The sequence below is a fragment of the Podarcis gaigeae genome (genome assembly GCF_964106915.1).
Source record: "Podarcis gaigeae genome assembly, chromosome: 9".
Lineage (NCBI taxonomy): Eukaryota > Metazoa > Chordata > Lepidosauria > Squamata > Lacertidae > Podarcis > Podarcis gaigeae.
Genome location: NC_139685.1, coordinates 40,831,448 through 40,903,536, shown reverse-complemented (window position 1 = coordinate 40,903,536; position 72,089 = coordinate 40,831,448). Strand labels below are relative to the sequence as shown.

At 41.4% G+C, this 72,089-nt stretch overlaps 1 long non-coding RNA gene across 1 annotated transcript; it reads right to left on the bottom strand.

Moving 5' to 3' along the window:
• Positions 1–35,979: 35,979 nt before the first annotated feature.
• On the bottom strand, positions 35,980–43,693 carry LOC310852606. Its single transcript, XR_014568313.1, has 3 exons — positions 43,604–43,693; positions 40,642–40,800; positions 35,980–36,908 (listed from the first exon to the last, which is right to left on the bottom strand). It is a non-coding gene; the product is annotated as an uncharacterized lncRNA (long non-coding RNA).
• Positions 43,694–72,089: the final 28,396 nt, after the last annotated feature.

Genomic DNA, 72,089 nt, shown 5'->3' with positions numbered 1-72,089 from the left:
CATTAATTTCCAACATGATTGTGTTTTATGCAGCCAGCCTCCTTAGTCACAAAAACTTCTCATGTAACATCTCATTTTACAATCACGGTCTTTCTGGGTAAGAATCAACACATTATTTGGGCAATGAATACAGTGAGAAAGCTTGCGCTGTGTGAATATATGTCAGTGCATTAGATTAACAGAGGAGCTAGATCTTCAGGATTGGCAAAATGGAGACGTATATCACATCCGTCTTCTTGCTTGTCAAGTCTATCTTTTCAAAGCACTCATCTCAATCATCCACAGCCATATTAGTAAAATTATCATTAAAGAAAAGCTTCTTTCTTTGCTGAATTCTCTTTTATAGAGATGTGCTTTGAATGGGCTAATCTACTAGGGCTGGGTGGATCTGTCAGTTCTGATTTCTCTCTTTTCCCCAATCTTAAATAAATCACATTTCCTCAACACTTTACGATTTTGTTTTTCAAAAGGCTGTATTGAAATTTGTCATCATTTTTCTACACACTGAAATTGGGATGCCTGTGTACTGCTAAAAGGTTCAACATTGGAAAGTTCCACTGCAGTATGCTAATCATGGACTCTGAGCTTTAACTGAGTTGATAATTAACTGTTGAATGTTCTCTGCTCTTAAACTGAGTGTGTGTGTGTGCGCGCGCGCGTGTGTGTGCCCCTTTGACCATGTGACAAAAGGTATTTGGTTGCAAATCTCCATTTTAAAAGGGAGTTGTCTTTAGTCTATGTTCTCAGGCTTTGTGAGGGTAAGGATGCAAATGAAGCTTTTCAGGAAAACAGCTCCAGGTGAAATGGAAGCTATAAGGAGAGAGATTTTTTATTCTAGGTCTGTTTGGAATTATTTGCTGAGCCTGTGCTGGACATCACAATGTATTGTATAGCTATTTTGGGTGTATCTTTGATGTTTTAATTCTGTTTTGAAGAAGGTTCCACAAGCAAAGTTTTGAACAATCTAACGGGTCTGTACGATGCTTCATTCCTAAAGAAGTCAGCTTTTATGCATCCAGTCGATTCAAGCTGCGCAATATTAATATATGAAATAACCACTGTGTAAAGTTAAATCCATTTCATGTTTTAGATGCTCCAGTTCACCTGGGTCTGGAGCAGTTCCCCTCCAGGTTTTACATAAAGATCAGGCGTTCTACAGCAGTGGTTTCCCACCTGGAGCTAGGCGCCATGGAATTAGCCCAAGGGGTCTACAAATAAGAAGTTATGCCACTTTCCATAAGAAGTTATGCCACTTTCCATCACTGCCTGCTCTCTTAAAGGAGTAGCCTTTGCAGCTTTAAGACAGTCGTCCCACTTCTGTATTTGGCAAAACCACCTTTTGAGCAATGTGCACCTTTAAGACAGTCCCAGTGCTAGCTTTTGGAGCATGGGCACTGTCTTAAAGCTTTTGCAAAGAGTGTCTTTGGAAGCAGTCTCCCTGCCTCCTTTAATATTTAAAGAAGAAGAGATGCTGCTTCAAAGGGCACTTTTCGCCAAATGCTTTAAGACAGTCCACATGGGGAGCTGCAAATCAACATTTGAAGCAGCCTTCCCTCTCCTTTAAACTGAGTGGGCAGGCAACAGAGGTGGAAGACCCTTGCCACTCCCCACCTTCTGCCGCTGATGTTTACGGAAGAGGGGCTGGCTGCATCAAAGAATGCTTTGCAAAAGCAACTTTTGAAGCAGCTGTTTTCTTCTCAATAAACGTCAATGCTTAAAGGAGGAGATGTGAAGCTGTTTCAGACTGCTTTTGCAAAGGGCTAAAAGATAGGACTCCATGCTCCCAATTGTGCCTCCAGGGGCTGGGGGGGCTGTCTTAAAAGCCTTTCCGAGTCTTTGCATGTGGGGATCCGTGAATTTTGGGGGTGGAGTTTCCTCATAAAAGTGGGAACCAGTGCTCCGAAGACTAGGCCCTGGGGCAACTGGTGGGCTTTCCTCATGCCTAATGTGTATTTTCATTTGTCCTAAATGAAGTGGTTTGGTCATCATTCTTCATGTAAAAAGTACATCGTTCACACTGAAGTGAAATGTCACTTAGCAGCCTCAGTGATGAAGAGAGAATGTTATAAGATGGTTAAAAACCTAAGCGGGAACAGAAGTGATTTAATCATATAAGCACCTTATCAGGAGGGGTGTGATATGTGTATTTTCCTTCTGGAGAGGGTTGAATAATTACAGTGATTCCAGTCACTTCATAAAAAGCCAGGGTGGATTTGGTTTATTTTGATGAGGTTTATTGCAAGATTCCAGAAAATCAATTTTACTGTGAGCAATATTAAACCCAAAGGGATATAAACAGTGCATGTACTACACATAACTTTTTGTTATTACTCAGTGGATCACTGGGGAAATTATATGTTTACCATGAAGAAGGGTTATGGCTTACGCTCATTGTCTTGAGCAAATCCCAGCCTACCTATCACTGAGAAATAAAACAAAAAATGTGAAGGTTCTGAATCAACACTTAACTTGTCTTCAGGTGGCCTGAGGTATACAACTGCTCAGCAGCAACAGCAGCAGAAGCAGGAGCAGGTTGGTTTTCAAAAGGTCTTTAAATAGCTGCAGCACCGCACACGGCTTCTTCACATGCCTTTTTAAGCAAATGGCAAATGCAGACACTCCATATGCTATTGTTCATTGTCAAGGCAGAGGTAACATTCTTTCCCTCCAGCAATTTGACAGTCTTTAAAAAGTAGCCCACAAAGTGTTCTAGTTTACTCTGTCTGGGATTGCTGGTTGAGCCAACTCTAGTAAGTATTTATAGCTTTTCGTGTTAGAGTCATTTGGGTACCATTTACTCAGAGCTAGGCATTTCAAAACTGCAAGTGGGGGGACAGATAAGCTTATGAAGGTGATTAACTCTGGCGTTTCTGTTGTAACCTAGGAAGAATGATGGGCATACCACAAACATTCATAACTATTATCCTTTCTCCCCTCCACCCCCTCCCTGTCAGAGAGACAGAATGAAATTCAGAAGAAGAAAAAGGTACGGTCATACCCGTGTGATTGTTTTGAACTCTTAATAGAAGCTGCACTTGGCCACTGCACTTGCCACTGCACAAAGTTGCGAGGGGTGGTGCAAGCATCTCTTTACTTCTTGCCTATATGCTTCTGGATTGGACTAAGGGTCAGAATCCCAACCCCATCTCTCCTCAGTAGAGATGGTCATGTGACCTCATCCTCTGTTGGTGCTTCTTTCTTCCCTTCCCTTCAGTCCAGAGGTTCCAAGGCAGGTTACAACAATTTTAAAATTCTAATACTAAAATACTTTAAAACAGATTGCACTCCAGAGAATGGGCTTGTTTCTAATGTTTATTTTTGTAAGTCCACCTTCCTGAAAAAAAGAGACTAATAACAATAAAAACAATACTGCTCAGGCAACCAACTAGTCACCTTTTTTAACCAGACTTTTTGACTGGTTAGGCTTCTTCTTGAGGTACTTTAAAGTATGCTTTGCTCTTTGCTTTTTATTTTTGGCACAAAATGGGTGTTTACCCCTTTTTCTGGGTGGGCAGCTGTTGCGGAGTCTCGCTCGGTGTCAGGGAACTGACATCGGAGCCAGAAGTGGAGGCAGGGCTCCCAAATGATGCCGGAGAAGGGCCAAGCAGGGAGAGAGGGAACTCATCGGCTGGGGAAGGAAATCAGCGTAACACCAGGGATAAAGGGGGGAGGATGGGGGAATCGGAGAGGGGGCTCCAGGACTCTTTGCCGGAGACCAGCGGGGAGAGCACAGGTCCTCCGCTACCCACACCCACCCTGCGCAGAAGACTTCCGCACAGGGAAAGTAGGCGTAGACTTGGCGTCAAAGAACTTCTTTGCTGGAAGAAGTTCAAGAAACGCCCACTGACGGATTCTGCTAGCGACTGAACAGCCACAAAGTGAAGGACTGTCCAGCCAGGAAGGGTTTAACCAGGCTACCAGGAGTGGCTGCAACTTATGCACGAGCAACCCCATATAACCATTACACTCGGTCACCATCCCTGGGCAATTAGAATGGAATGCACATGACCAGGTGGCCATTGGGGAAATCCCATCTGACCACCTGGGTAGCTGACTCAATTTCCCACTAGATGTTGTATTTCAAATTGACCAATGAGTGGGCTCCTCTGGGGGCGTATGCGTCGCTGGCTGAAAGGACATTGGTTGCACGCCTGCCTGGGCAACCAGTGAGGCATAAAAGCCAGCAGCTCCTTCCTACCTCAGCACAGTTGCTGGAAGAGCAATATGATTAGACCTGGGGGACAGTTTATCTCCCTGTATAGATTCTTCTATATATAGATTATCTTCACCCAGTCTAGATTGCTCTGTGCACATGAACAATTGGGTCATTATCTGAAGAACTGTTGTGCACTGAGCACAAACTGGTGACTTTTGCACTCAGATAGTCATTCCACATTAGGAATGAGTATCTGCCCTGACTAAAGATTTATATTAATAAACTCCATGGGAATAAATGAGACTTTCCTTTCCTCATCCAACGGAGCATATCCAGTGCAACATATGAAACCTACTTTTTGCAAGCTTTTGTTGTTTAGTCGTTTAGTCGTGTCTGACTCTTCGTGACCCCATGGACCAGGGCACGCCAGGCACTCCTGTCTTCCACTGTCTCCCGCAGTTTGGTCAAACTCATGTTTGTAGCTTCGAGAACACTATCCAACCATCTCATCCTCTGTCGTCCCCTTCTCCTTGTGCCCTCAATCTTTCCCAGCATCAGGGTCTTTTCCAGGGAGTCTTCTCTTCTCATGAGGTGGCCAAAGTACTGGAGCCTCAGCTTCACAATCTGTCCTTCCAGTGAGCACTCAGGGCTGATTTCCTTCAGAATGGAGAGGTTTGATCTTCTTGCAGTCCATGGGACTCTCAAGAGTCTCCTCCAGCACCATAATTCAAAAGCATAAATTCTTCGGCGATCAGCCTTCTTTATGGTCCAGCTCTCACTTCCATACATCACTACTGGGGAAACCATAGCTTTAACTATACAGACCTTTGCAGGAGAAAGGACACTTTTATTTGGTAGGGGGAATTGGAGCCAGTAGCCTATTTCCACATGCAAAGTCCCCCTCACTAGATCAAGACAGCGTGTTTAGGATCAAAGGGCTTCGTTTTGAATTCTGTGTGATAGCTATGTGATAACAGCAGCACAACTATGAAGAAGTGACTTATGGCACTAGGAAAACTAAGTGCCACTTTTTAAAGAAAATCCATGCTGTTTACACTGTTATCTCAAACCATCAACATAATTCTCAAAGTCAGTGGTCTTTACCACACATGACAGATTTTTAATTGGCTGCTATTAAAACATACTCCATCCATTAATCCCTATTATTTTTGTCTGCAATCCTCCACATGATTGGCTTCAGCAGGATTTAAGCAGCCTGTGGGCAGGATTACAGATTTTGCACTTTGTGACTGAATCATTGTTCCACAATGTCATATGTAATGATATGTATGTGTTTCAGCTTCTCTCTTCTTTATACTCTATAATAATGTGTATATATAGTTTAATTAACCTTGGAGTTCTCATTCATGTAAAACTCCGCTGAAAATATACAACTTAGATAAGGATTGAAAGATGTGCTTGTACAAAACTATAAATTGTCACTTTGATTTAAAGCTGTTTGCAGAATGAACATTCTTTTAAAATAAATTGTTTGAATGTTGCTGAACAACCAGCATCCTCTGGTTTCAGAAGATCTAGTGGGGTTGTTTATAATTTCACATGCAATGGCTGCATCCAAGTGTGCTGCAGTCATGTGTAGTTATGCACTGACCTTACTATTCCCTCATGACTTCCACATTTCATTGCAGTGATGAAGTCACAGTGCAGTTAGGTAAGCCATGTTTGATGTTGGTGCAGCCACTGCAAAGTGAGATTATAGTCAACCAGCCCGTGGTACTCATTTGAATATCTGAGGCTGTGACACCATCTGATGATGGCAAGTAGCTCCATGACTGGTTGCTAAATAAGCAAATCACTTAGGCAAATCAAAGAGATTAGAACTGAATGAGCCAAGAGAAGTCATCAAGCTTGCATGTATGCATGCAAAATGCAAACGAAGAGGCTTTAACATATTGTTTTAAAGTTCATCTGGCCCAGAACATTCCAGACATAGGGACTCTGTCTTTCTACCACAGGTGTAGTCTTTGGATAGGCCCAAAGCCTATAAACAGGGCTGGTGCATCTTGTGTCGCCACTTGAGGCAAAACAGGAAATGCTGCCACACCACTTGCACTGCTGACTCCACTGACGCTGGAGAAGCAGTGGCAGCCTCAGTGCTAATTTCCAGCAAGATCTTGTAAGATTTTAGAGAGATTTCACCAGAAATCAGAGGCTGAGGTGGCAAGGTGGGTGAGGCACCCATGGGGAAACTGCCTCAGGGCCTTCTGCATCATGCATACTGCTGTCTATTACAAAAAAGCAGTCTATATGCTCTTTATTTGATCAGACCTAGCCCTCAGAATAGGAGAAAGTGGAAGAAAACAGGTTAGGGTTGCCCTATTTCAAAAAGTAAAAAGTGAAAATCTGGACACAAAATTGTTGAGCTTTCTTGGGGGGGGCGCAAATCTCTTTAATATTGGGAAATTAATTTGCACCCGGGTTTCCCCATATATTTTTCTACCCAGATGTAATTTCCGACAGACTATGTCCAGGAAATTCCAGACATATGGCAGACCAAAATCAGGTGGATTTAATTTGCAGGCACTTTGGAGTGGAGAACCAAAGAGGTTGGGGATATCAGATTTTACTTTTCTTTCTCATTGTAATACATCTCTCTCAGTGAGAGAGATATATTTTCATCTGTAAAGGTAAAGGGACTCCTGACCATTAGGTCCAGTCACGGACGACTCTGGGGTTGCAGCGCTCATCTTGCTTTATTGGCCAAGGAAGCCGGCGTACAGCTTCCAGGTCATGTGGCCAGCATGACTAAGCTGCTTCTAGCGAACCAGAGCAGCACACGGAAATGCGATTTACCTTCCTGCTGGAGCGGTACCTATTTATCTACTTGTACTTTTGTGCTTTCGAACTGCTAGGTTGGCAGGAGCAGGGTCCAAGCAACGTCGCGGGGATTCGAACCGCCGACCTTCTGATCAGCAAGTCCTAGGCTCTGTGGTTTAACCCACAGCGCCACCTGCGTCTAAGTATTTTCCTCTGTATCACTGGCCAATTATGTAACAACAAGAAATATTATTTTCCACAGAATATCAGCTCACTCACCAGTAATTGTTCAGTATCTTATATATGCATCACAGCCTACGTTGGCAGTTCAATCCAATTGGAGTTCAACACTTTTTTTTTGACAAAACTATGAGATTGCACCCTGCAGACAGGACAGGTTGGGTTGCTATAAAAGCAGAAACTTGGAAAGAAGTCATAAAGTAACTGAATGTGCATTAGAAAAATAAAATGCCAACAACAGAACAAAAGATGATAGGAACTGCATTTATTGGAGGAAAAATACAAACTATTTGGCACATCAACACTATATAAAAAATCAGAGACTAAAAGGAAATAATTAGATAGCTTAGAGGTAAATTCAAACATTAAAGTGCTGGTTTATATAAAGCAAAAGTATGTGCAAAATATCAAAATGAAACAATTTGGGCATCTGCCTTGAAAAATAGAAGAGTGAGGAATAATATTGCACTTAACTAACCAGGAAGGATGTTGATAAACTGAGCCTTTTCAGTCTACTATGCTGAGTTACATCGATCCATAACACCCAAGTGGGACAGAGCCTTGATGAGATTACAACTGAACCTTTAACAGAAGAACTTCACTAGTTCTTATATGCAAGGATAGCACTGGAAGGGATTAAGCAGGCAATTAAGAATGTAAAAGCACACAAATCCCCGTGCCCAGAGGGCTTCGTGAACAATTTCTGTAGGAGACTCCCAAGATTTATTGATTCCTTACTTGGCAGCTTTGCTTTACCAATATCTAAAGAGAAGAGGTTGTATTGGCCACCCGGTGTCTCTCATGGGTTACATTAATAACCAGGCAAGGGTTTAAGGGAGGTAGCCCTCTTTCATCCTATTTCATTATTAAATCAAGACACAAAAAAATTCATGTGATACTTGACTACTGCTCTGATACTTGACTATTTCACAGTACAAAGAAGATTCCTAACAGGAAAACAAATTTTTGATCCAGTCTAAAGCATCATCAATTTTGTATATGGTACTAAAATTCACACGCTTTTTGCGGAGGACGAGGGATGCTCACAAAGCCTTTGGTTGTCTTGAATGGTCTTTACTTTATGATAGTCACAAAAATATATATGAAATTCCTTCTTTCAGGCAGTACAGAAATTATATGGCTTTATGTTGGCTGCCATACATACAAGCAATTATGATTCTAATGAGCAAATTATCCAAAGCTTAAGTGGTGGGGCAGGTGGGGGGAAAGCCTGGGCTTAAAACTGTTTCAAAACCTAATTATATATGGTATGCAGACAGTTCTTTTATTTTGAAATGATGATTGAGGTTGATGGGGGAATATTCCATTTTATTTTTAATGGATAGAAATAGGTTTTCTTTCCCCATTTTGTTTGTAAAGTGGTGAATGAGGCACATGGTACTTTCTCAAAATTGCGGAGAAGCTTTTGAGTTCCCCATAACTTTTTTATCAGACTGGATTAAGAAAAGTTGGGGTAGTAAGGGGGAACACCCTCCCCCCAACACTGGTTTGCTGTCCTTGACTATTACACAATCTCAATATGTAGTGAAGAGGTGCATGTAGTCTTCTAAGAGCCATTTTTGAATATCTGTTATCTCTTCCTTCTCTGCACCCCATCTTAAGAGACTGAGACCAAATGCAAGTTCCAAGGCACTTTCAGCCAACCTTTTCCCCTTCCCTAACACCTATCATTGCTTTGTTTGATTTCTAACCCTATGAAGAGTTCTGGAGAAAGCTTCACACAATTTTGCAACATTTTGGTTGCCCTCATATGAATTTGGAATTAACCGGACTAGTTTTATTAGTTTTATGTGAGCTGCTTGTAGGGTTTCTGTTGATTAAGCAGAATATTGTTATTTAAAAATAGACAATGAATTTAAATCTCTGTGCAAGGTGTTATGCACGTTTTATTTTTTTATTTTTTTTTATAATAATTTTTATTAAGGTTTTCCAAATTAGAACAAATCAAAGCAAATTAAATCCAATCTATTGCCAATAACTAGGACTTCCCCTCCCTACCCCCTCTTGTGTTCCAAATCTTCCAAATAAGCAATTAAATTCAACAAATTCTTATCCCCAAATTACACTCTTCGTCAATAACCCAATTTATCCAAATTCTCGTCCCCTAAGATCGATCTATACCCTTCCACGGGTTTCCCCCTTTCGAACATAGTACAGATGAAAATAAGATAAATATAAATAATAATTTTACAACCTTTGGATTCCAATTTTCCCTCCCCTCTTTCCCCTTTGCGTTTCACCTATCCCTCCACTTCTAATATCTTCCTGGAGTTCCCACATTACACTATATCCCTCCGGTTCTTTGCCAGTCTTTAATTACGGATGTCCAATCGTAGAAGGAGTCTATCAAATAAGGGCCCATTTCTTCTATCCAGGTTTTTATATCCAGGAGTAAAAACTCCAATTTTGTATCCATAAGCTTGTCAAACCTGAATATCCCAAATGTTCCCACAGTTCTGTCCAGTTCTTGTTGTTTCCTTGTTCTTATCAATCATTCTCCTCCTTTTTATTTCTCTGTTCTCCCACAGAAATGTTCTTTTTCCAAAAGTTTCTAGTGTCTCTGCAGAGGTTTGTTATTCTTGAAGCAAAGCATTACATCATGTTCCTTTCATTTTCCAACAAATAGTTCCATTGTTTCCTGTAGTGTGTAGACCTCTGTAGACAAAATAGTGTTCCATTCCTGCAGTTTCCCAGGAGATTGAAAGTTCCATTCAACTGTTCACATTTCCTGTGAAAAACACATGCAATGTCCCTCGGCTCCTCTAGGTGGATTGCAGTAACAAAGTTCCCTTCCAGAATCACATCCACCAGACCAAGTAGCTTGTTGACCGATATTTAAAACAGTTTGTATTCAATTTGTAACAAATATAACCGGCAAAGTCCTCATAACAAAGTCTCTATTTTAATCTTCCTTTTTGACAGCTCTTTGACAGCTGTCAAAACCTCCATCACTTTTCTCCAGGCAGTTTCACGAATCGCTCCAGGGATTCCGGGGGGGTTGCTTTTTTTAAAACAATTCCACTTTTCTCCTCCAGCTCAATCTTATAATTTTCCCTCGCGAAGTTGCTGATTCGGCAAGATAAGGTTACACTCGATCTTAGTTGTCCAGTCCTTTGTTTTGGCTCTTCTACAATTTAGGGGTAGGCTGACTTCCTTTTTTCCACCTCCCCCGTTCGCTCCGAATTTTAAAAATTTATCCCCTTTTTTTTTAGTCCATATTCCAATTACTCACGGGTTCTTCTTTAGAGCCGAATTTTCAATAGAAGAAGTCAGCGCTCTCCGCCGGATGGCATGCGGCTGCGCTCGGCAGGGATAGCAGAGAACTCAAAGCACCACGCTTCTCCCCGGCACCCGATCCGTAGCCTTTAAAAAGGCTCCTTCACGAGTCGGGAGGGCGCTAACGGTGCCAGCCGAGTCTCCATGTCCACGGCCTCAATCTGGCCGTGGTTTTTAAGGGTCCCCGCATCGCCGGTGCGGTAGGACCCAGCCCCTGCCAAGCCGGCTCCCTCCGGAGCGCGGAGGGAGCCCGCCATTCGGCGATGGCGCCGACCCGGAAGTCCCGGTGTTATGCACGTTTTAGGTTACACCTAGGGTTTGAGACAAAGAAGCAAAGACTAATCTTCATTTCTGAAAATATAAGTGTGTCATCAGCAATATTAAGCCAACTGCAGAAGACTTTTCCACACTAGAGCTTACAGTGTGTTTGCAGCTGTTTCCATTTCCATTTAATTTATGTAGTCCACATGATGTTACCCTCAGACAACTCCATTCTCAATTATTTCCCCCTGTAAATTCAGGTTTACAAAGTACAGGGATAATTTATCAGAACTGGGGGAGATCAGGATCCAGCCTGCTCCACTCAGGTTTGCAAACCTCCTTGATGCTTTCCTTTCTTTTCCAGCTGTGCTTATAACCCTTTCCAACACACTCCTGCATGGAGCTAGCCATGTGTATCTATAGATATTTTGTCACAGTCCAGTTCACGGGCGATCGGCTGGGGTCGTCAGGACCGTGGGCAAGATGGCGGGGTAGGAGCAGGAACGGGAGTCCAGAAGCCAGGAAGCCAAGAGTCTGAGGGTCAGAGAGCCAGGAGTCAAGAAGCCAAGGGTCTGAGGATCAGGAAGCAAGGAATCACAAAGTCAGGGGTCCGAGGATCAAGACGCAAGGAGTCACAAAGTCAAACACAGCAAGGCAGGGAACGTGTTGCTGTGGCAAAGAGCCAAAGGGAAATGCTGACCTTATATCCCTTCCCAGCTCTTACCACCAGGTGCTGTGAGTTACCAATCGGCCTCACCTGTGAGGCTGCGCCTTGCCTTTTCAGAACAAATTTAGGAAGGCCCCAGTCCTGCAAAGTCCTACTGGTCACAGGGCCTGGCTCCTGCACGCACTCCTGACATATTTTGATTTCCCAAATTTGCTCAATGGTGGGGGGATACGACTAGATTCCACATTTCCAGAAGTGTTATGTAAGGATCATATGAAAAATGAAAATTAGCAGGTAAGGAGTTGTCAGAAAGATGGAATAAAGTGCCATCTGAATGTAGCCTTAGATTTTCCTTTTCTGTAAACCACCAGAGGTCAATGCAAGGGACTACAAGAGAGAGAAATTACAAGGTAGAAAGAGCCGTGAATGGGAGTGGGAGTTTTGCCAAAGTACGTATCCAACCAGCCCACAGTTTTTTGCTGTCCTTTAGTTTGTTTTCACTTAAATTTAGAGTCTAGCTAGATGTTTTCCCCCTTAAGTGTTTTCAGTAAGCTCTAGTGTATTTATGAAATCAGAACTTGAGGCTAAAGAGAATCCATTGGAGAATAGAAAGAATATGCCAGATTTTATGCAATAACTTCTCATAAGATCCTAATTAAGAATGAAGACAAAGTAATATTGTAACAGCATTGGATAATAGATGTCCATGAATTGTACATGCCTGTTCTCTTCTATACATACATGTAGCAGTCATAATATATGTCATCTGATGCATGAATTAGCTTTGGGGAGTGGAATTGTTGTTTTATTTCTGTAATGGATTCATGTACAAAATTACTAAATTATGCTTAGGTAGCTAAACAAATTATGCAAAATTATACACCATGAATATTTTATATTTCAGAACCCTAAAGCCTCTGGCATTTCAAAGTCTGCAACAACCTACGTCATACCCAGAAGAATTTGACAGCAGATAAGTTTCTTTTTATTTTGAAACTTTACTCCTGGCTGTTTTTCCCAAAGACTGCATTCCTCTATAATATTAATAAGAAAGTCTCTGGGGACTTTATGCAACCCAGAAAAAAAATGTTCCCATAGTTGGTATTCTTTCAAGTTCAGCAGAACGCTGAGAAGTTATTCCCTGTATAGTCTTTGAATTGATTTTGAAATTCTTATAATCGCATGAAGTTGAAACGATGTGTGCAAATGCAGGAATAAGTCAAAAATAGGTATCAATGCTCAAATGCCAATGATAAGCTCTAGTTTGAAGATGGTTCTTGTTTGTAGCTTGAAAAAGGTGCTTGTGAAGATAATATGCTCATGAGAGAGATGTTCTGCCACCACCCAATAACAATTATATTATTATGTATATTAAACAAACAAGAAAGAAAGAAAGAAAGAAAGGGCGATCAAGCTAGTGCAAAGTCAATAACTATTAATTATTTTTTATATTTTTTATTTATTATCATTTTATTAGCATAAAATTTCTACACTGCTTCATTGTTTTTTTAAAAAGTCATCTCGTATGAATTTCACTGAAGAGATTAGCATTTGGATTCTACAAAGGAAAAGGCTATCAATGGCTAAGCTCTACGTCCACAGTTTGAAGCACCAATGCTTTTGAATATCAGTTGCTGGAAACACCAATTTATGTTGTGCTCTTTTCCATCTGATGTTTTTCACTGAAACGCCCAAGTTTGAACCTGGGACCTTCTGCATGCAAAGTATTTCTGTACCACAAGGGATGTTCGCCTGGTGCCTTCATTATACACCTTTAGGCATCAGGCAAAAACGTTCCTTTTTAACCAGGCCTTTGGTTGACTTGATCAACATACCCTTTTAAAATGTGACTCTTTTTGGGGTGTGTGTGTGATATTATGGGGTTATTGCTTTTATTTTAATTTTATATACTGTAATCTTTTTATGTGAACCACCCTGTAACCTCCGGATATAGGGCGGTATAAAATTTCAATAAAGAAATAAAAATAAATAAATAAAATAAAATAAAAATAAATAATTAATATAATATAATATAATATAATATAATACAATATAATACAATATAATATAATATAATATAATACAATATAATATAATATTATACAATATAATATAATATAATATAATATAATATAATATAATATAATATAATATAATATAATATAATATAATATATCCCCTCTCTGGTTATAGTCCCAGCCAGAATTTGGTTCTCTGTTTAGCTACATGCTCCAATGCAGGCCATTACTTCCATTGTTGCAGTTTAATCTAATGTGTAGCTGTGAGGGCCCTGGTGCGTAATACTGTCATATTGTAAAGGTGAATAGCAGAATTAAATCTGCCCCCCCCCCCAAGTTTGTTGTTATGTGGAGCTGATCTCCTCCTAAGCTTCCTTTGCTTATCTTAACTGGCATAATGCTGTTTGGAAAATCTCAATTACTTTTATGATTCTTTGTGTCATTGTAATACCCTGGAACTGTGGATTATTGTCTCCTTTCTAAAAAAAAAAAGGGGGGGGAGAGTATTGATATTGCTCCATCTAAAGGGCCCTTAATCTGCCTGGAACTTCTGAATTCTGACATTAAACTTGACTGCTAGATGAATAATACATCACTGTGACTAAATGAAAATTTGTCTTCATTCTGGACTACAAAAGCAATCGAGAATCCTTCAAGACTAACAAATGTATTGTGTAGTGGGGGGAAGCATAGTCAACAAAACTTATATGGCTATAGTCAGGTGCAGAAAAGGTGGTACTACATAAGTGAATCCGCAAGGCCCAACAATCCAACAATTGTGTCTCCCTACAGTCCAGGAAAAGGGTTTAGAAAAAATACTCTCCCAAATTGTGATGCATTGGCAGTACATGCTGAATTGTGCATATGAGAGGTGGGGAACTTCAAGTCTTCAGGGCCATATATGGGTTCTTTATCTGGCCTCCAGAACTAGTAGTAGTAGTATACCCAAAAGGGTTCCCAGAGTGACTTACATACAACAAAAACAGGACAATTCGTATCTGCATGCTTACAGTCTAAAAAAATAAATAAATCCCCATGCCATGCCCTCTCTCCAAGATCTCATTAACCTTTAGGGCTGCTGACAGCAGGTACCAGGCCCTAAACCAGCAGGGCCCCAGACACTTAGCTTTCATTATAAAAAAGCAAGTCAATAGGATATTTCTGAAGAGAGTTAGAAAGCAAAACACAGAGGCAGCCCTGAGGCTTCAGCTCTCAGCAGGCGGCAGCATTGCTAAGGACTTAGTCACTGTTGCTAAGCAAGCAGAGGATGAAATGCTGATCGCTCCTACCTGGGAGTCAGGAAGAGGTCCTCCCAGAGCAGCAGAAAAAGCAGGAGAGGCTTGTTGCTGCAGGCCTGACACTGAGTGGAGGAGGATACTGAGGTTTGTTTATTTAAGCACTTTGCTCCCTGTCTACATTATTCCATTCACTCCCCAGGTATGCTGCCTTTACAGAATAATAAAAAAACAAAACCAGTTGGCTGGCTCCCCAAATAATAAGACTTCTTTTCTACTGGGGGGGGGGGGGAATGTGCTATTACAATCTTCCCCACCCAACCACTACTGGGATGCTTCTTATTTATTAAGCTACAGTAACCATAAACACAAATGTAAAATACAAAATGAATCGCCAAACACCTTACAGCTGCAGCAAGTTAGAATTCCTCTAACTTATTTTTAACAGAATGGGGTTTTTTTGTTTATCAAGGTTGGCAAAATGTTATGTGTATGGGTTTTGCTAAGAGTTGTGTGCATATTGGTTGTGTGTTGTTGTGTATTTATATCCTGACTCCGCTCCCCACCATGATCAAGGCTGCATAAGTTGCCTTCTCCTTTCCCCTTTTATTGCCATGACAACCCCGTGAGGTAGGCCAAGCTGAGAGTCAGTAGTTTAGACAGCAAAGTTTTGAAAAGGCACATAGTTGTGGTATTTTTTGTTTGTGGTTATTCATCAGCGTTTTGAAACTTTTTATTTTATTTTCATGTTGTTATTAATATCAAGACTATGAAATGTAGTTAAAGCAAGGAGCCTGCTTCTGAATATTATTTATTTGTATCATGCTTTGTATCACTCAGGAACTCAGGTTTGTGTACATTATCCTCCCTCACCTCACCCCTTTTATCTTTCTTACCCTATTATTGTAAACATAGTTTTGCAGTCCTTGGATTGAAACAGTTTTCACACTGCTGGTGTGAAAGAAAGTGGGCAATTAAGACTTGACTAATATAATGGCAAATTTAACAAACAGAAGCCAGTAGTCATGGAGCAGGAGGGATTGGATTTGAACCACAGTAGTGGGTGAGGGAGATGAGGCTAATATTTCCCCCCATACTGTTTACTCACTGAACACCCACCCACCCACACCACACCACACAAACACTCCTCTTTGTTCCAGTAGAGAAAACTTTCATGTTCACAGTAAATTGTGCATGTATGCTTTCCTGAAGAGCACAAAAAACTCAACATGGTGAGGGACTGGTTCATTCAACCCTCTCAGCACCACCATCTCATTAGGATCCACAGACCTGTCACAAAATTTAAAAACAAGAGATTCAACCATAGGCATCCACCATCTCATCTAGTCTGACACTTTCTTTCTTTAGTGAATTAGCCACTTCCAGATTTTTTTCAGCCCAACTCTGTTCAGCCACTAATAACGGCTAACTCACTACAGATAGTAATTGTCCCTCATTAGGTGTTAGGGACTGCAGCACCTTGCAGACAGAGATAACTCAGGATGACAGATTACTGAATTAATTTGAACTGTATCATTATTTTTTATTTTAGCACCATCAGCAAAACCTGGCACAAGGTGCATTGCTGGACTCTCTTACTGCTCACATTTTATGGCTGGTTTGAACTTTTTGGTAGGGTAGATCTCAAAATTCATTATTTTGCTTTCAGTCATAATGCATAATTGAGGTTGCAATCTTCTGAATGCACATGCATCACTAGAGTTTCTTGTAACATTATCTTAGTGGTATGGGAGCTGCTGCAACGCAACCGGTACCATTGGGGAAAGAACATAAACTTGAGGCTTCATGGATCCTTCCATCCCAGCATTGCACTAGCTCCCCCTAAAAGCTAAGGTAACATCAAAGAGTGGTGTCCTTTTATAGTTGTCATACAGGGCATTGAGAAATACATCCATCTGGAGGCACCACAGCAGATGAGCCATATAACATATATCACAACAAAGATTACAGCATCCATACTGTCATGAATAAATACCACAACTTTTGCCAGCCTTGCTGTCCAGTCATTGGAGCAGAAGGCTTGAAATTGAGCACTTGCTGCACACATGTAGACTCCTTATGTAACTTGGAATGTGTGGAGAACCTATGTGTTTATAGCAGGCTCCCTTACTCCAGACTTTTCTGAGTACTGTAATACATAGACGGTGGAAGGGAGAGTAAAGATGTGACAGAAGGGGCAGGATGAGCATGCAACAGCCCTCCTCTCAAGTGACTATATTCATATGATGAGAGAACAACTGAAGGGAGCTATAGCTTGCTTCAGAACTGTCCATTGGCTGTATTGTGACCAGTCTGATCAGGATGCTAGAAGAGACCTAGCAATAACTCAACTGCCCCCAGGTACATTTAACATAGCGAGACAAATTGTCCACTAACTAAAAACCTTTAGCAGGCACTCTGCTTTCCCCACAACACTGAATGAGAAAGAAGAACAATGCATGACAGATGTTATTCACATGGTTTAATGCACTGGTGGAAGGTGACTGGATAATACATTAATTAATGAGGGCCATAGAAGAAACTGCTTAGAACAGGATTCTCAAACTTGCAGAATATTATTGGGTAGGGCATTCGCAATAATTTACATGAAGAATCTTGTCAGGACATGAAGTACACATACCAAATGTATCATTATGTTTCTGGAAGAAAATGCAAAACAGCTTTTTTAAATAAATGCATTAGTTTTACCTTCATATCAACAGTATATTTGGGTGAGGCTTTTCTCTTTGGTGTATGCATTTGGGTAATACTTGCAATGAAATTTACATGTGCTTTATTTATTACTTTCATAACCCCAGAGGCAGCTGTAATGCTGGTACCAAATCCATAAAACATAAGATGCTTTTGTAAATTATTAATTATTATTACTATCAGTGTATTATGAGCCCAAGACCTGATAATGGAACTAAGGCTGTTTTCTGTGCTTTGCAAAACAGAAAAGGGGAAAAGAAACCTTTCAAAATTAGCAATGAGTCTAAACCCTAAAGCCTTTCATGGAATTTATTTGTGAACTGATTCAAAATGCAGGAAGGAATGGCCCCGGTTGAATATATCATATGGAATACTGTTGACAATGATTCAGGAAAATGGGGTACATATGGGTGGTATTCATTTAAGTTTTACTTAGAGCAGGCCCATTGCAGGTAATGAACATTACTAAGTTAGGCCCATTAATTTCAATAGGTCTACTCTGAGTAAAATTTAGTTGACTACAATGCTGTGTGTAGGGTTGGGGGACTAGAACTTGCACTCTTAAGTGAGCCACAACAGTATACAGTGGTACCTCGGGTTAAGAACTTAATTCATTCCGGAGGTCCGTTCTTAACCTGAAGCTGTTCTTAACCTGAAGCACCACTTTAGCTAATGGGGCCTCCTGCTGCTGGCGCACTGCCGGAGTACGATTTCTGTTCTCATCCTGAAGCCAAGTTCTTAACCTGAGGTACTATTTCTGGGTTAGAGGAGTCTGTAACCTGAAGCGTATGCAATCTGAAGCGTCTGTAACCCAAGGTACCACTGTACTGGAAAAGGAGTCACAGGCTTGTATCCAATGTAGCACTCAATAACTGTCCTGTCTGTGCAATAATTTTTCTTATCCTTCCCCCAAAACACACACACACAAACAAACACACTGCTCTCCTCAAATCTGCTCCAGAGGCTTGGATGGAATCCCAGAATGGATTGGTGGGATGCAGGCGGAAGAAAGGTGAGGAACTCCTGTTGTGCAAGCAGAAGTCCTTGCACTGACCGGATGGTTACTTAGCACTGCATTGGATGCAAGCCATGAGAAAACATTCATTGCATAACTTAGGATCCAGTGCATGCCCAGCAGAAAACTTGATTAGAAACCACAGCAAACCTAATGGAAGATGTCGCAACTTTCCCCAGAACCCCCCACAGTTCCAGAATGGTATGTCAGCTATGCATCCATAGCAGTCAGATACATACAGAGACAATCCATGCATAGGACACCTGTAAGGTTTCTGAGAAGTGAGATGTTAGCAGTCTGCTCTTCCCATATTCGTTTTTGAGACCTAGCTGCATGTGTCAGCTGCCCTTTCTCCATAGTTTCCATCATCCAATCTTCTCCATATGTGACTTCAGGCCTTTTCTTTTTTTTACTAGAACCCCATTTCTTTTGCCAGCTAGATCCTTGTGCAAAAGACATACATAGAATTAAATAATTCTGAACCAAGGCATTTGCTTTGGTTACCTCATGGTATATACTTAGTGTACATATGGCATCATCAAGTGGTGCTCTTTGCTGATCTTGACAATCATAATGGAACTCAGAAAAACAAAGCACTCTCTCTTGCCATAGTGGACCCAAGCTGTTATAGGCTTTTATATGTCAAAACCAGGCCCTTGGATTTAGCCAGAAGATAATAGGGAGCCACTACATAGGCTGGAGCACTGGTTTAATGTGTTCTCCAGGACACACCTTTGTCAGGTGGGGGGGCGCCACATTTTGCACCACCTGAAGCTTTTGAACAGTCACCAAGGGCAGCCCCATGCAGAGTTAAGTCTTCAAATATATACAGGGAATTAAGGATTAGTAAAGTATTCTCAATACAGCCTCTTTACACAGCAAGAGTTCTTCTGGAATAAAGTCCTGTTGCTAAGAAACTGTAATTACAAAATGTCAAGATGGAGAGTTTTTTAATAGGAAATGTTTATTGTTGAAGGTACTTACCGTTGAGATTTTTGCCAGAAGCAAGCTGTAGTTTGCGCTGCCCAGTTCTTTCATGTAGTTATAAACACTTCTCTGGAAGACCCAGAAATGTTCTTAGTACAATTTTAATAGAGAAACACTCATTTGTTCAACAATTCTGTAGCTCCAAAACTTTGAGGGTTTTTTTTTTTAAAAAAAACACAACAATATGGCCTCTATTTATAGAAATAAACAAAATGTTTTTCAAGCTAGCTAGAAACCACAAAATGGATCTCACATGTTGATGGAAGAAAAACATTCTTATCTGGGACTAACCTTATATACTGACTTCTAGCAACGCTCTGAACCCTGATTCATCTGTAAGGGCAGCAATTGTATTCTCTCAACTTATTCCAGATGGTGATGATTTGTACTTGCAGGGCAATAATTTCCAACCATACAATGGCATCACTTGCCACTTAACAAAGCAGCTTTTGAAATCCAAATAGTGTTTGCACTGTGTTTGTGTTGCATCATGGAGGAAGGTGGAGATTAGAAGCCCAACAACGCACATGAGAGTCCTGGTGTTCTCTAGATTAGTGATGAGGAACCTGTGGCCTTTCAGATGTTTGCTAGACTCCAACTTCCACCAGCCCCAGCCAGCATGGCCAATGATCAGGGATAATAGGACTTGTAGTCCAGCATTGTCTGGTGGGTGACCAGTTCCCCATACGTGCTCTAGGTCATGGCCTTGTGTTAGAGTGGGATCTTATGTGGTCCAGTAGTGTCAGTCCGGTGAACCGGGCTGAGCTGTTACACATTTGGTATCCTGGGTGAGATGTTAAAATGGGACACTCTAAAAGTCTCAATTGCAACCTCTCTTCATTTGGAAAGCAATTGCGCCTGCTTTAGCCACAAGCTTTTTCTGACTGCCTATATTGAAAGTGCTATATCTCAGTGCAGAGCACATGCTTTGCATTTAAAAAGTTCTCTGTTGAGCCCACAGCATCTACAGGTAGCATGGGGAAAGAAACTTGTCTAGAAACCTACAGAGTGGCTGCTAATCAGTGCCAACAAATACAGAGCCAGGTGGACAAATTGGCAAGATATAAGGCAGCTTCCTATGACCCTGTTTCCTAAATGAAAACAGTTGCTGCTATAGTTTCCCAACTTCCTTAAATGCCACAAAAGTAGTAAAAAGTATAACAATTAGTGTTTGATATGGGTTACAGCAAGGAGCATTGCTAGAAAGTGACCTGGGGTGCTTGAGGCCTGGATCTCTTGGCCATTTCTTTCTTTAAAATATTGAAAAGTTTTAAATTTGCTTATAGAGTGGCTGAGCACACTTGCAATGCACAGCACTGGTTAGGCTCTGCAAGCACTATCTTTTTCAGATGCATCTTTATGTATAAAGTAGCATGTGCAAATTTATGTCATGTGCCTGTACCCCGAGCCCTTAAGAACCAATGTTCCTGGTTACAACAGTGCTTGGAATAATTATTTTGCAAACCTTTAAAATATTATTCTGGTATCGGAAACAAAGACATACTGAGAAAGTCACTGTGTCTGAAAGAGAGAGAGAGAGAGAGAGAGAGATTATTTGTATTCACACTCAATTAGCATTAAGAAACATAACTTGCCTCCATCTGTGCTCTGTTTCACTGGATTCAGAAGGCAAATCATATGAACCTGTTCATCCTATGACAAACTGCAAGTTTGCAAGTATTCGGAAACCGGTAGGTTGCATAAAACTATAGTTCCTGGTTAGCATGTTCCTATTGTGTGGCCATTAAGGCAAGTTTACAAGTATAAGTTTTATGCTCTGCAAGTTGTTTACCATCACCTCAGCTGGCTTGTCTTTGTTGCTCTCCTGGGAGTGAAAGAGTTGAAATAGCCTTCATCATTTTGCTAGCCGGGCTTTCTACAGAAATTCTTATATATAGAATTTGTAGTTTGATACATTGTCTGTAAACCACATTGGGAGGATATTTTTTAGCCTAAAAAGGAGGCAAGGGAGAAGAAAGATTGGAAACAGCTGGTGTACCCACTCCTCCTCGTACTGTAGCTTAAAAGGACAATTAGTGTGCAGTCCGCTTGGCACAAAGACAAGAAGAAATGCAATGATCCCCAACCACTGAAACATACATCAGCACAGTCTGTAGATGAAATCAGCATCTGCTTAGTTGGCTACCTGCTAGATTGCTAAAAATCAGTCTCAGTCATTATAGTTGCCTTTTGTGTGAGGTTTAGGCGTATTTAGTGTCCCTCCACCCACCGCAATCCAATTTGCTTGGAGTTGACTAGTGCTGATTTCCTCATTGCAGCTGAGTGTTGTTTGAAGACATTCATTCCAAAAAGATTTCCTGAAAGAGGGGCAAGACATCCATGTGGCAACTGAATGTTGAGAGGTTGCTTCCCCATTTATTCTGTCTGCTGTGTCTAAATTAGTCTTACTACAAGATGGACTATTTATAAAAACTCCCAGGAGATTTTTAGACAGCAAGACTGAGTTTCAGAAAATGAAAATAATTCACGGTTCCAGAGAGTGATGTTTAAGCATGCAGAATTTATCCTGTGTGTGTGTGATTTGACACTGTAGAATTCTGAAGAAGCTCTGAGTCATATACCTTTCTTTCTCTGCTTTTGATTTTCTTTGGCTTGTATTTTCTCTTCATCTTCATATTCCAGCATTCTTCCCCTGATCCTTTTTCACCTTATAGGAGGGGAGAGTGTTCTTCTGCTCAGGTCCTGCTTGCAGGTTGCTCACAGGCATCTGGTTAGTCACTGTGAGAGCAGGAGTCTGGACTAGATGGGCCATTGGCCTGATTTCGCAGAGCTCCTGTTATGTTCCTATGTCCTATTGGTGGACTTACTAAGGGTGTTCACACATTGCACTGAACAAGCATACACTTGTACAGTTAATCACAGGTAACATTTAATGAGTGGACAGACTGTATATCTGTATACAAAATAGTGTGTACTCTTTCACACAAACATACACATGTAGAGTCCGTTTTTACCTTTGTTCAGTGTAATTTGTGAACAGGTCTAATGTCTCAGGCAAGTAAAATTACAGAAGAAGAAGAAGAGTTTGGATTTGATATCCCGCTTTATCACTACCCGAAGGAATCTCAAAGTGGCTAACATTCTTCTTTCCCTTCCTCCCCCACAACAAACACTGTGAGGTGAGTGGGGCTGAGAGACTTCAAAGAAGTGTGACTAGCCCAAGGTTACCCAGCAGCTGCATGTGGAGGAGCGGAGATGCGAACCTGGTTCACCAGATTACAAGCCCGCTCTTAACCACTACACCACACTGGCTCTCAGGAGGTCTTGGTGTGTGTGCCCTTAAGTTTTATGAGTCTCCCAGGTAACAGGATAAAGTGTCGGGGAGGGTATGATCTGGCTAAAACTGGATGGAATCGGGGTGGGCTTGTGGATTCCAGAAAGGACACCTTCCTATTTCTCTCTGGCACATTATTTAAGAACTGCTGTATCTGCTTTAAAATTATTACCAGACTTGCTGCGCAATATGTAAAAATGCCTATATGGCATTGTTTTATGGAGTTATTCAAATCCACTTCTCATACCTCTGGTCAAAAACTGCAATCCACAGGAATGGCTGTCCTTTCCACATTGTTCAGAATGTTGGTACAATAGATGTCTCTGCTAATGAGGTTTACGTTTGGGAAGGGTGGGGGCGTCTTCAGTTTGGGGCTTGTTGTCAGGAGTGTTGGGGCAGTTGAAGAAATCATTCATGAGAGGGATGGAAGCATTATTTAAAGGTGACACAAGATATGGTCCAACACACTTGATGTTCAAAGTGGACAAGGTTACATGCTGAAAGGTAATGAAAAACCTGGCTCAACAGTGCATAATTTAATATATAAACAGCAGTAGCAGCAGCTTCTGATGAGGCATGAAATCTTCCCAGAACTGAATGAAGTGCAAAATGAAATAATTCATGGTTTGGAGGGAAAATAACATAAAGAGTTATTATGGCCTTGTCTAGAAATACTACACTTTTTGTATCCTGCAATCAGCTAAGGCAAAAAGGCAATATAGAAGCTTGCATGCTAATAACTGCAAATGTTACACAAGTGAAAGCATCTTGATTAATTTTATTAGAAACGTGTTACTAGCATTTTAAGAAATAAAGCATTTATCACAAAAGGATGATTTCTTCAGTTAAGCTCATTAGGAAATCACACATCAATTCATGCATAATTACAGGGGAATTTCTGCCACTCACTACAAATCATTACCATATTAGCTTAAAGTTGAGTTAATTAATCTGTAGTTTCAAATAGGTGGGCTCCTAAATAGGAAGAATTAGCTAATACAAATTATGAGACTATCAATACCACTTCAAAACACTCCCCCCCCACCCTCAGACAAAGGTGCATCTTTGAACGCCTATGCATGAAAAGCTTGTTCTTTTCAATGAGCACTAAAGCTTTTATTCCTGTGTCAGAATCCCATATTATGGATCCAGTGCCAGGTACTTAATGAATAGTTGACAGTCTGGGCACGTTTACTTGCGCCAGACATACTCATTGTTTTTAATGATCGTTGCAGTTTGAGATTGAATTGAAAGAAAGGGGGAGGCCTGGGAGATGAGGAAGGAACAAGTTCGGAAAGTGCTGAAAACTAATGCCTCAGCAGCAAAGGCAGAAAATGAAAGTGGGCATAAGGTTTTTGCTTCCTCGTACTACAGCTCAACAGGCTCAGAGCTGTTAGAAAGGTTGGAATGAGGGAGAGTTTTCAGACCCACTTTGTCTCTCAGAATTTACTCCCTTTTTTGTACAAAACAACATGACACTATCTTTTAAAGAAAGGTCTGGCAACTCACAAGAGCCAGGTCACCATAAAAGGGTTCTTGCCCTTGCTAACCTCTGGAAGGGCATCTCTGTGCCCATGGATAAAGTGGAATACTAATAGAGACAGTCAAGGTGTGTACAAATTTGAGGCTTGCCTGTGCATATCTTGGAGCCTCCATAAGGGAGGAGGGTGGTGGCTTGTCATTGGTTTACTCCCTATTTAGAGACCTCGGGGAATTTTTGCAATCTCCCAGAAAAACAAAAGGGCTCTGCAAGTTAGAACCAGTGGTAATTACCACAGCCTCTTTAAACTCCCCAAAGCCTGCACTACTTTCTTTAAGGGAAAAGTACAAAGGTGGTCTCTAAGGTGCTATCTGGCTTTGTTTGAGATGTGGAAGAATCAGTCTTCTCCAACCTAGTGCCCTCTAGGCAATTATGAACATCAGCTCACTTCAGCCCTGGCCAGCAGGACCAATAATGGGAATTGTAGTCCAAAATACCTGAAGAGAGCACCATGTTGGGGAAGGTATTTCTGTGGGAACCTTGCCCCTCTAGATAGCTCAGAGGATACTAAGTACATTCAGGGACCATTGCCTCTGTCTTTTTTCTACCAACAAACCAATATTTTCATGCAGTGCTTCTGGTCATTGAACTATATTGATAAAGAATGCTTATGGGACTTAGGCATTTTATGCTTCCTTTCTTCTTTGAAAACTGGCATTATTCATTTTGTATGATTAGGATTCTGATGGGTTATCAGACATTTTCCTCACTGTGTCAAGGACAAGAAGAGATGATATGAAAGGCTTGTGCATTTTCCTTCTTTCTGAATATACTGTTAAGAAACGAATATTATAAATTTGCAGCATTCTAAGCTCAAGGAAGCATTTGATTCATTATGTTATATTTTAACAGGTTCAAACAAAAACCTTTGAGGCCTTGACAAGGTTCGGCAATAAGTGATGCTCCTAAGTTACAAGTCTAAACTGATAGCTGAACAGCAAAAATGTAAGTCTCATAAGTCGCATATTTCAGTTAAGCACTATCCTTTCAAACCACCTTCAAAAACCCTCATAAATGCTAATGATGCAAGGCTACAAATGTATAAATATATACATAACTCAACATTTGTTGTGTATGTTTAGTAACTTCAGACAGACTTATGCTATGACCCTCATGATAGCTACTGCAGACCATAGTTCTGCTTCACACATGTTAAACCATGTTTTAAATAAATCTTCTTTAGTAAAGCATAGCTTAGTGTTATATGTGAACTGAGCGACAGAGACCAACCCCTTATGAAATGAAGCCTCTGAATCTTACCAGTCAAGCCCCCTCTGCTATACTTAATAACCCAAAAGGATGTGAATCGGGGGGCACATCATCGGGTGTATAGGCACAAGTACCTTGTCCTCATTCTCAGGATACACAAACTGAAACGGATCACACAACACATCACAGACTGTGACATTAGATGCATCAACTGGAGCTGCAACAACCATGGAGCTAAAGTCCCTCTGAAGTCAAGTGACTTCACCTCCAAAATGTGCTGCGAGTTGGTTCAAATGTGTCACTAAAAACTCCCAGGATCCTTTCCCTACAATGGGACTCAGTTCTGCTGTCCTGCTGATAAGGAGACTACTGCCTGATCCTAGAACCTAGGTACAATTCACCCAAAACTTAAGTTCATAAGGTTAATGCAGTAGGCTTCCGTCTGTGTATATTGCTTTGGGCAGGATTTGTTATAAACAACCATTTATTTATTCATTAAAAATGTTTAAATCCCACATTTCAGGCATAAGCGAAGGAATAAACATTAAATCATAGTGAAATAATGTTTCCCAAGAAAAGCCAGATTGTTGTATTGGGGGTGGGCAAGAAGACCCACTCTGAGTGAAGGTTCCATAGGCTGGAACTCTTAGACATGCATAACCATCTCCAATAATTTACTAGGGTAAGGATGGAGAAGCTGTGGCCCTATCACCCTTAACCATTGGCCAGGTTGACTGGGTTGGATGAGTTTTGGAGTCTGATAGGTTCCTCATTCCTATATTAATGGTTCATGAGTGGGTGGGTGGAGTTCATGACCACTATTTCTTATGGGCTCTTAGGAGACACAGGAACCCTAAAAGCACCACTGTTTCCAGGAAACTCGCTGTGGAGCATTCTGGCTACAGCTAGGGTGCATTTGATATATAAATCCTAGGCTATGATCTGAAGACATATGAGACCACCATGTTTGTTAAAGCTAAGCAGGTTTGGGGCTGGCCAGTGTTTGGATGGGAGACCACCTGGGAAACACATGTATACTGCCTTGGGTTCCTTGATGGAAGAAAGATGGGATATAAATAGAAGAAAATAAATATGGTTATGCGTATTTCTGAATACCTTGACAAATTCTATAGTCAAATGGATCTAACAAATGCCTTAAATTGCCCCTCCAAAAAAGAAATAAGAAAAAGGAAAAATAATAATGAACAAAATCCACACGCTTGTTGACAACAGTTACAAACCATGTGATCCCACTAAAACCAATAATGTGTCTTAGAATGTGTACATTTGCACTTCTAAATCCTGCATTTTTTCTCTTGGCAACCTTTCCTGCTCCTTGTCAACCTATCCTGATTCTTTCCTGCAGCAAATGTTTCTACCTTCCCTTAATATAACTATTCGCTCTTGGCCAAATTTGTTAGCGCATAGAATAGAATTTAACCCCTGGTCACGTTGCATCTTACCTTCATACTATAAGTGCACTCCATTTATCAATGCCGCAACTGCAACATGTATTTGATAAAGCTGCAAAGAGAAGCAATACATCCTAGAATGGAGGACAATGTATTTAACAGAAGAAGGGCAACTTTGGGCACGGGTGATAAAACTGTAATGATTTTATTTTTTTTATGCAATGCCATGAAAGAGGCAGTTCTCTACTTTGTATTGAAATGAATTGGCTTTGCATAATTGATTCCAACATACTGATAGCCTGAGGTCTGAGCTGTTCAAACCCAGAACATATTAGCCATGCTACAAAGACTGAAGAAAACGGTGCCATCTGTTGAAGGTTGGGGAGAGAATAACATTACAGATACACTACCGACTCTAAAAGTAGGGCAGAACCAGTGAAGTGTAGAAGAACCCTTTTCTATATGTATGATGGCTTGCCTATCTCTTTCCTATTTGCCTTATAAATTACTCTTCAGAACCATATGGCTGATACCGAATACTGAGCAGTATAATCTTTACATTTCATCTTCCCCATTATAAGGGCAGTTCAACAAAGTCAGACTAGGAGGGTCCCGTGGTGAGGGCTGATGTTATGAATATTTCCCCGTAAAAAACAAAAACTGAGCAATCATAAAATAAATTACTTTCTGCTTGCCTTTTCATATGTTAGTTGCCAGTAATTATTAAGGGTTTGTCCAATCCTGCAGCAGTACATGCATCTGCTAACCTGTTGCAAAAATATGGAAAGCAATTTGTAATGCCAGAAAAAAAAGACTCACATCATAGTTGCTGCTGAAAATAAAAATTCAAAGCTGGCTGCCCATGCATATTGCTGCTTCTGATAAGGAAGCTAAACTTGCCAGGCATAAAGCTTAACTTGCCTTTCAAACTAGAGATCTTCGTCTCTTGCTTCCATCGGTCCACTTTCCTAACAGTGTGCGAATGCAATTTATGGGATGCCACATAAAGGGCCATTGTACCGTACATACTATTTTGTGGTATTTATATACTGGTGTGCTGAGCTGACTTTAGAAGCTGCAGTGTCAATGCCATGTCTCATAGATTGGGCCTTACAGTGCTCCCAATTTGCTGTGGGTGGGTGTTGGTGCTGGTGGCATCTGTCCCAGTGGTATGCCAAGAATGCGTTCTATAGATGTAGCTGACAGGAGCTGAAACACCAATAAATTTTATGAATGCACAGGGGGAAATTGCATATGCAAACACAGTCTTCTACAAAGTTATCACCGCTGCAGCATCTCCTGTTATTACTAAAGAAGCAGGCCATTGTTCGGTTTTTTCAAAGCCTTGCCTCTTTGGCTGTCAGAGCTGTGGCCGAAATAGGCTTTCAAATAAAGTTGTGGCAGCACATGCTCTTTAAGTCAACCATGCGCACATATAGCTTGCTTAGATCATAGCTGGATCTCATGATTGTTTCATTAAAGTGGTTTTAAGAAAACTAAATGCTAAATCTGTATTTACTGATGGAGACAATATAGAAATAACCAGGTAGTATGACATTCCCATGATAGCATTAAAAGATCTAGGTGATTTCACTGAATTTATTTATTGCACAGATGCCTTAGTTATTTATATTTAATCTTGGTGTACCAAAGGTTTGTGGTTACACACACACACACACACACACACACACACACACACAAACCTTCTTGGATCAAGCCAGTAGCCACATCGAGCTCCCAAATAAACAAAACCACCTGTGGGTAAACTGCATATCTGGAACATTTACACAGCCTATAAGTAAAATCTTCACTTATTTGCAAAACAAGTTGACTGTTCATTTATTCTAGCCTTAGTATTTTTGTGGGAAACTTTTAAGAAAAACTGAATGAGGGCAGACGCAAACTCTAACCACGTTTGAAATGTGTTTGGTGCAGTCAGACATTGTGTGACTCTGCCAGGAGAGTATCTCTTCCAAACCTCTCTCTCCAACAAAGTTTAGAACAGGTTACTGTGTATTTAAAGGGCAACAAAGAATGCAAAGGGCAACAAAGAATGCCAAAGTAGAGACTGCAACAAAATATTGTGGTGAAGAATTCATAGGCTACTTCATTGCACTCCCCCTTTTCCATGCAGTTTTCCTTTTAAGCCACCAACATTCACCCAACGTTTTATGCCCATTTATTGGATTGGGGGGGGGGGGGTTCCTCTCCCAAAGGTTTTTCCTTTTGTTCTTGTTTGTGTTTCTCCAAACATTTGTCTTCCCCATATCCCCTCTTGTGCATGGCTGGTACCAGTTTCTCTACTGTTTTGGTGCAATCACTTGAAGAACTGAGATCCCTATCAGTATATATTGTTATAGGACTGGAGGGGTTGGTTTGCATGATGTCTGTGGGTCCTATCAAGCCTATGATTCTGTATCTGTATGGCTGGAATCTGTAGCAGAAGCAGCCACTGCACTGGTCAAATTGGTCTCTTTGTTGAGATAATGGGCTCAGTCAAGTCAGTTAAGCCTCCTGCCTGCATGACTAAAGTGTTAGCAATGTTGCCATGGGAACAACTGGATGGTGGTGCTCTTTCAGGAGTTGGTAGGCTTCCCACACCTCACCTTTCCTGGTTGGAGGCCAAGAAATCTTGTAGATACGAAGACAGTACCTTAGGAATTAAGTTCCTCCCCCCTTTTTAGTCCTGCCTAGAATTAGAAGTTAGACACAGAAGCTGAACTTGCTCTCTCTGCTGAGGCAAAAGCTATGACTTTGATGACCCACCTTGGAACAAGATTTGTTGGAGTACTGATACCATGAGTTCTACCAACTTATGCGTAGGTTGTATATATGTGTGTGAATACAACCATATATCCTAAATATACCACTGTCTCTAGTGACCTTCTTTTCAAAAAGAGCCCAAACCCTGGGTAAGCTCTGGAATCCCTTAAGTCTCTCATGGTTTGGAGACTAGTGTGCACACAGCAATATTATTAGGGGGGAAATCCAGTGCGGTATCAAACTTCTAATGATCCCATTAACAGCACTATCCCCCATGACACCCAGTCATGCCTATGAAAAACCTGCTTCAAGCACATTATTCACAGTGTTCAGTAATGGGAAAAGACACCGAAGAAGCCATCTGACTGCTTCTTTTTTCCTTCCAATAGTTCAACCTTGAAAGAACCACAGAGGTTGTTGAAACAATCAGCATTGCCTTGTAGCAGGGAATCTCCTTGGAAAGACAATGTGATGACTCATTGCTTTCTTTCTCTTCAGTTTAGTTTTTAAAGCACTTAAGCTTGCAAAAAATCCCTTACAACAAAAAAATTAACCGATGCTTCAAGAGACCCTTTCCTGATAGATGTATCGATCGAAAAGAACAATTTCGGAACATCTTGCCTACCCTGGTATAAGTCCCCAATTTACTCCCAGCATTGAGTCATGATTTTCCACATATATGCTGACATTGCTGAAGGAGGGAGGTGGGGTGAGGGGTGAAAATATAGGCCAGGTCTGAGAGCCTCTAAAATGGTCTATATATTGTTCTTTGGAGTGACTAGCAAGAGCCAGGCATGTGGCAGCTCGGCTTGCCTTTCACAGCAGGTTTGACAGAGAGTCAGCTGAAATGACTGTTAATAACAGCAATCATGACATGGGGCTAGAGGACCAGGTACAAAATGGCAGTTCAGGATGACTCTCTCTTTTTTTTAAGGAGAAAAAGAAAGGGACAAAAAAGCGTTTTCTGGTTAGATGTGTTCACTCCCCCAGCTTTTCTGAGACAGTGGTGGCAGGTAAAAATATTTGATTAGTTTATTACTTCTATTTAAAGGAAGCTGCCATCACTACTATGACTGAGGCTAGCAAAGCTTTATTTGTGAAGACATTAATTGTCAATGCTCAAGTATTAACAACTGCAATATTTTGACTGGAAATAAATAATTTGTTTCTATAACATGTTAGAGTCTAAGAGCTCCTCCAAATGACCTGCTTATTGAGCAGTTTTGCTTGCACAAAGCTTGTGCAGAAGTTAGACTATATCTATCAATATTTGCTTGTGGGGTGCTGATGCATCTTCTTGTTAATCATTCCTCCACCCCACAATTTTCTGTGCATTTCCCTATCACTTTCCTAAGCACAAAAAGTCTGTTGTTGTTTTCTTAAAGTGTATTTGTTATACTAGGGTAGAAGAGTGCTTTAATCCATTTTAATTTCTGGTAGGCACTTGAATCCCTCCTGCAAAGTAATGACAGTCTAGGCACCTTAAGGCTGCAAAAAGTGTGATGTGGGTTGCAAATATTGCTTCAACACATCATTTACCCATCAATTCATCATCTACCCTCATGTAAACTAAATGAAAATGTTGTGTCAAACTAACTATGTTGTTTCCCATAAATTCAGTGCCCATTGAATTCTGGAAGGAAAGTGCCAGGCATAGACTTATCAAGCCTTCCATGCAACTAGGATTTTGCTTTTCTGTAAGCAATAGATTTGTCAGTGTTGGTTACCAGGGTGAAGCAGAAAAGATATGGGACAGACAGTTCATTCTGTGATACGCACTTTGGGTGGGGAGATACAGCAAGGAAGCTGTAACAAGCAAATTCTGACTCTCCCATTCTCCCTTCCTAAACTGATCCATAGATTTTCAGAGACCCCAAACAGACCTTTAGTTGTCATTGAGTGTGAGATAGCAAAGCACCAACCCTCCATTTTCTAATTTGGAATGATCTTATAGTAATAAAAGCTGTCTAGAAGAGGAACTCAGTAGCATCAACCTAAGACTGGACCTGTGGTTCTAAAAACAAAGTAATTTAAAATACTGGACCATGGATGCCCAGGTCTCTGCAGTGGCCAGGAGTGCATTTGCACAGTTGAAATTAGTTTTCCAGCCACAAACATGTACATATGTGTAAACCTTTCTTTCTTTTTGTTATTTTGTAGAGATAAAAACTTCAATTGAAAAAATACCAAAAAAAATGGTTTGCCAGCCACACACAATCCTTGAGATGTCTGATTTGGCCAGTGACACATGCCTTAGTTACATCCCATTTGGATTACTGTAACACACTCTACATTCGGCTGCCTTTGAAAAGTGCTCAGAAAGTTCAGCTACCTCAAAGAGCTGTGGTCAGATTGTTGACTAATCCATTGCTACAACAGCTCCACAATCTATATGTAATTATCATCTTTGGGAGTTGGCACCCATCTGTCTCGGGAAATAATGGAGGAGTGTGCCTTTGGGGTGAAGTCGAATGCAGCCTTTTGGAAGGTTATAACACCTGCTGTGGCTGTAGAGATCAATATGGGAGAGACATGTTTTGCTGAAGCTGAGGCAGATGAAAGCATCAGTTTGTGCTGCAGCAGATGCACAGCAGATGCGTTTCTTCTCTCTGTGCTCCTTCCAGTGGTCATTCCTCCTCTGGGTGTTTAATTGTTTTTAAATTATTATTTTTGTGGTCTAAACCACAGACCCTAGGGCTTGTCGATCAGAAGGTCGGTGGTTCAAATCCCTGCGATGGGGTGAGCTCCCGTTGCTCGGTCCCTGCTCCGGCCCACCTAGCAGTTCAAAAGCATGTCAGAGTGTAAGTAGATAAATAGGTACCGTGCTGGCAGGAAGGTAAACGGCATTTCCATGTGCTGCTCTGATTTGCCAGAAGCGGCTTAGTCATGCTGGCCACATGACCCGGAAGCTGTACACCGGCTTTCTCGGCCAATAAATCAAGATGAGCGCCGCAACCCTAGAGTCGGTCACAACTGGACCTAATGGTCAGGGGTCCCTTTACCTTTTATCTCAGCTGTAAGCCGCCTTGAGTCCCTGCCAGGGAAGAAGGTGGGAAATAACTAAATGATAAGGCAGCTTCCCATTCTTCCTACGGTCAGTTATTCCAAGGTGACTGCAGAACCAAGAAAAAAGCTTGAGTTTTCTCCTTGTTTGTTACAAATATATATATATCTGAGGCATTTCAGGTTAAACAAGCCCCTAGAGAACTAGCCCATAAAAGCTTTCCTGTTCTTCCGGGAATATGTATTTATTTAGCATGTGTAGATTTCCTCTTAGGCTGCTGTTCACTGGCGGATGAATTTTTGCTGAAGGGAAGAGTTTCTCAGCCCTATCATTATATAACATTTTATTCCCTCTTATGTTTTGCTTGGCTCATTTCAAAGGGGAAGGTGCTGGTGTTGAAGACAGGCAAATCAGGCAAATTGAGCTTAATATAACGTATACAAATATTTGCATCCCAGTTAGAGTTTGCTTCTATTCAGTTTTGCTTAGCCCCATGCTAGTAGCAGACTGAAACTTTGCACTGAGAGAGTCAGGCCCAACCTCCCAAGGCCAAGGCCAGAATCTGTAATTAGACAGCTCTCTAAGAGTATTGTTTGGGAGAAAAAGAGAGAGCTGCTCTCTTGCTGTTAGCTGAATACCCAGAATAGGCAGAGTTCTCCCCTGGCAGCAACTGCTCCATTATTTTTTGTTATTCATCTCCCCTCTTATTATTTTCCTCTTCCTCAATGCTTCCCCAGCAAAGGCATCTTACCTCCAGCAAAGACATACAAATGGGACAGCTTTCTCCACATGCTTCGCTGCCCTGGGAACAATCAGGCAGGGATTGCGATGATAACAGCGCAACTAGACATTCGCTCGCATTTTCCTCCACCTGCTTTTGTTTTGTTCTTTGGGAGGGGGGGGGGGAAGCCAATCGTTGGACGTATTATTATTTTTTTCAACCACCCAGTGGGGAACAGGCTGCACCTAGGCTTGGGAGGGAATCAAAATGGTAGCAGACAAACGCTGCCAGCATGTGGCACCACCTGGTGGAGACTGCCGCGGTCTGGCTCTCACTCCCTTTCTTATCTTTACTTTAGGGTGGCGGGAAATAAACGGAGTTATTCTACCCCCAAAATGAAATTGCTTACAGCAGATGCAGAGTCATTTTCTATGAAAGCAGATGGATGGATGATTTCCCTTGCAGAAAACCATTTTGGGGTGGTCTTGTTTATCTGAATTATTTAGAAACAGTTTCCTCAAGAGTATGATCATTGTTCCCTTAGGAGATAATGTGAAAGGCTGCTCCCCTCCCCAATAGGGGTATGACTGACACCAACACTGCAGTCATTCTGGCACCAGGTCTAAAAATCTATATAGAATCATAGAATTTTAGAGCATAAAGGTAAAGGGACCCCTGACCATTAGGTCCAGTCGTGACCGACTCTGGGGTTGCGGTGCTCATCTTGCTTTATTGGCCGAGGGAGCTTCCGGGTCATGTGGCCAGCATACTCTAGCATTTTATTTTTTTAAATTGCCATCTAGTCTGTTTTGCCTATTTTTAATTGTGTCCCTTGTTCTCATTTACATTTTTTTTAAAAAAGAAACATAGGAACTTGCATTATATAGTAGTACCTCAGGTTACATACGCTTCAGGTTACATATGCTTCAGGTTACACACTCCGCTAACCCAGAAATTGTGCTTCAGGTTAAGAACTTTGCTTCAGGATAAGAACAGAAATCGGGCTCCAGTGGCGCAGCAGCAGCAGGAGGCCCCATTAGCTAAAGTGGTGCTTCAGGTTAAGAGCAGTTTCAGGTTAAGAACGCACCTCCAGAATGAATTAAGTACTTAACCTGAGGTACCATTGTACTGGGTCATAACCATTGGCCCATCTGCCCTGCTGGTTACGAGATCCCCGGTGGGGGAGGTTTGCAGTGGGGGAATGGTAGGTGAGAGGAATGCTCAATCCTTGCCCATCTGCCATTTCCTCCTAGCAACCTCCTGTGATAAGGGAAAACACTTTGGAAACTGGGGGACAGGGGAAGCTACTATGAAGAAGAAAGGACTAAATGAAAACAGTGGACAGGGGAAGAATCTGGAACCTCTTCCCCCTTGCTGCTTTTCTACAGCTTTTTCTATGATAAGAGCTGTTTGACAGTGGAACAGACTACTACAGAAGGCAGTGGACCTTCATTGGAGGTTTTTAAACAGAGGTTGGACGGCCAGCGCTCAGGGATTATGTAGCTGGGATTCCTGCATTGCAGGGGTCTATTCCAACCCTACAATTGTATGATTCTAGGAAAGTCAACATGCCCTATAGCAGTGATCCATGTTCTCAAAACCAAACCTATTAGGCGTTGGAGTGCTCCCACAACACCTGGAGCACACCCCCCCCAGCTCAGCACTCCAGCACCTGCTTTGCCCAAAGAAGGAATCCACAGTGATTTCCAGCAGCAATAAATTGCAGGGAGGAGGCAGAAAGGTGTCCCCAGAGTGTTTTCCAGGAAGAGAGCAACCTCAGCAGGAGGAGCAGTCCTCCTGTCCAGGCCATCTTGCCTGCTTCTCAGATTTTTTGGTGGAGGGATGCCAATGCCGTTCCCTGCCAAGGGCTCCAATACAACTCCTTACCGAGGGCACAATCGACCCATGTATGCCTCTGAATACTTGTGGATTGCCTACTGCACAGGCCTAGGTGAAAATAAAGCAAAAAATTCCTGTAGGTGCGCCTCATTTTAGGAAGATGTTGTAGTGGCATATCTGAGTGTGCAATGGCAATCCTTTTAAAGAACAACAGAAAAGTGTGTGTACTTTTCCCTTTTGTTCTTGCACGGATGGTTGATTTGAATGCTGTAGCCCAGTGTTTCCCAAACTTGGATCTCCAGCTCTTTTTGGACTACAACTCCCATTATCCCTAGCTAGCATGACCAGTGGTCAGGGATGATGGGAACTGTAGTCCGAAAATAGCTGGAGACTCAAGTTTGGGAAACACTGCTCTAGACACCAACAACGATGGAGTACGTCTCTAGGGGTGAAGTCAAACTGCTGTGTGAGCAGCAATGAAGTGACTTCCTCAGGGCACAAGCTTGGGTAGTGTGTATGTAGGTTGTGGCTCTTTAGACCACAAGACATCAATGGAAAGAGCACTAATCACAGGATGAGTGCAAGAATGTTCTTTTAGACAGGGTGTTTCTGTAAGCACTGCACCAACTCATGGGCAAAGAGGCAAAATTCATATTACCTATTAATTTCCTGAGATCTATTGCAATGAGCCATTGTGCTCTGAAAGGTATGCAAAGATCCATTCATCTGAAAGATCTTTAATTATATACGGACTTTCATAAATGCATCCCCTGGCTGCAGAACTACAAATGATTTTAGACGCTTCCTAAAAAGCATCCTTCCAGAAGACTTTCTCATCCTTAAATCAAATTTGTGTAATGCAGCTTCCCTATATAATGAGAGAAGTTCTTGGCAAAGTCTATTAGCGTAGGATATAAATGTACTGATTCAGATAGAATTTCAAAATTACATTCGGTCGTAACACAGTAACCGTTGGAAACCTAGATCTTTTCCCCACAGGAGCATAACGTGACTCACTTCCTCCTTCACAAATCATATAGGAGATAATGTCTTTAGAAGGAAGCAGTGAATAAAGGACAGAGATTTCAAAGATGAGTCCCTCAGCCTGGTTAGTAATACATTCAAAAGTCAAGATACAACTGTTCTTGGACTGACAGATCTCTCGCACAAAAAACTAGCAGCTGCCACGGTTGAATGCTATGAGCCATTCTATGTGTGGGCAGATTGGCTCCCACAGCATAGTTTGACTCTAGGTCGCTGCTTGCAGGAGGAATATTGAGAGTCTTTGGATCACAGTGCATGTATGTATAAGATATTTGCATCAGCTAACCGAAAAATAATTTGGAATCACTATCTTCTATAGGATTTCATTCTGGATATTCAAGAGAGTGGAAATTTGTCCATGGTTACAGAGGATATACTTTTGTTGACAACTGTCTGTCTTGGGAGACAGTGGAGGAGTGCACCTTTGGGAATGAGGTCAAGCTGTTGGACAATTACAGTGCCTGCTGTGGCTGTAGAGACCAATATGGGAGGAACGTGTTTTGTTGCAGCTGGGGCAGATGAAGGTGTCCAGTTGTGCTTCTGCAGATGCACCATGGCATTTCTTCTCTCTGCGCTTCTTCCAGCAGTCATTCCTCCTCTGGTCCCTGCTACAGATACACGACTGGGCTGTCCGTCTCCAAGCACTACAGTCGTCTGCAAGGGATTCCCACATGGTGGGGTTGATGTTGCCAGCCTTCATATCATGTTTGCAGACCTATCTAGGATATAGATAGTGTCAGATCACTGCTTCATCTAGCTCTGTATTGTCAACACTGACTGGTAGTCATTCTCCAGAGTTTTGCACAGCAGTTTTTTCTAGCCTCATCCTGAGATGCTGTGGATTTAACTTGGGAGTTTTGATGTGCAAAGCTTGCATTCTACCACTGAACTATGGCCCTTTGCCTTATGGAGATTCACAGGAATGGGGATCCAAAGATGCCCTTCTTTTCACAGAAGGTGTATTTATTTGGAAATATGGAAATGGTGTTTCACACATTGCACTAGAATGCTATGAAATAGAAACTAAGCTTATTTAATTATTAGGGGTGGATCTAATGGTTGGACTGGGAGTGGGAGGGCTCAAAATATGATTTCCCTCAATAAAAAAAATAAATTGCATATCTGATCCCTGCCAGGAACCCCCTTCACAACAAGCAAGGGGGTGGCAGAAGAGTCCTTACTGGTGAGTGGGGGAACCAGCAACATGAGAAAGCTCAGCTAACAGGCTAGCCTGCTGTCCAACACTGGATTGCCCTTGAGCATGGTCCAGAAACTGTAGCTTATCCAGAACACAGCTGCCAGTTTAAAGAACTGACTTTGGTCTATACAGCTCTATACAACTTGGGCCCCAAGGATCATTTCCTTTATTATCAACCAGCCCATGTCTTAATTTATGTAGAGAAGGATCTGTTCATAGTTTGGTCTATAGCTGCAGTACCAGGGCCTCTTCAGTGATGACACCCTGGCTGTGAAATTGCCTCCTCATAGAGCTACAGCTGTCCCCTTCATTAGCTGTCTTTAGGTATCAAGACACATGTTTTTCTTCAGTTCTGTGGAAATAGCTGACATAAAACCTACATTGCTACTGGATTCTTTATTACTTTGTTTTTTAGCTTTAATTCCATTTATGCTGTTGGTTTTATGATCATGGTATTGACTGTATTTTATGAATTGTTGTTCCCTGGGAACCTTTGGGTTGAGGGGTGGTCTATAATTGGGTTAGATAAAGAATTACAGTGGTACCTCAGGTTAAGTACTTAATTTGTTCCGGAGGCCTGCACTTCACCTGAAACTGTTCTTAACCTGAAGCACCACTTTAGGTAATGGGGCCTCCTGCTGCCACCGGGCCGCCGGAGCACGATTTCTGTTCTCATCCTGAAGCAAAGTTCTTAACCTGAAGCACTATTTCTGGGTTAGCGGAGTCTGTAACTAGAAGTGTATGTAACCTGAGGTACCACTGTACTTCAGAAGTTTTCTGCAATTACAATTCTCTTGATCTTCACAGGAAATGATACTCCTGAGAAGTGTCACTTCCCTGTCAGGCAGGCAGTATGGCCAGCCTGTTGATTAGTTAATCAGGCTTCCTCCAGCTGCAGGGAAGTTGTTCCTTTTTGCTTGTATGGAGATTTTGGGAGGTGAAATGGATACTCCACTTTGCCCCCCCCCCCGACCCAGGACATATTGTTACTACTAGCATAAGGATGTCTCCAACACAAACCTTGGAGCGAAAATTTAAAAACAAACATTATTTCCTGCCCCCCCCCCATTGTCAAATAAAATGTCCCTCCATCCCTCATTGCCTTCCATCAGTCTTCTTAACCACCGATACCTGGCAGAGATTCCACATTCACAACTGAATTATTTGCTTTTCGTTATTTGTACACTATTAAGATCTCAATCTTATGCACACTTTCCTGGAAGCGAACACAATGGGACTAAATGCAATGGGAGCTACTTCTGAAATCCTATTTGCACTGTTAGGCTGTGCACTGTACTGTAAATGTGCAGCAACTATTTGGTTGATTTCCTGTTTGATGAAGTCTTTGTACCCAGCCAAAAGCAGCAAGAGATCTAGAGAGCTGTGGGAGAGCCAAAAATGAAAACCATGGCTAGCTGTTGCCTAGCTAGCTTGTCACGAACACAATGTGGCATGCTTATCCTCTGACCTCTTCTCCAGTAAACAAGCAGGGCGAGACTTTGGTCTTTCATATTTCAACAGTGCCCTGTGCTAGTCTGAAAATTGGCACCCCCACCCCCACTGTGGTGGAACTGGTGCTGCTGCCCTAAATTCGCCTCTGGGAGGAATTTGGTTACAACGTGCTCGAAGGAGGAAGGGAATAGGGTAGCTTCTGGCTTTTAACAAACACAACAGGGACATCCTGTTCTAGAGGAGTTCAGTTACCACCATAGATAAGATGCAGCTTCTGATGACACAGGCAGGCACACACACTCACTGTTACTGGTGGCTGTGGGTGTGGGTGCAGGCATCTGAATTTCTTCACATGCACACTGCAGCTGCTTCACATTCCTCCAAAAACCTTCAAAGATCTGCTGCAAGGGTGTGTCCAACACAAGTGCATGTGCAATCATGGCAGAAAAATTGGTGTCTTGGGGCAATGAATGAAGGGTGGGGTGATTTGCAATGGGTCTTTCTGAAGGCCCTCCCCGCCAGGGCCTGGCAAATGCCCCACAATGGCATCCTGAATCACTAGGTTTGAGTGCCTACCACATTGTATTTTTCAGGGTATTTGCATTTATGTGCAGAAAAGGCATTTGTGTATGTATGTGGTTGTAGATAGATTGACTTCCAACAAGCCCCTTCCCTTCCCACCTTAAGTTCAGAACATCTTGAATGCTGGAAGGAGGACAAAGCTGCTGCTATTCCTTTCTAAATAGCCTGTCTGAAGGAAGAGGGAAGGATGACAAAATAGTTTTGTGTGGCTAAAAACAGTATTATCTGTGATGGCAAGAACCTTTCGAAACCTAAAACTCAACAAAACAAAGGCTCACACTTTTCACTGGACGCCGGCTCCCTTGGCCTATAGAGCGGGATGAGTGCGCAACCCCAGAGTCGTCCGTGACTGGACCTAACAGTCAGGAGTATCTTTACCTTTACCTTTAAGTCCTATTATGAGAAAAACAGTAAGATGAAAAATTGCAGTCCTGCCAAGTCTAAACGTCATCAGCTACCACCACTTAACTAGTAAGACACTGAAAGTGGGCGAGGGGGGGGGATGATCAAGGTGTTAATCTCAGTGGAAAACATCTAAGATGTGTAGCTGTCTCTCTCTTGTTACAGGTACTAGACTAGCATGTAGGCGTTTGGGTGTGGGTTGGCTGCAATGTTTTCCTCACATTTAGCGCAAATGGGTTAATGTGAAGTTTCTCCTCTAAGCTCTGTTTTCCACTTAGCAAACAAATATTGCCTGAAGAGAGGGCAGTTAAATTAGGAAATGTGCATCCTGTTGCCAGGTCAACCACATTTTTGATTGGTGGGTGTCAGTGATTGCGTTAGGGAATAATATGCAGTGATGATAGACACAAGCTGTAGGCTCTTCCTAGCACGGTAGGAGGGAACAGTTACAGAAAATAGTGCCGTTGGCAACCGCGACCTGAAATCTTGACTCTTTTATTACTATGTGTGCATGCCTCTGTGAAAGAGGGAAAATTATTAGGAGGATCAAAAGCCAAAAACCAGCTCTTAATTGTATTTCAGTTTCCTGGGGTTATGTAAAATAAATTATCAGATTCCACTGATGATGAGATCAAAGTGGTTGCTGACTGTTTCCTTGCATTTAGAGTAACTGATTTACTGCCTTTGCATGCTCCATTTTAGCACTGCACCCAAACCCCAGATTTCCCAGTGAACAACTGTGAACATAGAGCTTCTATATATAACATATAATATACCCCACCTTTCTTCCATTAAGGTATTCAAGGCAGCGTACCTGGCTTTCTCAGGTGGTTACCCATCCAGGCAGTGAGCAGCCTGCTCTTCCTCACTATTGCATCATGTATCTTCAAACACATCTATGAGAAAGCATCCTCATAAGCAATGAAAGGGCCATCGTGTGTGCACAAAGGATTGCGCCAGTGAATACAGATTCCTAAAAAAATGAAATGTGACAACAGCAGAATAATTAGCTAAATAAATAAATAAATAAATAAATAAAACCTCCATTAAGGGCATTATTAGTTCATAGGTAAACTGTAGGGTAGGGTAGATTCTGAAAACCTTAGATCTACAAGAGGGGCCTACAACAAAATGACACAGTATAAATTTCTCCAGTTAAATTTCAGCCAACCAGTTGTGTCCTCTTCAAGGATATGCCATTCCATTATTCATCCAACACTCAGTTAGTATTCCTTCCCCATGAGAATGTTCAGAATTCATTGGCCTTTAGGCTAGAGGGCAGGCTTTTTGATTAACGCTTCTTTTTTGTACTTCTGTATAACTGTTGGTTTCCCCAACCCCACTGATGCCTTCCGTGTGTATAGAGCATACAGACCAGCACTTGGAGAATGGAGTTCTCTATTAGTATATATTAGGGATGGGGAAGCATTTCCAGGCTGAGAGCTACATCCACATTCCCTTCTGGGGACCACGGGCTAGTTTCTACACAAATTCGCACTCTGTCCTCCATCCAGGCATGCAAGAAGCATTATAAGAGTTGAAGACACTTTCTAGCCAGGCAAGAACATTCAAGGAGCATGCAAATAAGGGCTGGCCTGGTGTGTGTTTGGGAAGGTGGTGTGCCTGGGGAGGGAGAGCAGCCTGAGCAAAGTCCTAAGGGGCAGACAGAGAGATCTGGTATCTACAATGATTGTAATGGAAGCCTTTGAAGGTACCAGTCACAAAGCTTGACAAGAAGCAAGACGGAAATGCTTGACTTCACCCAGATACAATTAAGTCCAATACCACTCAGTGACTAAACTGTATAATGATGCAATTTGCATAATTATCAACCCAACATTTACCCCATGTACAATCACAGAACATATTATAAAGGGCAGTGTTATTTTTTCAGGGGGTACACAAGGGTATGCAGTACTGGCACCTCTTTTTTCTGTTGTCAAGAAGTGTGGCAATAACTGTTACAACTTCATGATGAGTACAGTGGTACCTCGGGTTACAGAGGCTTCAGGTTACAGACGTTTTAGCTTACAGACTCTGCAAACCCAGAAATAGTACCTCAGGTTAAGAACTTTGCTTCAGGATGAGAACAGAAATTGCACGGCGGCAGTGGGAGGCCCCATTAGCTAAAGTGGTACCTCAGGTTAAGAACAGTTTCGGGTTAAGAATGGACCTCCAGAACAAAACAAGTTCTTAACCCGAGGTACCACTGTACTGGCACCTATTTTTCTAGGGGGGAAAGCACTGATTAAGGGTAATGATATTAAATATACCATGGTGAGGAGGATCTAGCATATTTCATGGGGAAGTGTGCATAATGGGACAAAACATTGCATTTATGTACCTGGATTCAACCAATTCCAAAAATTCCTGATGAAACATCAGCCATGGCTGCTATAGAATAAATGTATGTATTTCCTAATAGGCTGAGATAAATAATAACATCTTCACAAGGATCAGTGTTCTTTGACCATTTCTGGCTCATTTATGAATAAGTTAATCTATTTCCGTCAAAGATGTTAAGGTCATGCATGTCATGAAATGAATTAGGGACAGAAAGCTGACATTACAATTACCAATGGTGTAACCTCTTTTATCACCCACAGTATTCCCCCTTCCCACAAGTCTGGCGTATTTGGTTCTTCTTTTCTTTCATCCAAAGAAAATAAGGTACCGAAGTCCCCACAGGATAGAGTGTTGGCTCATTCCATTTGCTGTTCTGTTAGGATCAGCCATAATAGGATTGTTGTGCTCGCTCTTGTACAGAGAGGGATTGAGATGTCTCCCAGGAAAGACTCTTCCATTGACACACACTGAGATGTTCAGAATTAATTCTGACAAGAGAGTTCCAGTTTCAGTGGCTGAGTCCAGCAAAAAAAGAGATTAAAGAGGAAAAAGAAGAAAATCCACTTACAAAAACTTAACCACAATTTGCTTGGCTCAGGGATACAAACTGGGCGAAGAGTTTTTGCATGACTCTATTGTGATGCTACCTCTGTGTTCTGAGTACTGGCTGCAATCACTGTCCTGAAGGATATGCCACTTCTTTCTTAGCCTAGTGTGTCAGTTTCTTTCTTAAACTAATTTTTCTCATTGCTTTTTGGGTCCCGCTTCCATCAGCTTGGTTAAGTTGAAGCTGTAGGCCACTAGGAAAGATAAAGGCACCTGTGGATTTGTGCATCCAGAAATGGCATTAGACTTTTTTATTATAAGTGTTTGCTTCTGTTTAATAGGTAACAGCACTTATCCTGTTCTAAAGGACCACCATCTCTTGTACACAGCTTATGTGAAATTCCAGTGCATTAATTTGTTTCATTGATGAATGGGAGAGGCTATTAAGGATAACACAATTCTATGTTTTAAAAAAGATAATTGCTGTGTCATATGTCTGTTTCAAGACCAGAGATATCAAATGTGTTGCAACCATTTTGAGTATTTAAAAATCAGAGTGATGGTTTTGACTCCTAAATCTGAAGTCGTTTAGGAGCAGGGTACCTGAAGGACCATCCATTCTCCACATCAACCTGCCTGACTGTGATGTCTACCTTTTGGATGCCAGGATCGGACACTCACTCTTCCATTCTAAACAAATGAGAGGGGCAAAGAACTTCTCTCTATGAGAGAGCGCGACAGCAACCGAAAGAGGTGCCTTTTCCCCATTGAGGAGGTAGGGCAGAGCATTCCAAACTTTTCAAGTTGGTGGCACATTTGGGAGGCATGCATCATTTCGTGACACAGTAATTCAGTTTTACTAGCAGACTGAAGGTTAAACTAACCTTTTACAGCCCCAGGCAGCCGACACGACACACTAACGCGTCGCAGCACAAAGTTTGGAAAGCTCTGAGATAGGGCATACCTGAACCATTCTGTCTCTTTTTCTGCCATTTTATATTTGGCAGCCATTTTGTTTTATGCCATACGCCCACAGCAGCCATTTTGTGACTGGTGCCCACTGCAGTTTCTCAAAATTCCAAATGTAACTTCTTGTTGTGGGCATCCATCTGTCTTGGGAGCAGTGCTTTTTCTGGTGGTACTCAATGGTACACAGTACCAGCACCTTCTCCCCCACCCAAAAAAGAAAAAAAAATGGAGAGGTGCACCACCGTCTCCCTCCTTTGCTCATCCCCTCCTTCCCCAGTGCTACAGTCCAGGGAGGGCAGCCGATTTCCCAGGGAGGAAGGCAGCAGAAGCCCCAGCGGATATGCATCTTCACCTCAGAGCTGCTCCCTCACACCTGCCGCTAGGGCTGTGGACAGCAGCTTGAGACCCCCCTGATTCTGCTTCCACCCACTAAAATTGAGAGACAAAGGCAACTGCAGCTTGAACCATATCACAAGGGGACGAGAGGAGATGACCAAGCAGGAAGAGGAGGAATCCATGCTGTAGTCTTCCTCTTATCTCCCCGGGGAGCAACTCTGCCAGAACTGTGAAGCAAATGGCAGCCAGGGGGTGGGGGTGGGGAGAGAACAAAGTAAACCAGGCACCCACCAGAGTGTCTGAGGAGAAAACAGGGGAAGGGGAAGAGAAATCCAGCTCCATCAGAGAGCAGCTGCTTCTTCCTCAGGCTCACTCCGCACCCATTTCATTCGCTCACTCCTCTAAATAAAATTCAAAAAGTAAGTTTTCAAAATAATTTGAAGGAATAAGCAAATCTTTTGGGAGGGAAACTCTGCTATAGTATTCTCTACACTTTAGAATAGTTTGTGTTTATCCTGTTGCAAATTATCCGTCTCTCTGAGTGTGTATTAAAAATAGCCTATGTTCACAGAAAAGGAGTATAAAGATACTGCCCTGAGACAAGACACAACACAGTTGCTATAAATTCAGGGGGTGGGAAATAAATAATGTTAACTGTTTGAACATGTGATTTAGCTTGGACAGTTCAATGTGCAAGTTAAGAAAGCGAATACAAATTAGTCATAAAACAGACCCATCTATTATTCACTGAGTTTGCTGTGCTGTCATGAACTGAAATATGTTTTTCCTGGAGTGAGTGCTTTTGCATCAAGGGAGATATTAAAGCAAAGCTTTGCTCTGCTCCTCAAAGGTCTTATTTTGTCTTTGATTTGCTACCCTCAATACTATTAAAGAGCTTTGGGTCAGAAATGAAAATATCCCTCATAAAACAAATTGGGATGGCAGCCTGTGTTCACATACTAACATTTTTTCCAATATCCTTTGCTGCATGTTTAGAACAGCTACTTTACAGGTAGGCCTCAGTCTTCCAGAGAATTGTCTTGATAGATGTATTGCTCAGAGCAACATCTGTAATTTATGAATATAGAAAATCCACACTCTCTCTCATTGTCTTTGTGGCACAGATGTGCTTTGGGCCAAGTGAGATGCTTGGATAATGGAAAGGCAGAGTGCTAATAAATCTTTCAGCTATGAAGGCAATGCTTACATCTTCCCTTTAATATAAATCCAAAGCTAAATTCTAAATCACATCTTTAGAGATCACTAGTGCTGTTTCTTCATGTTATTGCTATTGTTCTATTGAATGTTTGCTTTGGTAATATGCGGTAGCTGATGTTTGATTCAAAATGGATCTAATTAAGCCGAGAACATCTGACATTTTTCCCAACCAAGAATAAAACTAGTAAATCACGAAAACCCTATAAAAAGGAACTATACTGCTCTGGATGAGGTGTTGGAATCATTTAAGTTACTGTCTGAGATAACAGCAGAATGGCTGGAACTATTACAATATGCTGTGAAAAATTCTCCACTGGTATAAATAACGTGATCCCAATCTGTGCAGACTGTGAAGAAAATTAAGAACATAGAGATTGATGCACCGGAACAAGGCAATGATCCATCCAGTTTCATTTCCTGCTTCTGACAGTGGCCCAGGCATGATGATCAGAGGAAGAAATACACTCAGCCAGTTGTGGGATACTGTACCAGAGGGAGACATTTTTTTTCTTAAACCCAGCTGGTGATCAGTATCAGCTTTAAAGCCTGAGGATTGATGACAGTTGTAAATTTCACCCTAGCTGGTGCAACCAAATTGGATTGCTTCTTTCTGTCCCCAACTTGCCCTTCACCTGTCCTCCTCAGAACTACCATTCCGTTGCCTGTAGCTAAAGATGTCGACTCTTTTTTTGTAGATGATGTCCCCAGATAGATTTTCAATTTCTACTGCCTCACACAAGTGCTCCACCTATTTTTTTAAGATGAACTGTGTGGTAGTCTCCTTGGAGTGAAAACTGAAATAATAATAAAAAACCATTCTATGAATCACAGCATTTGTAGGCCCTCTTTTCTCATCCCTCTGGCAGCCATCAAATGCTCCCCTTACAAGGGGCATGTGGAGATGGAGCTACAGTGTTAGCATTGCTGCTACCACAGAGCATTTTGGTGGCCTAGGAGAAGTTTCTCAGGTGTGAGATAGAGGAGGAACAACAAAGAGTTTCATATCTGCTGCCCACTTTGTCCTTAACCCGAAATGTATAACTGAAACAAACCCAGGTTAGAACTTTTATGAGGAGACCTAAACTGCTCATACATAGAGGACATGCTATTGCCTTCCCACCATGTCAGGACTTTTCATATTACATTGTTATGATTTGTGGGCTAACTGATGAACAGTGTCTCTGAAACTGTGACTGCTTGATTGAAGATACTAAGGGGACTGTAGGACGGACATTTTTTGTTACCTTCAATTCTTTCGCTTTTAGTATTGTTGTCTGATAGAACCTGCCACTTTAAAAAGTCACTGAATTTTAGATATATTCAGAGTACAGCATAGTGCTTTACTCCAAGAACAAAGATAAGTGCTTGCCTGGAAGTAATGGAACAATCTATGCAATCATGTCTAATAATGGGAACTGCATCATGTGGCACATAGCTTCCATATGAAAATAGGTAGACATTTTATGTTATGCACATATAGACTTCTTAATAAGTTGGAGAACAAGCCAAACATCTGATCAACTTCGATGGGGTCCCATGGCATGGCTCACCAATAACTGTTGAAATACTGTTTTTTTATTTTTAAAAATGTATTTTCCCCTATGGCTCAGAAAGCATGTTTAAAATTTACATGTCATAAATATGTATATTTTTTCTGTCGAATAACCTTTCATTGTCAAAATATTAAAATTTCCATAATTCCAAAATTCAGTTCACATTACCGAAGTAGTGAAATTCAATTCCCAACTAATAACAGTGCCAGCATAGGAAGCAATAATAGGTAAAATATTCAGTATTAGCAACAGATTTATTCCATACCAGCTCTGTGGGAAAATAGGTGCAGTTATCTCAACTGCATAAAAAGAGTATCACAGGCAATCTATTGTAGACTTCTCTTACCCCCACAAAAGCACACCCATCCCATGCTCGTATAGGCCAGTTAATCAGTTGGTAAGCTTTCCCTTGATACTTACCATTTCTCTTTGTTATTGTTTATGGGTTGTTTGACAACCTAAACAGTAGTACCATGGTCAATGACAGTCCCCAACATGTTACCTGCATGAAGGGTTGTACATTTTATTTATTTATATTTTCAAGTCATTTCTATGCTGAAAACATTATTACTGGGCGGTGCAGCTATGACCACAGAATTGTAGAGCTGGAAGGGACCCTGAGGATCATCTAGTCTAGCCTCCTGCAATGCAGGAATATGCAGCTGTCCCATACAGGGATTGAATGTGCAACTTCCAAGTGGGAGATAACTAGTGCATGCACCACTCTGGTGAGACAATCTGCGGACAGGTAGGGTCTCTGTGCCAGTGTATCAGGTGGAACTGGTAGACAGCTGACTTGGACACAGAACTGACCTGTGCCTCCATGGACACAGAACTGACCTGTGCCTCCATGGACAGCTGTGAGTCCAAAATGACTCCCCAGTTGTGCACCAGATCCTTTAGGGGCATGGTTACCCCATTCAGGACCAGGAAATCCCTCACACCTGCCTGTCCCCGTCCCCCAGAAACAGAACTTCTGTCTTGTAAGGATTCAATCTGTGACCCCCATTCACATCCCAATCAATTAATGTTTCAGAGTCAAATGAGGCCACAAAATCTGAGTTGCCTTTTAAGTTGGCTGCTTAAGTCACACTTTCCCCCACTTTAGACTAGGACTCTGATCATTCTTGGGCTGCATTCAGATTCCACTTTATTCCATCTTCCCAATGTTTCCTTACATGTTAATTTTCACATTTTATGTGATTTCTGACACATAGTAAATGCCAATTCTGGACGTCTAGTGGAATCCAGCAGACATTTAGCATTTGTTCGTGTGTTAATTGTTTCCATAAAAAAATATGTTTGCAATCCTGTTAATTCAGAAAATAGTGGGTGTTTTGTATTGTAATTTCCCCTGTGGTTTTCATGATCATTCCACCACTGGTCATGTGATGAAATTTTTGATGGTAGCATGGCATACAGGCCTTTCTCGCTGTTTATAATTTAGTGTGACATGGCAGTATATTGATTTTTAAAAGTACTGCCATGTAAAGGGAACATTTAAAATTGGGACAGAAGCGCTAGCATTATTATCAGTAAAACTAATGTAATAAACCTCACATGTGAATGCAGGCTCAGTTTATAAAGCTTACAGATGTTGGATGAGTCTTTAGAACCTCCAAAACAGCAGAGACAAAGCAAGATACCGGTAACCGAAAAACTTACATTACCATCAGAATCGTAGTTCACTCAATTCAGAGTATGCATCTAGTTTTTCCCTCTCATTCATATCACTATAAATTACTGTAAATTATTCACACACACTTCTAGAGACCTGCAAAGCCCTAAATGATCCCAGATGCGTGAACACACAGCAATTCCCTGTGATGTATCATGACGTACATGAAAGGTCAACCCCCATTTCTGTTCTGCTTATCCTTGAGCACCATTTGAACAATCTTATTGTACGAAATAACCACAAGTGTCAATCTCTAGTATTTCACCTAAAAAATTAATAAGGCTTTCCTGAGACAGCCTCCCTCAACTGTCAAAACCTTAACAGTGCTGAGCAATGAGGCCTTGAGGGGTTTGAGGGTATACGTTCCTCAGCATAGGTGCAATCGTTACTATGTCAGGCCCAGACAGAATCAGCTTAGCAAACATAAAAATGTGCTGTCAATTTTTAAATATCCTAAGAGAAAATTTACACTTTCTCTTCCCCACTGTTTTTGCAGCCATAGTTCTTCACCAGCTTCTCCTGTTTAGAAAGCATTGGCTGCACACCATACCTGTAACAAAAGTAGGAGGCAAAAGTATGAAATCTGAAGTAAATGGCCTTCTGTTCTTCAGCGGTCTCAGCACTAGACACAGACCACTACCCAGGCCCTTGCACTCACCAAACTTATCACAGGCAACAAGCTCTCACCTTAGGGAATTAAGAAATTGTATGGCTAGGTCCAGGCCTACCACAAAAGCGAGTTGCTTAAGACATATTGTACGCAACTGATGGCTTTGTGGGTTGGTCACAGGACCTCATTTACAAAGGACCTGTTTGTGCAAGTGGTCATTTCTGGGCTGCTAACAGGTGCACCAAGTTGTGCTCAACATTGGATGGAGCCCATCACACATGTGTGACATAGCATGGCATCTCTGACAGAGATCACCAGCGTGCCTTCCTTGAAGGTGCTCTTTCAGTCTACAAAGGGACATGCAAGGTTCGCCCTTCCCCATCTCTGGGGGAGATTGCCAGCATGGAATATTGAGGGGACCCGCCCCCTTCCTTGAAATTTGAGCAAGAGGGCAAGCCCCGGTGACCAGCCATCAAAATAAATGAGATAAGCATCTGTGTTTATAGGGTAAATAAATATGTATTTATTTGTTTTATTAGAGCAGGAGCTACAAATTGTAACAAGGGCACAGCAAAAGGTGTTATGTATCAGGAGCTAAATCCCAGTGGGTAAATCCAGGAGCTGAATCGCAGAAGTAATAAGCCCACAGGGCAGCCTTGGGGGAGGGCCAGAGAAAATTATAAGTAGAAGCCTAGATTTAGTCTCACATTTCAAGTAAATATTAAAACAATAAAAAAAACCCCAAGCACCTAATTTGCTATTCCACACAGTTCTAAGTGTGAAAATCAGCTTAAAATTCAAAGATGTAGACTTAACTTTCTGCTCAAGTGTAGACTTTAATCCAAGCTAAAACTTTCAGCTTTCAGTTCAGTTTAAAAATGAATGTGACTAAGATAAGAACAACCAGAGTGTCAGCTTTCAGTTCTAGGCCTTGTTGACATATCAAAAAGGAACAAATCGCCAGGTCCAACTCAAGAGTTCTTAAAAAATGGAAAATTGTTGATCTTTTAACAAAAATGTGCAACTTTGTCCTAAGAGCAGCCTTCATACCTGAGAACTGGAAAAAAGCCAACAGAACACCTTAAAAGAGAGCGAGATCAAGATCCAGGAGGGATATGGGAAATTACAGGTCAATTAGTTTAACATCTGTTCTGGGGAAAATAGTGGAAAGCATGATTAACAACAGAATTACCAAGCATATGGGAAAACAAGTCTTGCTGAAAGAGAACCAGCACGGCTTCTGCAAGAGTAAGCCCTGTCTAACTAACCTTTCTGCGTTCTTTGAAAGTGTCAATAAACATGGGGTGGGGTGAGCCAGTCTGCAATGTGTGATTAGACTTTTGAAAAGCTTTCTTTAAACGCCCCACATCACTGACCAGTATGTCTCTGAATACCAGCAGGGGGAGTGCTATTGTGCTCATGTCCAGCTTGTGAGTTTGTTATAGGCATCTGGTTGACCAATACGAGAACAGGATGCTGGACTGTGCAAGCAGGGCTCTTGGAGATTGTTAGCCGCTTTTTCGCCCTATAGGACGCACCGGCCCATAGGACGCACCTAGGTTTTTTGGGGGGGGGAATAAAGGGAAAAAATTACCCCCCCCAGCTGTGGCTTCAGTGCGCCCCGCGCTCCGGGCAGCAGGCTGCTATCCGCAGCCTAGGGAGCCCTGCGGGAACTCCCGCGGGCTCCCCAGGCTTGCTGATAGCTTCCTGAAGCCTGGAGAGCGAGAGGGGTCGGTGCGCACCGACCCCTCTCGCTCTCCAAGCTTCCCGAAAGCCTGCATTCGCCCCATAGGACGCACACAGATTTCCCCTTCATTTTTGGAGGGGAAAAAGTGCGTCCTATAGGACGAAAAGTACGGTACATTTGGTACATTCAATTAAAATCTCCAGAAAGATATTATGCTTAGTTTTGATGAACTTTGCATTTATAAAATGTGCTATACTTCCTCCCTCTGCAAACTGAAAAGCAATCATCGTGGTCACTCTGGACCTCATGATGGTGGATAAAAGCTGATCCCATTGTCCTACTTTCATATTAATATACAAAATGTGCTGCATAAGAACCTTTGACTCAAGGGTATTTATATACGAAAGCACATATATATATGATATCTATTTTGATTAGATTGCATTTTTGTTGTGCTTGCAAAACGCAACTGCTAAGTAGTTTTAGCATTGGTTCCAATGGACAGGGGGAATAACAGAAAATAATTAAAGACTGCTTTGTCACTTGAAATGCAGTTTTTTAAAAAGTTTTGCCTCTAATTATTCAGATTATATTAGGGGGGAAATGGGTATTTGCTCTTTTAATATTCAGCAAAGGATCTGTGGATAAGGAGCAGCTTGGCAAATGTCTGGCTCAGGTTTACAGTTGTTTTGGGGGATGGACTCAGGTGTGTGTTTACTTCTCTGATAGCACAATTGTTTCTGTTAGCATAGATGTTAATGCAAATGTCTTTACATTTTCTGTTTGCTTCAACATAATATGATGCATATAATGGATTCTTTATTGCAGTGTGTCTTCTGGCTTTGCAGCTGATTTAATTTGATCTGTCTGATAGGTAGCTAGCCTTAATACTTTTCAGTGCTTGAAATTTTATTTTGGCCTTCCTGAAATTTCCAACCTAGTTTATATATATGATTGGCTTTTATTGTTGACAGGCTAGAAATGCCTTTCCATTCAGTTAAAGGTGTGGACGTTTTATTAGGTTTATAAATTGCACTAAATATTTGAGTTATCTTGCTGTTGTTTGTTTTTGTTGGTCAGGTTGTTTTGCAGCTTCATAAGCCCCAAAATTTGTATAAATGAAGGAAATGTGTATAGCAACATTCAGATACATTACTGTCTACTGCATTCATGCTTGTTGTCTTCCACTGAAAATTCTTGTAACTGACAGTTTTCTGTAAGACTATTTTCTCCCTCTTTAAAGAAGCTCAGTAGGTGTGAAATTTTAGGAGAACACACCGGTAGTAAATAAACTTTTTTCATTTTTATTCTTCTCACTATTTGCTATTTGCTTCTGCCAACTAATACTGTGAAGAATTCTCTGTTCTCATCTAGTATTTGTCATACTCATCAGTATTAATTTTTGGAACGAGATTGTGTTACTTTTCTTCCCACAGAAAAGTGCCCACAGAATAGTATAATTCAGATTTTCTTCCTGGTGAGTTTCACATCCTTAGAGTTCAGTCATTAAAAACTCTGAGGTAGTTATCTCACGTTGCTTGTAGCTTGATTTCTTCACAGACCAGGGTTATTTATGCTTCTTTGCCAATTCGGCCCATTTTCTTCCCACTGTTCCAGAGCAGATTCTGCCATTTTCTTTTTTTTAAAAAAATTAATATTTATTACTTTTAAACATTACAAAAAAGAAAAAATAAGAGAAAAAAGAATACAATACAATACAATATATAAACAATACACAACACAACATTAACACAATAAACAAAACAAAACAAAACAAAAACAATTTAAAACACACATTATACCATTTCAATATCATATCTTACATTCACTTGTTTCAACGACCTCCTCACACCTCCCTTTTTGTATTCCACTTCTATTGTTTCAGCAATTCCTTTCCATCTTCCTATATTTTCTGTCATATAATTGTCTTAACATATTTTAACCTTATTTTCCCTTTAATACTCCAATAATCTATTTGTACTTAATTCCTTCTAACATTTCTACTAAAGCCGTATAACTTCATTCCAACATTTTTCTAACACTCATTAATTTTACAATATTTCTATAAATAGTCTTTAAACTTTTTCCAATCTTCTTCCACCGTCTCTTTTCCCTGGTCTCGGATTCTGCCAGTCGTTTCCGCCAATTCCATATAGTCCATCAACCTGGTATTCCTTCTCGACAGGGCAACCAAATCTCCATAGTTAAAACTAAGATCCAAAAGATATTTCAGGACGTCTTTCAAGATTTCTCCAAGTCTGAAGGCCCTCACAATTTTAATCTCTTCTTGACCCAAGTCCAGGTCCCAAAAATCAGCAAATTCCTGTGTGAGGGGATCTATCAAACTTTCCTTCTCCAGTTCAGGTAGGGCTCTGATCCTCAAAATCTGATTTTCTTTAAATTCAATCATAGAAGGCATCAACTTATGGTCATCAAGTTGCATCTGTAAGGCTGGGGCTCTCTCTCTCTCCAATTGTGTTATTTTAGGTTCAATGGCAACAACTTTCTCCCTAGCCTTCTCCGCAGTTTGCCATGTCAAAGTAGATTCCTGTATCAATTTCTGAATAGTTTCTGTATTGATGTTCACTTTTTGTCCCAAATTATCGATTTTGGTAGTTACCACATCCACCTTCTTGTTGAGCTGTTCCAGTGAGTCATTTATCTTATTTAATGCAACCACTAAGGCCTCTTCTGTCGACATTCTTAACCGATTCAAGGTCAATCCCAGAATCTCACAGCTTTTTATCTTGCAGCTGGAAATTCCCCCAGCTCAGCTCTTGTAACAGTTTCAAAGGCTTCCTCTAAAGGGAAACCGTTTCTATTTGTATTGGTCCTTTTAAACACAGTTCAAACAATAAAGTTAGTTTCAATTTTCAGTTACTTTTACTCCTTTTTAAACGCAGACGGAGACAATGGAAACAATATACAGTGGTGCCCCGCAAGACGAACGCCTCGCAAGACGAAAAACCCGCTAGACGAAAGGGTTTTTCTGTTTTGGAGGCGCTTCGCAAAACGAATTTCCCTATGGGGTTGCTTCACAAGACGAAAAAATCTTGCGTCCCCCAGCGGTTTTTTTTTTGCTTTTTTTGCCCTTTTCCTAAGCCGCTAAGCCGCTTATCAGCTGTTCCGCTGATAAGCCGCTTAACAGCTGATCGCTGGAAGCCGCTTGACAGCTCTAGCACTAATCCGCTAAGCTGTCAATGGGCTTGCTTCACAAGACGAAAAAACCGCTAGACGAAGAGAATCGCGGAACGGATTAATTTCGTCTAGCGAGGCACCACTGTATTTCTCTTATTTAACTAGCTGTCAGTGAACGTTCTAATCACGGTCAATGAGCATTCTAAAGCACGTCAGTCCTGCTGGCAGCCCGTTTCCAGGATCGGAGCGGTGGTATTTTAATTCTGTTCGCTCTCTCCTGCAGGTATATTCAGTCCAAAACTTTCCCCCCTCTTCTCCTGCCACTAAGGGGGGTTTAGCATTTTTTACCAATGGAAATTTAGTCCTTTACAATGGGCTTTCCGCGACTTCAGCTTGCATCCTCATTGCTTCAGTCTATTTACAAAAGGGGAAGGTGGACTTCCTGTTTTGGACCTCCCCGTTTCGACACCAAATTAAGACGTTTAAAAATCCAATTCTCCACTCTACTCACGGGTAGTTACTTTAAGATCAAATTGTCCACAGGAAAAAGTCAGCGCTCTCCGGCAAAAGCTGCGGCTTCGCTCCATAGAAGAAGCAGTCAATTCGAAGCACCGCGCTGCTCACCCCACGTCGCTCCGGATCCCCGAAACCGGGTTTCCCCACGAGTAGGGGAGGCGCAAAAGGTGCCAGCCGAATCCCACGTTCACAGGCTTCACCCGCCTGTGATTTTTAGTGGGTCTCCGCCTTCGCCGTGGCGGTCAGACCCAAATTTCCACGAGGCAAATTCCTCCCGTTCAGAGGAATTCCGCCATTACCAGAGGCGCCAACCCGGAAGTCCAGATTCTGCCATTTTCAACACCTTCTGACAACAGTGAAAATTACTTGTAAACTGATAAACAAAATAAGCATTGAAGACTGGGGAGCCAACTTATGATCAGAGGGTGACACTTTATGTGAGGCTGGACAGATCAGTCTCTTTCAAGTCCATGCCACTTTTACATGTGCTTGTTCGTAAGGCTGCTCCAGCCCATTCCCACAATTTGTCTGTCAATTAGTATGTATTTAAGTATGTCTTTAGATACTTAGACACGGGTGGCGCTGTGGTCTAAACCACAGAGCCTAGGGCTTGCCGATCAGAAGGTTGGCGGTTCGAATCCCCTCGACGGGGTGAGCTCCCGTTGCTCAGTCCCTGCTCCTGCCCACCTAGCAGTTCGAAAGCACATCAAAGTGCAAGTAGATAAATAGGTACCGCTCGGGCAGGAACGTAAATGGTGTTTCCGTGCACTGTTCTGGTTTGCCAGAGTGGCTTAGTCATGCTGGCCACATGACCTGGAAGCTATACGCCAGTTCCCTCGGCTAGTGAAGTGCGATGAGCGCCACAACCCCAAAGTCATCCGCGACTGGACCTAACAGTGAGGGGTCCCTTTACCTTTAGATACATATTTAATATATTAAAACGCATATTTTATCTTAAGGTATATATTTAATTTAAAAATATTTTTAAATACTGTTTTTATGCTTTCTGGTATGTTTTTGAACTGAGAACGGGCTGCAAAATTTGAAACCCCAAAGGATAAACATGTTCCAATCTTCACAATAATCCAGGAGGTGCTGATCATGTCTGTTTGCATCATAATTCACAGAAATCAAATTCCTCCAGAAGTTGAGACACGGTACCTCTGGTTTCAGAAAATGAACTCTGTTGTAAATGTATTAAAAACAGTTGCTAATCCTGCAGAAACTGCCTCTTCTTATACTAGCAGTCAGTTTGCATTCCAGGTGAAAGTTTAATTGGCAGAGAGATCACCACAGTCATAATTCATCCCAATCTCAAAAGTAATTAAAAGAAGGGATGCCCTGAACACTAATCTGATGCCCTGAACACTAACCTTCAGGGCTGTTATGCGGTGTCTGGGCACAATGGCGGTTCCTCGCTCCAAGATGCTCCCTGCATCCAGAAACATCCCATCTCCAGTGTGAAAAATAGCTATCTTCTGAACATTTGAGGTTGATCCCTTGATCTCCCTATCTTCAAAGAGAGAGAGCTTGGAAACCAAGATTGGCTATCATTAATCAACACATAATTATCTCTGTCGATGGCTGGTCAGCCATCTTTCCTCCCAGAAGTCCCAGTCCCAATAAATGTTTTGTTTATAATATTTTTTATTAGTTTTATGAAATACAGAAAAAAGAATAAAGAACATATTATGAGAATAGAAAAGAAAAGTTACAAATTTTTCTTACTCTTTTTTCCAAATCTGTTGGACTTCCCCACGTCCTCCCAACCCTGCATTCTCTGTGATACATAACGTCTGCAATTTGTTAACTTATTTCAATACTTATTGTATCTTCCTTTTTATCATGTTACCCAATTTCAAATTAAATTATAACCCATGTACGTTTTCATTTTAACACAATAAAGTTGTTTCATTATTCTATCTCTGACTCCTTGTACCTTAATTTCCATTTCTTTAATTTAACATTACTGAAGCTAGAATTTCCTAAAAGGTGTATTTTTTAACATTCATATAACTTATAATGTTTTTCCAGATAGTCTTTAAATTTTCTCCAATCCTCCTCGAATGTTTCTTCTCCAAAGTCTCGGATTCTGCCAGTCATTTCGGCCAGTTCCATGTAGTCCATCAACTGCGTGTACCATTCCTCCAGTGTGGGTAAATCTTGTGTCTTCCAATATTTTGCAATCAGGATCCTTGCTGCTGTAGTAGCATACATAAAAAAGGTTCTGTCCTTCTTAAGCACTCTCTGGTCCACCATGCCCAGGAGGAAGGCCTCTGGTTTCTTAGGTAAGGTAAATCTAAGTACCTTTTTTAGTTCATTATGAATCATTTCCCAAAAGGCCTTCACTTTCGGGCAGGTCCACCAGAGGTGAAAGAAAGTCCCTTCCGCCTCTTTACATTTCCAGCATTTATTATCAGACAGGTGATATATCTTAGCAAGCTTGACTGGGGTCATGTACCACCGGTATATCATTTTCATAATGTTTTCCTTCAAGGCACTACATGCCGTAAATTTCATTCCGGTGTTCCATAACCTTTCCCAGTCTTCAAACATAATATTATGCCCCACATCCTGCGCCCACTTTATCATGGCGGATTTGACTGTCTCATCCTGAGTATTCCATTTAAGCAGCAGGTTATACATTCTCGAAAGTAGTTTACTTTTTGGTTCTAACAATTCTGTCTCTAGTTTCGATTTTCCCACCTGGAATCCAACCTTCTTGTCTACTTTAAAGACCTCTTGAATTTGTGCATAATGCAACCAATCTCGCACCTTGTTTTTTAGTTTTTCCAAGCTCTGCAACCTCCAATTGTCTCCAATCTTTTCAATAATTTCCTCATATTTAGGCCAATTGGCTTCCATATTAGGTCTCTTACGTGCCTTGGCCTCCACCGGTGAGAGCCACCTCGGAGTCTTACTCTCCAATAAGTCTTTATATTTTGTCCAGACCATTAAAATTGCTCTCCTGACAATGTGGTTTTTGAACAGTTTGTGCACTTTGACCTTGTCATACCACAAATATGCATGCCACCCAAAGGCGTTGTCAAACCCTTCCAGATCTAAGACATCAGTGTTTTCCAGTAAAATCCAATCTTTCAACCAGCAGAAGGCTGCAGATTCATAATATAACCTCAAGTCTGGCAGGGCAAATCCCCCTCTTTCTTTCGCATCAGTTAATATCTTAAACTTTATTCGGGGCTTTTTGCCCTGCCAAACAAACTTAGAGATATCCTTCTGCCACTTTCCAAAACATTCCACCTTGTCCACGATCTGTAGGGTCTGAAACAAGAATAACATTTTTGGCAATACATTCATCTTTATAGCTGCTATTCGGCCCAACAAGGAAAGTTTCAATCTTGACCATGTTTCCAAATCTCTTTTGATTTCTAACCATTATTTCTAATAGTTGTCCTTAAACAGATTCAAATTTTTGGAGGTCAGATACACCCCTAGGTATTTTACTTTTTTAACCACATTTAATTCTGTTTCTTTCACAAACTCATCTGTTTCTGTACTTGTCAAATTTTTTGCTATAACCTTAGTTTTTTGCTTGTTCAGCTTAAATCCCGCCACCCGACCAAAGTCCGAAATTAATTCTAACACTCTTTTAGTACTAGAGACAGGCTCCTGCAATGTTAATACCAAGTCATCTGCAAATGCTTTCAATTTATATTGTTTCACTCCGACCTCCCCAATAAATGTTTTTAGTCCACATGATCAATGTTTCTTGCAAGAACAAAGCAGGTATAGCTTTGTTTCCATTTCACTCTTCCTTCAGATCTATACTTCACAGTTTAAAAGTCTATCGAAGCATTTGTCTACTCTTAATTTTTCTCGCATACCAATATGCTTATTCATGATAAGCAACGTTTTTCATAGTCAGCAATTATTTTAAGAGCACCTTCTTTATTTACAGCTCTTTCAACCTGGATTTGCAGTCAATGTGTCCGTTCTGTTTCACATTTGCCAAGTGTAAACAAAGCTGTCTTTCATCACGCATCCCTGTAGACATGGTGCCTCTAGTAAAGCAAGCTAGATTTACAACAGCTCTTTGTAAATTGGTCACTAATTTCCTTCCCATCATAATCTCTAAGGCTAATCATCCATTTATTTTCCAGACACAGAATGGCTCCTGCCAGTGATTTCCTTTGCCTGAATGCCTATGCAAATATATTCCGTCAATGTGTCATACACTAGTTTAGCTCCCTGATAATCTATCACACTTTGACCTGGGCTCTATCATGCTGTAGTAGATGTTTGCATTTGAAAGAGAATTTCGTGCAGGCCACTTTCTCTTTCAAGGTGTAGAAGTCACTGCAGGCAGGGCATCATTTCATTGAAAAATTATCTGAATATTGTTCCAGATATTGGCAGATTTGGATGACAGTTCATGCTTTGGCCAAAAAGCTGAAGTGACCAAACCTGCATCCGAGCAGCATCTCTCTGCTTTTGGCCTGCATGGATAATAGTCCATACATGGGGGACGGGATTAAGTGAGGAGGAGGACAACCATCTTGATCTCATTGGAGAAAGAGATGGAATATAAATGAGTGAATGAAACTAGCTAGCTATTTAGCTAGCTAATTCACTCACTAACAGATTTTTATAGTAACATCCAGTTCTCTCGGATGGGACCTGGGTGGCGCTGTGGATTAAACCACAGAGCCTAGGACTTGCCAATCCCTGTGACGGTGTGAGCTCGCATTGCTCTGTCCCTGCTCCTGCCAACCAAGCAGTTCGAAAGCTCATCAAAATGCAAGTAGATAAATAGGTACCACTCTGGTGGGAAGGTAAACGGCGTTTCCATGCGCTGCTCTGGTTCGCTAGAAGCGGCTTAGTCATGCTGGCCACATGACCCGGAAGCTGTACACCGGCTCCCTCGGCCAATAAAGCAGGATGAGCGCCGCAATCCCAGAGTCGGTCACGACTGGACCTAATGGTCAGGGGTCCCTTTACCTTCATCTTTACCAGTTCTCTCTGCTATTCACCTAGGAAAACCTGCTCTCCGCCCCCCCATGATAACTAATGCTTGTTAGTACCCATGATAACTAATGCTAGTTAATATCAGTTTCCTTACAGTATCACTAGAGATGTAAGAAGGCACTGTTTCCTGTTTTGTATCCTTTGCATACAGTATTGTTGCCATTCCACTGCAGTTTTTCATCCACCAAGAACTACATTATGTGTCTCACTATCTGCTGTGACAAAATTATACAACTTAACGTAATTTGTGTAAAGTATGTAAGTTATGTTGCTCTTACTTTGTCCCACCTCGTTCATTTCAGTGCAAAGGAAATGCAATGCAAATGAGGTGGGGGGCATAATAAATTGCGTATTGTTTGCAGACAGAAACCAACAACAACAATGAATACTGACTGGATTTGCTGAATTGGTTTCCATTCTGGACCTGGGAATAATAAACAAACACTGGTAATTTCTACTCCTCTTTCTGCTTTTATCGGTACTCTCTGACATCCCCAAGTGTTGTGCAGCCTGCTGTCTTCCTGTACTGCATGGGATCTACTTGATTCCCTATGGGGAAGGACTTCTGGTACCTTGTACTCCTTTTATACACTGCTGATTTGTAACCTTTTCAAAACGTGGGAGTAAGAAGGAAAAAATTTTTTTTTCCTTTTTCCTGCACTTTGGAAGCAACCTAATCTGCAGTCGCTGAACATTTCTCTCCATCATTCATAGCCATTTTCTTATTGGCCTGTTTTGTAGCATTACTGAACCAAGCGCAGCAGTGCACCCATTGTGGTGTGCCCGGTATCTCATAGCAGGCTGCATTGTCAATGCATACTTAAGATGATTCCAACTGTGGCACCGTCGTTTCCTTTGCGTTAAGGGGGTTAAACCCACTCCTCTTTTTTTAAGCTACAGGTATTCCCTTAGCATTTCTCCTCTATTGATTTATTGAGCAAGCGCAGCTCTGGAGAGAGTGGTACAGAAAGCTATTTGGTCCCACTGTGCACAACTATTAGGCTCGTTGTGAAGAACAGCTCCTTGGAAAGTTCCTGAATGCCAGCATAGTTGGGAGGCACAGAGCTGCGCCTGAGAGCTAAGTAGGTGCTTATTGGTGCTGCTCTGAAAAAGGAGCCTGGTAGCTCCCAGGGCCTTGGAATCTTAGCTATACAGTAGTACCTCTGGTTATGAACTTAATTCGTTCTGGAGGTCCGTTCTTAACCTGAAACCGTTCTTAACCTGAGGTACCACTTTAGTTAATGGGGCCTCCCACTGCCGCTGCACCGCCGCCACATGATTTCTGTTCTCATCCTGAGGTAAAGTTCTTAACCTGAGGTACTACTTCCGGGTTAGCAGAGTCTGTAACCCCAAGTGTTTGTAACCCAAGATACCACTGTACTGTGTAGGCTCTCTGCTGGAACCAATTAAAAGGAAACCGAGGTGGCTGGTCTGTAGCCCTTTGGAAGCTGTTGGACTACAATTTACAGCTGGGACAGATCAGTCAGTAGATCATGAGGCTCTTAAAATCAGGGTTGTGGGTTCAAGCTCCACATTGGGCAAAAGATTCCTGCATTGCAGGGCGTTGGACTGGATGACCCTGGTGCTCTCTCCTAAACTGCCCTAAGACCCCCGGAACCTCCCTGAGGGTGGTATATAAATTCAATTAACAACAACAACTCCTAAAATTCTATGATTCTAACTCTATTGGTGATGGGAGCTGGACAAACGACACCTGAAAGGCAAAGGTTTAGCCATCTCTGGTGAGGATTGCATGTTAAATGCAGCTGTGCTATCAGGGCAGGATTTTGTTAAGGGACCCACGAAGCAGAATGAACAGGAGGGCTTCCAAAGACAGCATAGCTTGGTTGCTACAGTTTGAAGTAAGTAAAGTAATATGCATAACCATATAATGGAGGTGGGAGGTCCAGAGAAAAGACTTTCTGTATAATTCATAGGGGTTGATGCTCTCAATATGTGAAAAGTTAGTGAATATGTGACTAACATAACAGAGAGAAAATGCCCTGAATCCACACACAAAAAACTCATACCAAGCAGTTTGCCGTATTTACACGAGTGTAGGGGGCAGTACTACAAGCACATCCTTTGATGCAGATAGACCTACGGTAGCTACTAAGGAAGGAAAGGGGGTAGCTCCAATGAAGGCAGGAAGGGTCTCCATATACACATCAGCAGGAAGCAACCAAGGTACCTGCAGTACAAACAGCCATATTCAGAATGTGATGCAAAATGTTACCGAGTGTTCCATCAAATGTCTGCCTTGCTTGTATCCTGCCTTTCTCCTACATCAACCATCTTACACACACACACGTTTTGACCACGTTTCTCTGCATTGAAGAACTGCTTTGAAATAAAATCATCCTAGAGAGCAATGGCTTTATACTGATTAGTATGAGATTTAGGGAACACGTGGCTTTCAGAGTTTAAAATATTATCTTCCTAGTTAAAACTTTCATACTGAAGAGGGGCTTTGAATGGTAAAATAACCCTGTGTAGTAAGCTCATCTTCCCCTATTTTGGATGGCCTTAATAGACGAGTGCAACATGCTGTGCTTCCTATACAGCACCACTGTGGATTTTATACCACTTTCCATTTCACTATGGACAAACCCCCTCATGCACAGTCCACTATGCCTCTGAATACCAATTTCTGGAAATCACCAGTGGGAGAGTGTTATTGCACTCATGTCCTGCTTGTGGTCTCCCAAGGACATCTGGTCGGCCATTATGAGAACAAGAACACAGATAGACCTTTGGCCTCTTACATTTAGTGTGCCTGACCACTGAATTTCCTAATCCTTTGCTCAATTTTGTGTTTTATGTAACACTTTCCTAGAAGCTGATTTTTCAATAAAATATGCAACATTCCCTCCAAAATATGTTTTACAGAATACAAAATGCAATGTGGCTTTGCTCAGCAAATTTGATGGTTCTTCTCCCATCAGAAAAAAAATGGCAACGGGGGAATTGTGTTGGTAGAACAAGAGACCAATGTTTATTGGTGTTGTCCTTTTAGAAATATAAACTAGAGGGAGTCCCAAAAGGAAAATTAAGTGTTTAATGCACTCTTTGCTTTTAGCTTTTACTTCATTGGATCGTAAACCATTTGCAATAAACAGGAGAATTAGAAACTTGAATAAAGGGCCATGAAGTCCTTTAGCATCAGATCTAAACTCCAAGGACAAATTGGGTCTTTAAGCATCGTGAAGTATAAGCTGCAACTAGATGGTCTCCTGTTGATTAATTAGCGATTTTTCCAGATCACATATTTAGATTCCAAGTGTTCATTCTTCAATGCATGTCAGCTGGATGCCAGAAAATATCTAAGGGACTGTGGGACAAAGTACTTTAGGCAGTCAATTGCTCTCACTAATCTCAAAAGACACTCTGTATTCTAACATACCATGCTAAAGTGCATCAGCTCTTAGCCTGCAAAGCATAACCATACATGGTGCAGATTTAAAAGCATGATCTGCTGTGTTAATAGGTTTGCAGAAACAGAATAGTCTTCAGTGGAAATCCTTGCAACAAACCACCATCTACACTGCAGTGCTGTTACTAGATGGAGCCTTGTTATCAAGCACTCTTCCACCCACACATCCTCTGGTAGCATGCCTGACATTACTTGCAAATTGTGCTAGTGCCGGTGGCTTGCATCAGTCAAGCCGGAACAGACTATATGGGCTGTTCATTTCAAGATAGCAACTCTATGGCCAAAGTAATTGAGGCAAATGGGGTACTTCCCCACCAACCACATTCTGCCTGCTGTGTTACTTACAGCCAGTCGAGGGATAGCTCTGCTTGTCATTAGCTCCACCTACTGTTGGTCTCCCTACCTCCCACCCAATCAATCCCAATGGGTACCAGCCTCCACTGGCTGTAGTACTTAAATACACTAGACTTATTTAGTTTGGTATTACCACTGGGTTTCTGTGTGCTCCCATTTACAGCATCCCATTTTTTCTTCCATATAGAAATGATCTACACAATATGATTTCAACAGGCACATGTTGCAGACCCCTATTAACAATCAAAATACATAAGTGTCCTTTAAAACAAAACAAAAAACCTCACATGCAATGCATGGGGGCACAAACTGAATAGCAGGACCAACAGCATCTGCCCACAACACATTTCCATGGGATTTGTCTTTATAAGCAGAGAAAGAAGAAACTGCAGTACATTTATTTTATTAGTAGGGCAGTTTTTAATGACTGATGTTTTAATGTATTTTTAATATTTTGTTGGAAGCCGCCCAGAGTGGCTGGGGAAACCCAGCCAGATGGGCAGCGTATAAATAAATTATTATTATTATTATTATTATTATTATACAGAACTACTGTGTTTTTTTCTACAGGGGAAGGGCAAGTCCCTCCTTCAACCTTTCAGGCACTCATATAGCAACCAACCAGGATCTTTCAAGCCTCATGGCAGGGCATTTATGAGGAAATAAAACATATCCCTGCTTTGCTCTTGCCTTGCATCTCTTCCTGGAGGTGGCACTTACCCTCTCCCTTCCCCCCAATGTAACCGGTGCCCTACTTTTAGAAACTTTGACCTAGAAATAAACTTACAGAATAGAAAGATTATGTACAATTAACATATATTGACTGGGGAGTGTTTGTGGTTTGTTTGTTTGTGTGTGTGTGTGTGTGTTTTCCCAGCTAGAGAAAGATATAGGAAGGGCAATGTCTATACTGAGTGCTAATTTAAGACTCGAATTTCCCTCCGAATATGTCAAAAACAATTTGAGGTGGACATGTTTTTATGGTTAAGTAGGTCTGTTTCTTCCTCACCGAACAAAGCTAGCAAGCATAGTGAAAAGGCATAACTGTTATTCCTAGTCGCACCAAAACTCATTAAATGAAGGTGCTTCACTCATGCAGAAAATGTATATTGGATTGAAGGGCATAAATGAAGGGACTCGGGCGCGAATTAGAGAGCAGAATATTTAGAAGGAGCAAAGATGAAAGAAACTACATGCATCTCATCTGCATTGTGCTATGTAACAATAAAGCATATTGTTGTGAATCAGAGGATAGTTTTGCACACATGAAATGAGCAGGGAAGAGAATGCGGCAGAGAACCTCCCAGATAGTTTTGTCTTAAGTTGTTTCTGTGAACATCACCATGAACCTGAAGGATAGGTTCTGCCTTTAGGATTTTTTTTTTTACATCTTGGGTGCTATGGATACAAGCAGACAGTAGCTCAGAGCATGTGCCACATGTTTATTGGATCCTGAATTTGCATTCCATTTAATTCTAATCAATTCCCCAACCACCAAATAGACTTTATGAAGGAGAAATGGCAAGCCAGATCTGCTGCCACACCTGTTCAAACCAGGAGAATGGACTAGTATATTTACCATTTCTCCCTGCTAATTTCTCCTCATAAAATTGGCCTTTGCAGAAGTAGAGATCATAATAATGAGCAACAGAACAAAATGTTAAGCAAACCCATTCTAATGTTTTATGAAAGCTTCACCATTACACCCCACAGTATCTGACAAAAATGTATGCAGGTAAAAGAGTTTGCAATACATCAAACCGAGATACCTAGATCTATAATAATTATAAAAGCAACTATAATTGTTTACCATTTGCTAAGATGGAATTAGGAATGGAACAAATATTGTTAAAATGGCAATGTGTTATATTTTCTGTTCCGTCCTTCCTCTCTTCAGCTGGGGTTTTGTGCCTAATTCGCCATTTTGTTCTTTTGTCAGTTTGTGGCGCTCTAAACATTAATTTGCTGTCTATTTGAATCCCATTACACTATTTTAATAGCATTACACGTAAATCGATTCATGGCTTTGCATGTTCATGCAAGTCTTCGTTGGATTGGCTGCACGACGTCAGTAGAGCAGCTAAAATATATCTGACTTTAGGGTAATATATATGTAGCATATATTGGGTGAGGAACTATTACTGCATAAACTGTTGCTGCGTATTAAGCGTTGATAAACAGTGTGCACTGGATTGTCTTAGACAGGTTTTTAAATATCATTTCTAATGCACACTGACAGCTCAGTGCTATCCCAGCTGCACTATATGTCAGTAATCCTGGAAACCATGGCAAACTGCTTTTGTTATATTTGTAATACCGTGCCTGATCCTTTATCAGTTAAGTCAGTGGAAACATTTGTAATTAACAGTTAGATCACAGAGCCACAACTGTGTGTTATTGATTTCATTCAGACTTGATCAAGTGAGTTTTGCATATACTTGACACTAAACATGGAAGTAGGTAATTTAACCACAGAGTCGCTACAGAGTGTTTGGGTGAGGAGACTATAACCACCAAGTAGGATTTCTAGAATGTAGGAAGTAGGGGTGGGTGAGTCTGTGGCTCATCCTAAGAATCATCTGGGCTCTTTGGCCATTTCATTCAAAAGCTTAAAAAGTCTTAAGGATGGTTAAGGATCTGAAATAGCACTTTGCAGGACCTGATTGTTGTCCTTCTATCCCCACACTATGGTGAGGGAGGAACATTGCCTTTGGGAAAGGGGATAAGGTATTATTATTATTAAAAATTTATACACTACTGTCAGGGAACTGGAGTGGAGGCAGAGCTCCCAAGCGATGCCGGAGAAGGGCCAAGCAGGGAGAGAGGGGACTCAGCAGCTGGGGAAGGAATTCAGCGTAACACCAGGGATAAAGGGGGGCGGATGGGGGAATCGGAGAGAGGGCTCCAGGACTCTTCGCTGGAGACCAGCGGGGAGAGCACAGGTCCTCCGCTACCCACACCCACCCTGCGCAGAAGATTTCCGCGCAGGGAAAGTAGGCGTAGACTTGGCGTCAAAGAATTTCTTTGCTGGAAGAAATTCAAGAAACGCCCACTGACGGATTCTGCTAGCGACTGAACAGCCACGAAGTGAGGGCTGTCCAGCCAGGAAAGGTTTAACTAAGCTACCTAGCCAGGAGTGGCGGCAACTTACGCACGAGCAACCCCATATAACCATTACAACTACCCTTCATCCAAGGATCACAGGGTGTACAGGATGAGAAACAAAAATACATTAGCATAATAACAAACAAAACAATAGGCCATAGAGAGTTTAATTAACCAAAAGACTGGGAGAAGACGAGTGTTTTCAACTGGCACCTAAAGATATGTAGTGAAGCCACCAGGCGAGTTTCTCTGGCGGGAGCATTCCACAAATGTGAAACCACCACAGAAAAGGCCCGGTCTCGTGTTGCCACTCTCTAGACCTCTTGCAGCGGAGGTACATGAAGAAAGCCCTCAGATGATCATCTCAGGGTCTGGGTTGGTTCATATGAGGAGAGGCATTCCTTGAGTTATTGCGATCCTGAGCCTTTTAACTCTATCTGTTGATGGAACAGGGTTGTGGAGGTGCTGCATGCAGCCCCTTAAGTAGCTGGACTGTTTTATTAGAGACATTGTTCCTTTAAAGTCACATGAAGCCAAACCGTACATTTGTGTCCTGCATTTATGATGGAAACTAATATTTGAACTGCCGATGGCTAACTTGATTCATGGAAGAGGGCTGCTACCTGGAGATTTTTTGAGTGTTTACTGAATCATATGTTTGGAAAGGATTCCACCTCCTACTCTAAATGTTGTTTTTTTAGAAATGTTTAGTGAAAGCTCCACAATCGCTCCAGGCAGCATGTTGTTGATGAGCTGCTCTAACAGTCACACCCTTTCCCTAGAAGTTTAACCCTAGATGTATTTGAGAAAATTTGTTTTTTATCCTGTCTTTTACTTTGTGACATCCTACCCACTTTCATCTTCCCTTTGAGCTCAGTGAGCACAGTAGTTTTAGCTTTCTATCGTAAAACAAACATTTTTAAATGGGAAGAAAGATGAGTGAAGAAGTAAAAACAAAGGAATTTGCAACATGTAATGGGAAATTGCACTGCTTTAATTGCAATGCATTTTGCTTGCTATGTCATGAGCCTACTACAAATTTAATAATAATTAAAATGTTTGGTGCTTTTCCTTACATGCTCTATCTCTGACAAATACCCTGTAAGATGGGCCAATATTATTATCCCTATATTATTACGTTATTGAGCAATTGAAGCAGTGTGGTTTCCCAAAGCCACCCATGGCAGAGCTGAGATTCAAACCAAGTTCATATTTTCTGCCATTAACTATTCTGATGCAGCTTTGCATTCTAACTTCGATAATACCCAAGGATCGATATTCTAGTTTTGCCCCCATCCTCAATATTGAATTTTATAATGGCAATACTGGATCTAAGGAGGAGGAACCTGACAGCCAGTGAGTTGCACTTTCTGGACTGGGTTTAAGCAAGAAGGCAGGCAGGAAGGGTCAGCTGAAGGCAAACTAAGGTTGATGAAGCAGTGCCACATTTGCCGTAATAGACCAGCCTCCACAGAGCTACAGTCTCTCAAGGACTTTTAATTGATCAGTAACTCTACTTTTATTGCATCAATGGATGTGGGAGAAAGCCCAAATTACAGTAAATGTCAAATAATGTTGCTGAGGAATAAGAACTACCCACTTGATTTCCTGACCAGGTTTAAATTCACATTTCTGGACACAATGTTTCAACGGAAGTGACTTCCAAGTCACATACAGTGGTACCTCAGGTTAAAAACTTAATTCGTTCTGGAGGTCCGTTCTTAACCTGAAACTGTTCTTAACCTGAGGTACCACTGGTACCTCCACTGGTACCTCTTAACCTTCAGCCACACTGCTGAGATTTTGGTGATCTATAGTCAAGTAGTTTTAAAAACAAAACAAAACTAATAATCATCCTAACCTTGTATACTAAATATCTTCTAAGGTTAATAAAAATTGTGTGAATCAGCTGCTATTACCTCAGTGACCTTACTGCTATCCTTTTACTGCTCTAGGCATTTGGGGAAAACCCAAAATTTTTCCTACAAAACCCAAATGTCTGCTTACAGTAGTATGCAGAAGAGCCTTCAGCAAGCTGGTTTTGTCCAGGTACTTTGGACTACTTGACAGCTGTCACCAGCCTAAGGAAGCTCCACCCACCTCAATGTCTGCCCATAAAAGCAAGCCTAGAGTGACTGACTTGGGTGATATCAGCAGGTTCCAGGAACTCTCTTCCTTGTGTTGACCTTTGAGTTTGTTGGGGCCCCGAGAGCCAGTAGGCTAAGATTCATTAAGTGGGGAAGTGTGTCAGGAGAAATAATTTATATCAGTAATTATTAGTAACTTGTATTAATGGGTTTACTTACTGTGTATTTTGGTTGTTTCAGTTCACAGAACACAGCTTAGATATATATTTCTATATTAAGCGATACAGAAGTGGTGTAAATAAAAATAACTTCAGCCAGCACATGGGCCAACAGAACATGAAAGCAATAGATTTCATTTCAGAGAAAAATAATGAACTGATAATTTAAAAAAAAAAAATCAGGAAACTTGGCATTCAACACAGATACTATAGGTTAGGTTGCCTTTCTGTTTTAGAGTTGTGATTTTAACCACTATTACTGAGATTTTTGTTTTTATTTATAATGTTATTTTAATGCTTTCATTTTAGTTAATTCTATTTTTTTAATTTATTTTACTGTTTTATGTTTTTCAAACAGCTCTGAGAACGTTTCTACCTTTACTATGGTAAACAACAGCTTACATGCATAGATACTTTCAGAAATCCAGCTAGGGAAGTCCCATTGTAGGAAAATTTTCTCATATAAATGGGTGGTTTCAGGAAGAACTAATTTAGCCAGAAAAGGAGTATGAATGAGGCATCAGTACTAAGGACAAAAATGGAGGGGAAACCAGATCACGTCCATGTGACAGACAAATAAATATACAGTGGTACCTCGGGTTACATACGCTTCAGGTTACATACACATTAGGTTACAGACTCCTCTAACCCAGAAATAGTACCTCGGGTTAAGAACTTTGCTTCAGGATGAGAACAGAAATCGTGCTCCAGTGGTGCGGCGGCAGTGGGAGGCCCCATTAGCTAAAATGGTACCCCAGGTTAACTTTCAGGTTAAGAACGGACCTCCGGAACGAATTAAGTACTTAACCCGAGGTACCACTGTACCTCTTATGATTTGCTGCTTCTCCTATAAAATGGAAGTCAGTAAATGGCTGGCCTTTGGAATCAGGTCTTTTCTTTATCATGTTCATCTCACAGTCCAGCTGCAACAATGAGCTAGCTAATTATGTCTTTATCAGAGAATATGATACTGCAGTACTATAAAACTTATCACTTAAAACAAAACAAAAAATTCCTTCCAGTAGCACCTTAAAGACCAACTAAGTTAGTTCTTGGTATGAGCTTTCGTGTTAAGTTAGGGGTGGTTCAGATAGGGAAAGCAAGAAAAAGCACATATCTCATTCCATACCGTTTCTCATTCCATACCGCTCCTTTTCCTAGTATTTTGGGTCCCTCTTTTTTGGTTTGCACTGGTTCCTATAGAAGCCTGTTACCCAAGCTTCACATGTTGGCATCTGTAGCAGCGCCAGTTAGAACTAATGGCAACAGATACTTGAAGAGAATCCCCCACCCCCAATTAACTTACCTTCCATCAGCACCTGATGTGTTCTAACAGAGCGAAACAAGACTGTTTTGGCAAAGGGAAGCTGCAGTAATGTCCTCATTCCTCTCTGATTGTCAGAGGTCAATATAGGTTTTATGGTGTTAAGCAGGCTGGAAGGGACTGCATATATCTCTTGGTCCTGATAACTCTGTAACCTGCATGCTGCAGAGATCTACAAGACCTACCTAGGCCTAGCCCTAGAACATCTCTCATAGTTCCCCATCGTTTGCTCAGATTACATTACCCAGCAGAGTTTTTGGTCATAAGCAACAGTTTTACATTTTATCTGCCCATATTCCTAGCTTGCCAGACCAAAACACTACTTGTTATAAGCAACACTATTTTACAACCACACTTTTCCTCTGCTTACTTTCTTGGACCCAGTCAAATAGCTTGCTACATCAAAACACGGGAAAGATCAAAACTACACCAGTGCCTTAAAAACCTTCCTTAAGTGCAGGTGCTCACCTTTAAAGCTCTACACTTGGGACTAGAGTACCTTAAAGAATCAGTACCAACCTGTCTTTACAATGAGATAATCTTCAGAGACTGTCCTCCAAGTATCCCATCAGCTGATGCAAGATAGGTGATGGCCAGAGTGGCTTCTCAGTTGTGGTACCTCTTCTTTGAATTCCCACTCCAGGAAATCTTCACATTGCCATTCTTTTGGCACCAGGAAAAGTCCTTTTGATTCTTGAATTTTCTGTATCATTGTTTTTGATTGACTATCAATATCATAAGTGCATCCTCTCTTCAGCCCCTCCCCCCCCCATCTTGTGAAAAGCCTCCCAAACAGCATTGGTTGGGGCATGGTGTGTGCAGCAGGGAAGGAGGGCCTAGAAAACTTGTCTTCTCTGAATTTTACCTTATGATTCCAGTGATTTGGGGTGGTTCCTCTTCCTCATCCCACATTGAAGGAGGGACCCACTGGAAAGGTTTTTGAGCATCACAGTGAGATGAAGCAGGGGACTGGAAACATATATTGTGATCCAAACTATTGTATTTTTGACTATGTGTGTGAAAACTGCATTGGAAACTTTTGTGTAGGTGACCTATAATTTAATCAACACTAAAATCAACTACTCCATTAAGTAGGGGAAGTGCAGGCATGCAAAGAAGTATTCCAGTAGATAAAAAGAAATCGATTAGAATATATGCAAGAACCATCATTGTCATGCTGCAATGCTACCATTAATATGAATCTACCATTGTGCCCCATCTGGCCCGGTATTTGACAGACAGCAATCTATCAGGCTGAGTTCCTGCCCCATTTGTTACCTGAGATCTTTTAAACTGAAGACATGAAAAATTGATCCTGGAGCTTTCCACACAAAGCATGTGCTCTGCATCACTGAACTATGACCCATTTCTCCATATGTTAGTTAGGCTTGGCTTTGTCAAGGTTGCATCAGTATAGTCCAGAACTCAAAGCTACAGTTGCTGGTCGTTGCTGCATTCTTCTCTGCCATTGAGTTACCAGGGAGGTTACTGCTAGAATTCTGCATTTCTTGTTCCAAGAAGCTATAAAAATGGTTTTGAATGAACTTCCAGGAGTGAACATAAGTTGACATATGACATAAGTGAGGACAATTCCATATTTTGCAACTGCCCTTCCCCACCCCCCGGGCCAATCCCTGTTTCAAGATACCTCTCCCTGGTTGATTATTTCCTCTTACTGTATACCAAATTTCCTTTTTGATTTGACCTTTTAAATATTGTGCACAGGTAACATTGCACTCCTTTCTCTTTCACAACCTTAATCCAATGTATGTTAAATGAAAGTAACAGAATTATAGGTCAGTCAGTAGACTATGAGACTCTCAAGATTGCTGGTTTGAGCCCCATATTGGACAAGAGATTCCTGCATTCCAGCTCTACATTTCTATGAAAATAATAATATTAGAAACCAAGTTCACAATGATTATTAATAAATTCACTCATGATGTGGTATCATTGATGAGAAAATGGTATCAAAAATCTGTGTAACTAGCTCATAAACCATTCTTATATTAAGGAGACAAAATCTGATCTGAAAAGAACCAACCCACTGAGTCACTCCGCCCATCTAAGCAAATGTATGGCAAATGTAGGGGAACAAAGGTCAGGTTATGAGAGAATGGTTGGACAATGCAGAGGTCAGATTCTGGCAAGTCCAGTA